Source organism: Heptranchias perlo, chromosome 11, assembly GCF_035084215.1.
Source record: "Heptranchias perlo isolate sHepPer1 chromosome 11, sHepPer1.hap1, whole genome shotgun sequence".
Taxonomy (NCBI): Eukaryota; Metazoa; Chordata; class Chondrichthyes; order Hexanchiformes; family Hexanchidae; genus Heptranchias; species Heptranchias perlo.
This window is the reverse complement of record NC_090335.1, coordinates 7,100,028-7,172,116: the sequence shown is the minus strand read 5'-3', so window position 1 is coordinate 7,172,116 and position 72,089 is coordinate 7,100,028. Positions and strand designations below refer to the sequence as shown.

Here is a 72,089-nt window from a genome sequence, read left to right as displayed (position 1 = left end):
CTGTGACACTGCAGGGGTGTCCTGCCATTTAGAGATGTCCCATTCACTGCCAGTGCCGCTTCATTCCAAACAGCTCCTGCAGCACAGATTTCAGGCGTTGTGCCTCTAACCTCCGAGATCTCTGCGCTCCTCCAATTCTGGCCTCTTGTGCATCCCCAATTTGCAGCACTCCCACCATTGGCGGCCGGGCCTTCAGCTGCCTAGGCCCTAAGTTCTGGAATTCTTTCCCTAAACCTTTCCGCCTCTCTACCTCTCTCCTCCTTTAAGGCACTCGTTAAAACCTACCTCTTTGACCAAGCTTTTGGTCCTAATCTGTCCTGATATCTCCTTATGTGGCTCGGTGTCAAATTTTGTCTGATTACGCTCCTGTGAAGTGCCTTGGAACATTTTACTACATTAAAGGCGCTATATAAATGCAAACTGTTGTAACCCCAAAAGTGCATCCCTCCTCTGCCTTATCTTGCTAAGAGATACTGTAACTCATTCTCACTAAAATTGGCTGTTCTTCCTTTCCTCCTGCTCATTGCTGCCATCTCCACTTCCTTTAAGTGTGTCATCATTTAAAGGCAGGCTGCCTTACGCTGGCCTGACATGATTAACCATATAAAGGTACTGAACGGTAGGAACTCTACCTAGTCCTGTATAGGGCTAGAGTGAGCCGTCCCAAGGATACAGCTTACGAACCCTGATGAGTTCTCTGTTCATGAGTATTATTGGTACCGATCTCATGAGCACTGGGTTGTATTAGTGTGATTATCAATAAAGAATATTAATCAGATGTCTCTATCTCGAGTCCACATGCCTGTATCATAAGGGAAGGATAGTGAGTACCCTAAACTCAACATCATGTTCTTCTTCAAAAAGTGCAATGGGATCTTTAACATCCACCTAAGGGCAGACTGGGCCTCTGTTTAACATCTCATCTGAAAGACAGCACCTCCAACAGTATAGCGCTGCCTGAGTACTGTCGAGGGTAATCAAGTCTCTGGAGTTCAGGAGTGTTTCACCTATTAATGCTGAGTTAAGGTGTGTTTCAGATGATACCAAAATAATACTCTACCAAATAATGGTAGAGTTAATCCTTTAGAAGACCAAAGGGAGTTGCTAAGGGATATTGATGAAATGTGGGAATGGGCTAAAAAAGTGTCAAATGGAATTCAATATCAGTAAGTGTGAGGTGATGCATTTTGGTAAAAAAATAACAGCAGTAATGATAGTTGGAATGGAAGTCGGCTCAGTGCAGTGGAAGAGCAGAGGGATTTGGGAGAACAGGTTCATAGGACATTGAGCATAGTACTTCAGGATGATAATGTCATAAAAAGCCAATGGAATTCTAGATTTTATCTCAAGAGATATAGAACATAAAAGTGTAGCATGTTTGGGAGGAACAGGTGACTTAGGACCTGTTGTTCCCAAAACTCTCCACCACTGGGATTTTCCTCATCTCATGTCTGGGTCTGTTGTAGACTGATTGATAGACATTGATTGCTATGATTAGTCAACAACTCCATTATCGTTGGATCATGCGATTACCAGGATGGTCAAAGGAGAAGTAGATGGACCTTGGTCTTATTTAATTTGGTAATTCCTATGTTCCTATAAGGCAAAAGATAATGAGGCTATACAAAACCCTAATGACCTCAGTTACAGTACCGTGTGCAGTATTGGGCTCCACACTATAGGAACAACAATGGGGCTTTAGAGAGGGCACAACTCAGATTCACTGGGGTGCTGCCTGATATGAGGAAATACAAATAAAAGAAAGACAAAAAAATGTGGGTCTTTCTACAATAGAACATCCCAGATTATGGGATTGTTAGGGAATGGATGTTCTTACTTATAAGTTTACAAGTTATTCCTCAAGATAATAGGGTTTAAAAGAATTTATTGACTTTCATAGGAAATAAGTATACAATGATAACAGTGACAACATGGGCACGAAATTGGCTAAGTAACAGGAAACAGAGAGTAGTGGTGAACGGTTGTTTTTCGGACTGGAGGAAGGTGTACAGTGGTGTTCCCCAGGGGTCGGTGCTGGGATCATTGCTTTTCTTGATATATATTAATGACTTGGACTTGGGTGTACAGGGCACAATTTCAAAATTTGCAGATGACACTAAACTTGGAAGTGTAGTGAACAGTGAGGAGGATAGTGATAGACTTCAAGAGGACAGAGACAGGCTGGTGGAATGGACGGACTCATGACAGATTAAATTTAATGCTGAGAAGTGTGAGGTGATACATTTTGGTAGGAAGAACGAGGAGAGGCAATATAAACTAAAGGGTACAAATCTAGAGGGGGTGCAGGAACAGAGAGGCCTGGGGGTATATGTAGACAGGTCGTTGAAGGTGGCAGAACAGGTTGAGAAAGTGGTTAAGAAAGTATACGGGGTCCTGGGCTTTATAAATAGAGGCATAGAGTACAAAAGCAAGAAAGTTATGATGAACCTTTATAAAACACTGGTTTGGCCACAATTGGAGTATTGTGTCCAATTCTGGGCACCGCACTTTAGGGAGGATGTGAAGACCTTAGAGAGGGTGCAGAAAATATTTACTAGAATGGTTCCAGGGATGAAGGACCTCAGTTACTGGAAGAAGCTGGGATTGTTCTCCTTAGAGCAGAGAAGGTTAAGAGGAGATTTGATAGAGGTGTTCAAAATGATGACCCAAGTAAATAAAGAGAAACTGTTCCCAATGGTGGAAGGGTCGTGAACCAGAGGACACAGGTTCAAGGTGATTGGCAAAAGAACCAAAGGCGACATAAGGAAAAACTTTTTAATGCAGTGAGTGGTTAGGATCTGGAATGCACTGCCTGAAAGGGTGGTAGAAGCATGGTCAATTGTGGCTTTCAAACAGGAATTAGATAGGTACCTGAAGGAGAAAAATTTGCAGGGCTACGGGGAAAGAGCGGGGGAGTGGGACTAGCTGGATTGCTCTTGTAGAGAGCTGGCGCAGGAGCGATGGGCCAAATGGCCTTCTTCTGTCCCGTAACCATTCTATGATTCTATGATTACTAATAATGACACATATACTTAAGGTCACACTCACAATAATATTTACTAGAAAAATTAAAATCAGCTGCATGTGAAAGGTGTTAACTTTGCTGTGAAAAGGTTGCGGACTCAGTCAGCATCAGCCTGTGTCAGGCAGCTTCCAATTAAATTTAAAGAAACTTTGCTGAATGAAAATGAACTAAATGCCATTTTACTTTTTTCCCCCAAAGACTTTATGCCTTTAACAATGATCCTGTGGATTTATTAAACTTGCTGCCATCAATTTTATTTAAAATAAAACTTGCACAAAGATCCTATTACAATTAAATTCTGGCAAATAAATTTCAGCTCCTCATGGACTTCCAATTTTCCAAACCTGAGCTGTAAAGGCACAAAAAAAAGTATCAATTTTTTTTTGCATCCTTCGGAATTGAAAATCTGTTAAAACAAGTAGAAATCATTAGTAACATCACTATTAACTTTAAACACATTCCTGTCAGGGAAGACAGCTTTTTAGTTTTCTCATCTCACTTTAAAAAGAATAGGTTTTTCCTGGCCTTGTGACTACTGATGTTTTCGATTAAACCCCAATTTTTGCTAAATCATTTATTCCCGTTTTGTGGTTGAGAGGTGTTCGATACCCCTTACATTATTAACTCTTAGGTAGTTAGTACAGTCCAACCATAAAGTGTCTCCAGATTGTTGCCATGGAGATCTCTTATGGTCTCTCTTATGGAGATGGCGGGAGATCCTCGGACCATTTTTTTTTACTCCGGTCATTTTTTTTCTGACCAGAGTCAATTGCAAGATCAAAGTGTGCTGTCAGTTTGCTAATGGCTATCACATTCCAGTGACAACCAAGATGCCTTGTACTGAATTAATTTTCTTAGATCACATTCTTCAAACATAACAACTCCAGATACCTCACTTACATTCAACAATCAATTTTCTTCATGTTACACTCTCATGTCCAGAACTAGAGACCATTCACATAATTTACAATAACCAGAATTTTACTGTGGCCACAAGAACAGTTTGTTTTTCACAATTTAATAGGTTAGTTAACCTCAATAACTCTAATTTAATTCAGACCCATATCTTAAAGTAATGCAATACAGAACAGCAAATACCCAGTAAATTACCTCAGCTTTCTTCTTGTTCTTTTTTCAGGCACCTTTCCAAATGAATGTAAAAAGTGCTGAATATAACTGAAGGAAAAGTTAGCTTTTATAGTTAAACAAAATAGTGGCATTGGGGCACTAGGTGACAGTCCCAGATTACTGCATCTGTCACTGCTGGTTCCAACCCGAAAACCATCCTGCATTCCAAAATCTGTCCACGCCTCTCTGAATTTATTACACAGTGTTGAATACTGTATCAAGACTTAACAGGTTATAAATATCCCACAGATCATTAGGCCCTGCTTTGTCTTAGACACCTTATCAAAGGGGGTTCTAGCCACTTAAATGCATCTTTGTGTCCAACTGTTACCAACACAAATTGTGATCCTTGAAGATCAAGGATAAGTTTCTCCAAACTCTCATCTAGTTTAGTGTTTGATAATAGCATGGCAGAATTATTTATTGTAGTGTTAAAAATCGGCAGTAGGCTCAGGGCACTTCTCCACCTTCAGTGAAATACAGGTTGCGATCCTAAAATCCCTTCCAATGAAATATGCCAACACTTTTGTCCCCTTCATCTGAGGTGCCAACTGTTAGGAAATGAATGTTCTTATTTACAAGTTTATAAGTTATTCAACAAGATAACAGGGTTCAAAGGCATTTATTGGCTTTCATAGGACATAAGTTTACAATGATAACCATTATTAACAATAATTGCACACATACAATGATAACATTTACTATTAATAATTGCACACATACAATGATAACCATTATTAACAATAATTGCACACATACAATGATAACCATTATTAATAATAATTGCACACATACAATGATAACCATTATTAACAATAATTGCACACATACAATGATAACCATTATTAATAATAATTGCACACATACAATGATAACCATTATTAATAATAATTGCACACATACAATGATAACCATTATTAACAATAATTGCACACATACAATGATAACCATTATTAACAATAATTGCACACATACAATGATAACCATTATTAATAATAATTGCACACATACAATGATAACCATTATTAACAATAATTGCACACATACAATGATAACCATTATTAATAATAATTGCACACATACAATGATAACCATTATTAACAATAATTGCACACATACAATGATAACCATTATTAACAATAATTGCACACATACAATGATAACCATTATTAATAATAATTGCACACATACAATGATAACCATTATTAACAATAATTGCACACATACAATGATAACCATTATTAATAATAATTGCACACATACAATGATAACCATTATTAACAATAATTGCACACATACAATGATAACCATTATTAACAATAATTGCACACATACAATGATAACCATTATTAATAATAATTGCACACATACAATGATAACCATTATTAATAATAATTGCACACATACAATGATAACCATTATTAACAATAATTACACATGTACTTAAGTTCACACTTATGATAAAACGAATTACCGGAGAATTCACACGTTAGAGTTCCTGAGCTCAAAGAGATGGGCTGGCCAGGCCTTGTCCAATTCTGAAGTAACTATTCTATCACCCCTCTTTTTATACCTTTTTATACCTTTCTTTCACTCTGGCTAAGTGAGAATCCACATGTTTCAAAGTATTACCTCATCCAATTAGCTGGACTTCAGTTTTAACAAGAATAACCTCCCCAAGCCTTCATCTTGGCTGAGCTGTCAATCAAGTCATGGAACCATAGAATCATAGAATGGTTACAGCACAGACCATTCAGCCCATCGAGCCCGTACTGGCTCTATGTAAGAGCAATCCAGTTAGTCCTATTCCCCGGCTCTTTTCCTGTAGCCCTGCAAAATTTTTTCCCTTCAAGTATTTATCCAATTCCTTTTTAAAAGCCACAATTGAATCTGCTTCTACCACCCTTTCAGGCAGCGCATTCCAGATCATAACTACTCGCTGCGTAAAAAAGTTTTCCCTCATGTCGCCTTTGGTTCTTTTGCCAATCACCTTAAATCTGTGTCCTCTGGTTCTTGACCCTTCCACCAATGGGAACAGTTTCTCTTTATTTACTTTATCTAAATCCGTCATGATTTTGAACACTTCATTTAACTGGAGACAGTTATTGGAGCTCAGGACTCTCTTACAGGCGAGTTATCACTTGCCTTATGCAGATGTGTCCTTCGAGGAGTTAATCCCTATGAGGACAGCTGAGATATTTAGGGGCTCGGACAGAGAAAGCTTGTAGCTGAATGCTTATCAGCTAAAGTTTCTGTCTGGTAACATGATTTCACTGCCATTTCCAGCCATCTAACAGGAACTCACTTAAAAGCTAAAGTTAATACAATTAACCGTTTCCTTAAAGGGTGAAATGAGAGCAGTGTTTAAAATTATGAAGGGATGGGATATGGTAGATAGAAGCAGATTGTTTTTAGTAGTTGAGAGGTCAAGAACAAGGATGCCATAAATAAATGTAAAAGATTTAGAACATAGAGCAAGAGAAACTTCTTTTCACAGAGAGTTGTGAGGCTGTGGGAATTCATTTCCAGGGTTAGTGGTTCAGGTAGCAACTATGTCAACATTCAAGACTAGATTGGACAGGTGGTTGAAGGAAAAGGGATTGAACGGATAGCAGAACAGGTTGGATAAATGTGATTAGAACTATTTGCTCACATGGAGGGTAAATTCCGACATGGACTGGTTGAACCGGATGGCCTGATTCTATGTTGTAACTTTGATGTATTTCTATATATTTAACTGTTAATGTTGAGTTACGGTGAGTTAATTCTATTGCCCATATCCCACTCGGCACCAAGTCCCACTAACCTGCTTCCCCTGTTCTTGCTGACCTACATTGGCTCCCGATCTCCCAACACCTCACATTTTTAATTTTCATCCCTGTATTTAAATCCTTTAATGGCCTTGCCTCTCCCTATCTCTGTAACCTCCCGTAACGGAAGGAAAGGATAAGCATGATTATTGACATAAATCATTTCGCTCGAAAGAATTCCAAAAATAATAAGATGTAGAAATGAGTTCAATTCAGAATGAAAAGGAAAGCATTAACCCCCTGAAATAAATCACTCAGCTTGAATTAATGAAAAAATAATAACAAGTAGAACTGAATATAATGAAAGAAATAAAATGACTGGAAAGAAGGAAGAGCATTATCTCATTGACATTAGGGTTATTAAATCCAAAAATGATAAGCAGTAGACTTGAATACAATGAAAGAAAGGCAATGACTGAATGCGGTAGAAATGAACACAGTTGAAGAATTAACATCAGTGAATGAAAGAAATAGCATTAACTCACTGAAATAAATCGTTTTACTTGGGCTGAAATCGAAAAACAGTTGCATAAGAGAAAGAGCCATGAGGTAGTAGTGTTGGAGGCCATTCAGAAGGTGAATGGAAGGAGTGGGTCAGATGGTACGTGGGACTGTCGGTGTGCTGGGGGGAAGGGTTGGCTTAAGAGAATTTTTCCTCAGTGATTTGTTGCCTTACTGCTCTAGCAGCACTGCATGGTCTTGGGCTTCTTCATCATCCTCTTCTTCTTCATCCACTTCTTCACCTTCCTCCTGAGGGATTGCAAGGCTTCGTCCCTCTCAGGCTGAACCAGTTTGTTCGCAACCTCGGCATCCTATTTGACCCTGAGCTGAACTCCGACCCCACAATCCTCTCCATTACCAAGGCCGCCTACTTTCACCTCCGTGAAATCGTCCGTCTCCACCCCTGCCTCAGTCCATCTGCTGCTGAAACCCTCATCCATGCCTTTGTTACCTCTAGACTGGACTATTCCAATGCTTTCCTGGCCGGCCTCCCATCTTCCACCCTCCATAAACTTGAGCTCATCCAAAACTCTGCTGCCCGTACCCAAACTCGCACCAAGTCTCGTTCACCCATCACTTCTGTCCTTGTTGACCTACATTGGCTCTTAGTCCCACACGTCTCAAATTTAAAACTCTCATCCTTGTGTTTGAATCTTTTCATGGCCTCACTCCTCCCTATCTCTGTAACTTCCTCCAACCCTGCAACCACACCCCCCACCCAAACCCCCGGAACTCTCTGTTCCTCTGACTCTGGCCACTTGTGTATCCCTCTTCTCTTCATGCCACTATTGGCGAGCGTGCCTTCAGCCATCTAGGTTCCAAACTCTGGAACCCCCTCCTCAAACTCCTCGGCCCCTCCACTCCTCCTGCTCCTGTCAGACCCACCTTAACACTCACTTCTGACCAAGCTTTTGGTCACCCCTCTTACTATCTCTTCCTTTGGCTCGCTGTCCATTTAAAAAAAAATTATGCCTCTGCGAATCACCTTGGAACGTTTTTCATGTTCAAGGCACTTGAAAAGTGAAAGTTGCTGTGTACAGCACACATAGAATGGCTGAGAGTGAGGTACACACAAGTTATACAGTACCAGGCAGACGTGAATTATTCAACAAAGACTTGCGTTTATACAGTGCCTTTAATGTATTAAAAACATCCCAAGGCGCTTCACAGGAGCGTTATCAAACAAAATTTAACACTGAGCCACATATGGAGTTATTAGAACAGGTGACCAAAAGTTTAGTTAAAGAGGTAGGTTTTAAGGAGTGTCTTAAAGGAGAAGAGAGAGGTAGAAAGGTTTAGAGAGGGAATTCCAGAGTTTCGGGCCTAGACAGCTGAAGGCACGGCCGCCAATGGAGGGGCGAAGGAAATAGGGGAAGGACAAGAGGCCAGAATTGGAGGAGTGCTGAGATCTGGGAGAGTTGTAGGGCTGGAGGAGGTTACGGAGATAGAGAGGAGTTTACTGAGATAGGGAGGGGGCGAGGCCATGGAGGAATTTGTACACTAGGATGAGAATTTTAAAATTGAGGCGTTGCTGGATCGGGAGCCTGCGCGTATTGTATGTGTACTGGGGTTGACAATGAGGCAGGCCAGTCGAACAATACTGGGCGGGAGTGACTGGTCCCACATGTCTCAAATTTGGTTGGTTCAGTACATGTATAGGAGTTGACATGGAGATACTGAAGAATGGGAGGGTGGGCAAAGATGACTTTGTAGGGGAAAAGCCTGCACATCCTTTGAAACAAGAGCTAATTTTGTGTGGAAGACAAGAACTTTTCAAGACGGGCCCCTAATTGGGCAGCCAACAGGATCTCTATTCCCCAGTGATAAAAAGGCTATAGTGCGACAAGGAGAGCAGAGACCCGGACTGAAATTTTACCCCAGAAAAGCTGCTGAAGGATGACATTTATAAATTGAAGTAAATGTCCCAACTTAATAACACTGAAGTGTCCAGATTCACACATCCTTGCACGTTGACACGGATGTGGGACCCTATGAGCCACCTGACAAGCTGGCCACAATCACACTCTGGATCCACGCAAGGCAGAAGGGTTTTGCCCCATAGTACGCTGGAATACCTTTCAGACAGCGTGGGATGTTTAAATCCTATGCTGACAAGCGGACAGGAGGGTCAAAGCTCTGCCCCAGTTGGCATGGTTGCGTATGACGTACTCACTAGACTGACCACTTCTTTCTAGTTTGGGTTAAATCCCATATTTAAATGAGGTTGGAAGGTGAGATCAGAAGACTTGGTACCAAGTTTGGTGTTTTTCTTCCTTCTCACAGCCAATCATTGGGCGAATGTCTCACAGAGATTTCCATGCCCATCAAACTGAAACGCAGCAAACTTCTGCTTTTGCACCGAGCTCGAGTATTAATCCAATGTCACATTCTATCTGGGGTGACAGTAACTGGTGGAGTGGGTGATGGTCTATTCATAAATAGGGATGGGAGGACTTGGACATGGACATGGTGTTGGTTTCTTCCTTTCTGTCACAGTGCATTTAGGGTTAATAAAAAATACAAGCACAGAGGGATCGTGATGGAATGAGGTAACATCATCTGAGTCAAGTAATAGACAGAAATTTTCAGACATTGAAGAGACCAAGAGGTGTGTAAATAGCCAAGGAATTGGGAGGCCTGGGGAAATGGGAGAGATGGAAAACTTGGATAAGATATGGAATTAAAACAAGTTTAAAAATGAGGATATAGCTGAAGTCTGAAGTCAGTGTTCAGTCCTAGGAGAAAGATGAGATATTGTTCTTGGAGCTTGCATTGAGCTTCGCGAGAACAGTGTACGTGGCAAAAGACAGAGGTCAGAGTGGGAATGGGAGGGGGAATTAATGTGATGAGCAACAAGGAGCCCAGGTTCGCAGTTATGGACAGAGTGAAAGTGTTCGGCACAGCAGTCCCCTTCCTTGGCTATTTACATACTCTCCAATCCACTCCCTCCCATCCAGTCCCATCTATCTACCTCCATCCACACTCCTCTCCCAACCATCCATCGACCTCCACCCATCCATTCCTCTCCCATCCACTCCCACCCAGTGGAAACAATTGCCCATGGGCAAATATTAAGTGTGTAGATTTGGCATTTCATTCAAGTGAGATTGCTAAACACGAGTCTGTATCCCACACTTCACCTGCAAGTGATTACAACATAGAAACTGAATATAAAGCTTCGGAGAATGATATATAAATGCAAGTTTATTCTAGCACCTTTCACAATGCTTCGCAGCCATTGAAGTACTTTTCAATTTTAATCACTGTTGTAATGTAGGACACACAGTAACAAGGTTCCACAAACAGCAATGAGATAAATGACCAGGTAATCTGCTTTAGTGATGAGGGGCTCTGGAGTTAACCTTTTCACTGGTAGGCGAGTGTGTCAGCGCTAAGACGAAGCTGGGGGGATTTCCAGGAACGTAAAGCTCGTTAAAACCATCAGCTGAGCCCAAAGGCAACTGTTACCTTGAAATTACTCACCAATATTTCCCCCTCCTCCTCCGGGATGTGACCCTCCAGGCCCTCATTATTCATGAGTCAACCTATATAATGAACGACTGCACTTCAAAAGTACCTTTGTTTGTGAAGCACTTTGGATTTCCGAAGGTGCTAATAAACCCAAGCCCTTTACTTAGATAAGAAAGGCCTTTTCTTATTTAATAAAGGATTTCAAATAAACATGAACACAGCAGTTGAGCAGAGTAATTGTGACCTACATCAACTCCTGCTGTCCCAAATTTAAGATTCAAATCCCTTCGTGGCCTTGCCTCTCCCTACCTCTGTAACCTCCTTCAGCCCTATTACCAACCCCTCCCACCCCAACTCTTCTGACTTTGGCCTCTTGTGCATACTGCCCTCCTTTAACCTCAATATTAGTGGCCATGCCCCACTCTCTAGGAATTCCCTGCCCAACTGTCTGTGCCTCCACCGCCCTCCCCTCCTTAAAGCCCGCCTCTCTGCCCAACATTTTGGTCACCCCTCAATCTCTCTTTGACTTGGAGTTTGTTTCTCACCATGCCTCCTTAAGACATTTTTCTAGGTTAAAGACACTATATAAATGCAAGTTGCTGTTGAATGTGAAATGTTTTGCACATGACAGGAACATGTTTGACATGCACTCACAACCTGCATTCAGATCACAGAAGCTGGCATTCTAATGACCTTTACCTTGGTGAGCCACATCAAAAATTTGGCTTAGGTAACTTTTCATCTTCACTGCATGGGCGGTAATCTAGTGGAGATTGCCAGCCTGTTATTGGACCCATCTGATTTTTACTCCACTGAAACCAAAATCAGAGTGGTTCTATAACAAGTGGGCCATCTGCTCTGCCATGAAGACACAAGTTTATCCCATGGTTTCTGACCACTATCTTTCTCAATAAGCTGGAAGAGGTCCAGATGGGTCAACAAAGCAAAAAGCAAAAGCATATTGTTGGCCTGTGCCGATGGGAGGAGCATCTTTATACTGCAATCGGGGCAACATTGCTGCTGGAGGCACCTTTATGTGATGCTTGCTCTCCTTCAGATGCAGCAGTAATTCATCACAGTACAGCCAATCCTAGGGCCACCATCAGCGTCACTCCTGTGAGGTACATACAGCACAGGAAAAAATCTACACCCCCTTCCCAGTTTCTTGCAGCAATGTTAAGTGTTTCCCTGCTACCTTCAGGTATAAACAGGCTACAACTGGGGAATTAGACTTTAAAGCTCAACACTAACATAATTCTGATACCTTTGTTACCTCTAGATTCGACTATTCCAATGCTCTCCTGGCCGGCCTCCCACCTTACATCCTCCGTAAACTTGAGCTCATCCAATGCTCTGCTGCCCATATCCTAACTCGCACCAAGTCCCATTCACCCATCACCCCTGTGCTCACTGACCTACCCGGTCCGGGAACACCTCATTTTAAAATTCTCATCCGTGTTTTCAAATCCCTCCATGGCCCCCTCCCCATCTCCAACCTCCTCCGGCCCTACAACCCTCCGAGATCTCGGCGCTCCTCCAATTCTGGCCTCTTGCGCATCCCCGATTTTCATCGCTCCACCATTGACAGCTGTGCCTTCAGTGCCCCAGGCCCTACGCTCTGGAATTCCCTCCCTAAATCTCTCCGCCTCTCTCTCCTCCTTTACGACGCTCCTTAAAACCTACCTCTTTGACCAAGCTTTTTGTCACCTGTCCTAATATCTTATGTGGCTTGGTGTCAATTTTGTTTGATAACACTCCTGTGAAGTGCCTTGGGACGTTTCACTATGTTAAAGGCACTATATAAATGCAAGTGGTCGTTGCTCACTCCCCATATCCAAATCTGTTAACATTCCCACCCAAAGCTGTTCTCCTTCAGTTAAACAAACAGCAGTGTAGGCTGCACAGCTGCAATCAACAATATGCCTCTGGCTGGCAGGAAGTGCCCAAAACTGCTAGGCAGCAAAGCCTTTTCCCCTGTTTTCAGTGCAACATTCTAACATTTAAACCAATGCTGCAACAAAGCAGAATTGAAGGATCTGCTAGCAGTCCAACATATCAGCACTGAATAAAATCTCAATCGTCAGTGGGCATTTCAAAATTTTATTTTTGACAGATGTATCTTTACATACACAAATTATTGAGCAAAAATATCTTAAACAGCTTTCTGTAAAGACTTTATGCAAAGATGTGATTATGTTTAAAGAATCATTAAATCCACAACACACACTACAGAGCTCCATTTAACACACAAACAATTACAGGCTGTCATGGCATACATTATTTCCTTTTATATTTAGTACATCAAAAAAAACTTAATGTTTTAACAAAAGAATTCAAGACAGATGCAGTGAACGCTGCTGTCAAACTAATCACAAACCTAAATGAATCTAATAAAAGGACCACAGTGACACTATGCTTTGCAGGTTTATGCACTCTTATTCAAACTTACAAGTTTAGTTAATTCAAAACAATACTGCTGTTTTAAAAAGATACATTTTATTTTTAAAAATAATGCAGTATTTTACACCAAACAAGCCCAACTAATTTCCATTAGTTGAAAATCTAGACAGATTGCCTTTACTACAGCAATCAAGACCAGATAATATTTAACATTTTTTAATTGCATTTTGCTGAAATTCAGTTATCGTTCCCTTTCTGCCGCAGGTTTCTGGATTTGCCATTTTCAACTTTTCTTTTTTTAAACACTGTCTCTCCTCCTGCGTCCGCCCCCAGGGAGGTTATTTCCTTTTGTTTAAATTTGACTTTGGGCTCATGTTTTGCATCGATCACTGGTGCTGCTGAGTAACCATATTCCACTGTAGGTAGCTGCAAGTCTATCTGCTCACTAAAAAAAGTGAGAAATGTGTAAGTAAACAGATCAATATACAATTAACATTTATACTGCAGACACGGCAGTAAGAAGTAAATAAAACTTCTGACCAATCGAAGCAATTTAAATTTATATAGCCCCTTTCACTTGGGATGTTCCAAAGCACTTCACAGCCAGTGAAGTATGTTTCAAGTGTAGTCACTGTTGTCGGAAAACACAGCAGCCAATTTGCACACAGCAAGCTCCCACAAAGAGTAATGAGGTAATGACAAATAATCTGTTTATGTGGTGCATGTCGAGGGTTAAATATTGGCCGGGACACCGGGGAGAACTCCCCTGCTCTTCATATAGTGCAGTGGGATCTTTTGCGTCCACCCGAGGGGGCAGACAGGGCCTCAATTTAACATATCAAAAAGACGGCACCTCTAACAGTGCAGCACTCCCTCATTGCTGCATTGGAGTGTCAGCCTGGATTACGTGTCCAAGTCTCTGGAGTGGGATTTAAACCCGCAACTGTCTGAATCAGAGGGGAGAGTGCTATCACTGAGCCAAGGCTGATACTACTCAAAGTTACTGTAACTACTCCAAGGACCAGACTTTCCCTGTATTCCACAATTTTATCCCTGTAATTTCCTTCTCCTGGTTTTCCTGTACATATGACCCAAACGATAACCATCTTCCAGCTATGGTGGATTCATTCTTGTATCCTCAGGAACTAAATCCTGCTGCAATGTTACTTTCGGATCACTTTTTGGTTTGCTTTTTCCAATACCGCCCCTCCTCCTCCTTTCCCCGTCACCCACATTATGGGGCCCTTTACATCCACAAAGTTCTTTAGGAGCGTGGCAAGTGCCTGGGAAGGAAGTGACTGGCAGCTGGGGTGCTCCACGGTGATGTCTGGCCAGATTAGGTCACATCCCTATAGCCTGCAGGTTTACTTGACATTGACATTTAAAGTCAAGAATATGGAGCCCTTTTGACCTCAGTAAGGGTGACCGGCTTCAGGAGATGGCAATTCCTTGGGACCACAGCTGCTGTGCCAAGAAAGGTCCCTTTAACAGACAACGCAGGGAAGCAAAGGTACATTAGTAGTGTCCTCCTATACATTGTAAATCTCTGAAAGGGGTGCCCATCCATTGTTCTCCCAGATGGGAGGGTCAATATGAACAAGTCATGTGACATTAGTGAGGTTACCATTTTTAACAAGAAAATCAGATAAGGTCCCCTTAAAACACTCACACGGTCAAATTCACTGGTGGGTGAAGGAAAACGGAGTTAAACAGAGTATACATTCTGTGGCCTTAGAATTCATTAAGAATTTGGTGATTAACAGGTTAATAAATACCAGTGGAAATTTCAATTTCTTTCAACAGAGAGTGAACAGAAAGATTAGTGAAATTAGTGATTAGCTACTCACCCCTCCTCCTCTTTTATAGTTTCCCATTCTCCATATGGGTTTGCTATATTTTTCTTGAAGTCTTTCTTTGCTTCTTGTTGGGACTCATCTTGGGGCAAATTGCTTTCCACTTCTGTGTCGTGCATCTCTTCAGGAGACTTTACATCACTGCCACCTCCTGCAGTATTTTTCTGCTGCAACACATCAGATATTTAACTTCAATCTTTGCACACACACACATGCATTTTATGGAACCAACGCTGGGCACTTCAGCAGTTAAAGATTATTCAGGCAACCTTGAATTACAATTAAACATTTAAAAATGGCACTGCAACAAATGATAATTAATAAAAACAAATTAAATTGCCTGTTCAGCAATGCACACAGCATCCAAAACAAAATGGGGGAACTGGAGGCAATAATTGTAGAGAGAAATCAGATGTAGTAGGGATTTAAAAAGCATTTGGACAGTTACATGGGTAAGATGGGTATAGAGGGATATGGGCCAAGTGCAGGCAATTGGGACTAGCTTAGTGGTATAAACTGGGCGACATGGACATGTTGGGCCGAAGGGCCTGTTTCCGTGTTGTAACTTCTATGATTCTATGATTCTATGATAACAAACATGGCTGCATAAAGAACAGGATTGGCACTTAAATACTGCAGGATATTACATATTTAGAAAGGATAGGGAAGGAAGGGGGGGTGGGGTAGCTGTACTAATTAAAGACAACATAATGGCAGTAGAAAAATGGATATAACTAACATTAAGATAGAAACAGAATCCACATGGATTGAGGTAAAGGATAAGAAGGGATCGATCACGCTAATAGGGATATTCTACTGACCACCTAATAGTGGAAGGGAAGTGGAGGGAGAAATATGCAGGCAAATCTATGAAATGAGTAAAAGATACATAATAATAATGATGGGAGATTTCAACATCCCCCAAATGAACTAGCAAGCAGAGGTAGTGAAAGAGAAAAAGGGAATGGAGTTTTTACAGTATGTACAAGGTTCTTTTTTACCCAATATGTAAGAAACCCAAGAGAGGAATCATTACTGGATCTAGTAATGGGAAATGAACCAGAATAGATAAGAGACGTAAGTGTAGGGGAGCATCTAGGCAAAAGCGATCTCAACATAATAAAGTTTAAGATAATGGTTCAGCGAGACACAAGTAAGTCAAAGACCAAAGTAATAGGTTGGAAAAAAGCTAATTTTGAGGGGATGAGAATGGAACTAGGAAAGGTAAACTGGGAAAAAATATTGACAAAGATAAAACAGTAGTGGGAAATATTTAAAATAGTGATCAGTCGAGTTCAGGAGAAATATATTCCTCCAAAAAAACAAGAACAAACTAGCCTATAATGACACAATGGATGAAGAAAGAGAGAAGGGTAAAGTTGAATCTAAAGAAAAAGGCATATGTTAAGTACAAAGATAACAAAAGTGAGGATTACGAAAGGGAATATGAAGAGGTTAGGAAAGAAGTCAAAAAAAGAATTCGGAAGGCAAAGAGGAACTATGAAATTAAATTATCAAAGAAATAGTAAAGTATTCTACAGACTCATAAATAACAAAAGAAAAATTAAGATAGGGGCTATTAAGGGATGCACAAGATAAACTCTCAGATAATGACAGTGAACTGGCAGAAATATTGAATAGTTACTTTGCCTCCGTATTTACCAGGGAGATGACATTAGAAGAGATCAAAAAGGATATCAAGACATTTTAGATAGGAGGGAAATAATTGATAAACTAGACAACTTAAAGAGGATAAAACCACTGGTCCGGATGGTTTGCATCCACGCATACTCAAAGAATCTAAGGAAGAGATAGCAGAGGCACCTAGTACCAAAATAGTGGGAATAGTGCCAGAGGACTGGTGGATGGCTAATGTTATTCCTATATTCAAATCCTAGGAACTACAGACCAGTTGGCTTAACATCGGTGACAGGAAAGACAATGGAATCTTTAATCAAAGTTGTAATTGAAAAACATCTAGAAACCGAAAATATAATAAATAGTCAGCATGGGTTTTAAAAGGGAAGGTCATGCTTGACCAACCTTATTGAATTCTCTGAATAGAAAGAGTAGACAGGGGTAATACTGTGGATGTAATGTACATGGACTTTCAAAAGGCCTTCGATAAGGTAGACTCATGGCTAAGGTCAGAGCGTGTGGAGTCATGGGACGAGTAGCTGAATGGATAGCAAACTGGCTACGAAACAGAAAACAGAGTGCGGATTAAGGGTAGTTACTCAGACTGGCAGATGGCGGGAAGAGGTGTTCCACAAGGATCGGTGCTGGGACCACTGTTGTTTACCATTTACAAAACTAATTTGGACTCAGGAATCGGAAGTACAATTTCAAAATTTGTGGATGACACCAAATTGGGGGCATAGTTAATACTGAGGAGGACTGCGACAAAATTCAGGAAGACGTTAACAAACTTGTAGAATGGGCGCATAAATGGCAAATTAATTTCAATATAGATAAGTGTACGGTGGTGCATTTTGATAGAAGGCCATCTACTCCTTGGAAAATAAGAGTCTAAATGGGGTAGAGAGGCAAAGGGATCTAGGGGTACAGATTCACAAATCATTAAACGTAGCAATAAAGGTTAACAAAGCTAAAAAAAAAAGTGCAAAGTACTGGGGTTCATTTCTAGAGGAACAGAATTCAAAAGCAGAGAATTTGTTAAACTTGTATAGGACCATGGTTGGACCACACTTGGAGTACTGAGCACAGTTCTGATCGCCAGATGACAAAAAGGATATGGAAGCACTGGAGAAAGTGCAAACATTTTTTGAAAGGATGACACAGAACAGAGAGGGTACAACTATCAGGAACGACTGAACTGGTTGGGACTCGTTTCTGTAGGAAAAAGACCAATAGGTCTCTAAAATTACGAAGGGGTTCGTTGGATAGACGTAGAGAAGATGTTTCCACTTGTGGAGAGTCCAAAACTAGGAGTTATAAATATAACAGTCACTAATAAATCCAATAAGGAATTCAGGAAAAACTTCTTTACTCAGAGTGGTGAGAATGTGGAACTCACTTCATGTGGAGTGGTTGAGGTGAATAGCATAGATACATTTAAGGAGAAGATAGATAAGCACATGAGGGAGCAAGGAATAGAAGGATATGTTGATAGGGTGAGATGAAGTAAGGTGGAAGGAGGCTCATGTGGAGCACGAACACCTGCATAGACCAGTTGGGCCGAATGGCCCGTTCCTGTGCTGTAAATTCTAGGTATGTAACAAAGGATGTGTCAACAAATTTCACAATACAATACTCTGATTTTTGAACATAGAAGCTGATTATTCAGAGATAGTACTCGTACAATAAACAAGTTACTTAACAGCTTGGAAGCAGTACACATGAGTTATGAATTATTTACATTTTTAAAAAAAATCAAAAGCAGATGAGCCAATTTCTCAGTTATTAAAAAATAAAAAACAAATTCTTGGTATTCTCAGAATACTTTCAACAGGAAAATTTGAATTGGCCATTCCAAGCATGCCCCAGTACTAAAACTCCAGATAATTATGGGCCAGTTATACTCTGCTTTTCTATTGATGTAAAGTTTTGGGTGTATGTGGATGTAAACCCAGTTCTGTAGGAGATGGTTGATATCACTTGACTGTCACACTGACGTACGGTGTAGTCACCTGGGAACGTTTTCAATTTAACTAACTATTCAGCGACGGCTACCAGCAATCATGGAGGAGTCCTGGACTTGGTAACACAAACTTTGAGGACTCACACGGGCAGTGATGGAGGGGTCCTACAGTTTAGTAACAAACTACTAATGGATCATCAAGGAAAGCCAGCACAGATATGTTAAAGGCAAATTATGTTTAACTAACCTGATTGAGTTTTTTGATAAGGTAACAGAGAGAGTCGATGAGGGCAATGCAGTTGATGTTGTGTATATGGACTTTCAAAAGGCGTTTGATAAAGTGCCACATAATAGACTTGTCAGCAAAGTTGAAGCCCATGGAATAAAAGGGGCAGTGGCAGCATGGATATGAAATTGGCTCAGCGACAGGAAAGAAACAGAGAGTAGCGGTGAACAGTTGATTTTCGGTCTGGAGGGAGGTATCCAGTGGTGTTCCCCAGGGATCGGTGCTGGGACCACTGCTTTACTTGATATATATTATTAGTGACATGGACTTGGGTGCACAGGGCACAATTTCAAAATTTGCAGATGACACAAAACTTGGAAGTGTAATGAAAAGTGAGGAGGATAGTAACAGACTTCAAGAGGGCATAGACAGGCTGGTGGAATGGGCAGACACATGGCAGATGAAATTTAATGCACAGAAGTGCAAAGTGATACATTTTGGTAGGAAGAATGAGGAGAGGCAATATAAACTGAAGGGTACAATTCTAACAAGGGTGCAGGAACAGAGACCTGGGGGCATATGTGCATAGGTCATTGAACGTGGCAGGGCAGATTGAGAATGCGATTAAAAAAGCAGAAGGGATCCTGGGCTTTATAAACAGAGGCATAGAGTACAAAAGCAAGGAAGTTATGATGAACCTTTATAAAACACTGGTTCGACCACAACTGGAGTATTGTGTCCAATTCTGGGCATCGCACTTTGGGAAAAATGTGAAGGCCTTAGAGAGGGTGCAGAAAAGATTTACTAGAATGGTTCCAGAGATGAGGGACTTCAGTTACGTGGATAGACTGGAGAAGCTGGGGTTGTTCTCTTAGAGCAGAGAAGGTTACGAGGAGATTTGATAGAAGTGTTCAAAATCACGAAGGGTCTAGACAGAGTAGATAGAGAGAAACTGTTTCCATTGGCGGAAAGGTCGAGAACCAGAGGGGACAGATTTAAGGTGATTGGCAAAAGAACCAAAGGCAACATGAGGAAAAACTTTTTTATGCAGCAAGTAGTTATGATCTGGAATGCACTGCCTGAAAGGACGGTGGAGGCAGAGTGAATCGTGGCTGTCAAAGGGGAATTGGATAAGTACTTGAAAGAAAAACATTTGCAGGGCTACAGGGAAAGGGTGGGGGAGTGGGACTAGCTGGATTGCTCTTGCAGAGAGCCAGCACAGACCAGATGGGCCAAATGGCCTCCTTCCGTGCTGTAACCATTCTATGATTCACAGGCAGTGATGCTGCGGTCCTACAGTTTAGTAACACAAACCACTAGTGGACTAACTTGCAGCGATGGAGGGGTTTGGTGTAATAACACCAACCTTTAGGAGACTCAGACATACAGCAATGGAGTAGTCTGGAGTTTACGAACAAATCTTTAGGGGACTCTCACAGGCAGTGATAGAGGGTCTGGAGTTTAGTAACACAAACCCACTAGGAGACTACTTCTAGTAATTTTAATTTACGAACAATAACTTCAGACAATACTCTCCTGACTAGCATACCCCATGCTGTTTGAATTATTTGGAGAGATAAATATATAATTGATCTTTTAGAAACATAGAAAATAGGAGCAGGAGTAGGCCATTCGGCCCTTCGAGCCTGCTCCGCCATTCAATATGATCATGGCTGATCCTCTATCTCAATACCATATTCCCGCTCTCTCCCCATTCCCCTTGATGCTTTTTGTGTCCAGAAATCTATCTAGCTCCTTCTTAAATATATTCAATGACTTGGCCTCCACAGCCTTCTGTGGTAGAGAATTCCACAGGTTCACCACCCTCTGAAGAAATTTCTCCTCATCTCAGTCCTAAATGTCCTACCCTGTATCCTGAGACTGTGACCCCTCCTCTGGACCCGCCAGCTAGGGGAAACATCCTCCCTGCATCATAGGCTGAGTCGACCCAATCTCTCCTCATACGACAGTCCTGCCATCCCAGGATTCAGTCTGGTGAACCTTCGCTGCACTCCCTCTATGGCAAGTATATCCTTTCTTAGGTAAGGAGACCAAAACTGCACACAATACTCCAGGTGTGGTCTCACCAAGGCCCTGTATAACTGCAGTAAGACATCCTTGCTCCTGTATTCAAATCCTCTTGCAATGAAAGCCAACATACCATTTGCCTTCCTAACTGCTTGCTGCACCTGCATGTTTGCTTTCAGTAGCTGGTGTACAAGGACACCCAGGTCCCTTTGTAAAGTTTTAGTTCTTTGAGACTTTGGACACAAAAAATTCAGCAAATTTTGAATGTGAGAAGTATCAACAAAGATCCTTTAAAACCAAAAATGCTGAAATAGGTGGGAGCCCAAAGATGCCAATCAGTAGATTAAGGTTAATAGGAGTTGAAACTGATCATGTTTAAGATAAATTGTGATTAAGATAATAGTTGCAATTTTCAGAACCCAGTGTCAGCATCAAGCAATTCCTAATTAGGTACACAATAAAGCTCTTTATTCTCTTCCACCCTCTACTGGGCCAGTCTACGTTTTCCCCTTTCCCACATCAGCTGTCCTCATGACCTCAGCAAAATTGTCAATTCAACAGCAAACAATTCACTTTCATGTGGTACTCTTACATCCTTAATAGAGAGTGCTTTCATCCCATCAGTTTAGGCTCAAAGCTAGAGACCACAGTTCACAATAGCATCCTGGCCCACTTAATTGCTCCATCTCCTTAACTCTACTTTACAAATCCTGTAAGGAGTAAGAAAACAAAAGAACAAAGCCATTTCATGAAGGTTGATATGGTTTGTGACAGTCAATCTGTGTCTTTACCACACACTAGCAGATAACCCTCTGAGTCACAGGATTTGCAGTTTTATAACACATGGGATATTTATGCTATGTAGGGGTAACATCAGGGCCACGGATTTACAGTGACTGAATAATTCCACTAAACGGTATTCCAGAATTCTTCTGGGTGTTTTGGGAATTGAATTTCACAACTGTCTTTATATTATGTATACATATCTCCCTTAACCTATGTATTTAATTCTTATCCCCTACCATTCTAAAACTGAGAATACATAGCGAGGTGGAATGGAAGATGCACCAATTAGAGAAAGATATCTGGTATTTAGCAGTACTGGAGAAGAGGATAATGGGGTTTAGCTGCACTGGGGGCAATCTGGCACTTTGGTAGCCCTGGTAGTTCTACGGTTTGGTGGAACTCGAGTGGGAGTCCTGGAGTTTGACACTACTGGAACAGGCTGGAGTTTTGAAGCATGGGAGAAAGGGACTTTACTCCAGCATCACTACGGAGGGGGACCTGAGGTTTAGCGCAACTTGGGTGGGGGGGTTGAATGTAAGGCTTGGGTCACTAATTGGTTGCGACTTTCAAAGGATTCAATTCGGAGAAGTGCGAGGTAATTCATTTGGGGAGAACAAACAAAGCAAGGGAGTACACAATAAATGGGAGGATACTGAGAGGTGTAGAGGAAGTGAGGGAACTGGGAGTGCATGTCCACAGATCCCTGAAGATAGCAGGACACGTAGATAAGGTGGTTAAGAAGGCATATGGAATGCTTTCCTTTATTAGCCGAGGCATAGAATATAAAAGCAGGGATGTTATGCTGGAACTGTATAAAACACTAGTTAGGCCACAGCTTGAGTACTGTGTACAGTTCTGGTCACCACATTACAGGAAGGATGTAATTGCACTGGAGAGGGTGCAGAGGAGATTTACGAGGATGTTGCCAGGACTGGAGAATTTTAGCTATGATGACAGATTGGATAGGCTGGGGTTGTTTTCCTTGGAACAGAGGAGGCTGTGGGGTGATTTAATTGAGGTGTATAAAATTATGAGGGGCCTAGATAGAGTGGATAGGAAGGACCTATTTCCCTTAGTGGAGGGGTCAATAACCAGGGGCATAGATTTAAAGTGATTGGTAGACGGATTAGAGCGGAAATGAGGACAAATCTTTTCACCCAGAGGATGGTGGGGGTCTGGAACTCACTGCCTGAGAGGGTGGCAGAGGGAGAAACCCTCAACTCATTTAAAAAATACCTGGATGTGCACCTGAACAGCCGTGACCTGCAGAACTACGGACCAAATGCGGGAAAGTGGGATTAGGCTGGGTGGCTCATTTCTCAGCCGGCGCGGACATAATGGGCCGAATGGCCTCCTTCTGTGCCGTAAATTTTCTATGGTTCTATTCTAAACTAAATTTGGTGCTTCATGACTGGTTCCTGGACATGTATCTCTGTGTCCCTCTTTCTCAGGTTTTCTTACAGCTGTAAAAAAATGTAAACGGTCTAATTACTAATTGACAAAAGACAAGTGGAGCCCAAATAAATTGAACGGAAAAGTTTCCTGTTCTTGTTGCCTTGTATTACAATCCATGCACACCCAATTACAGTTTTCACATTGCACCATATGCTTATTTTTAATACCAGTGAGTTTAGGGTGGAGAAGTTGATTGGTGCATGACCAGCCCAAAGTTATTAAAGCTGAGTGACTGGGCTGAGTATGTGTGTACACAGTAGTTGCCCCGAGGACTCAGTCGGTCTACTTCTTCCCTACAGGGCTGACCCTATCTTGAGGTTCTATCAGGGTTGAGGTAGTTTCATATTAAAAGCACCAACTTACTTGGAGAGGGACGTTTGTTTCCTGGTGTGGTTCGGTAGCCTCCGTGTCTGTGGACTGCTGTTCCTCCTTTGCTGCATGGTGACCTTCAGGGCTTTTTTCAGCTGTTTCTGCAGCTGTGGGTCCTTTGGACTCTGAGGCTGGGGAGGATCCCGTGGGCTCAGGCTCATTCTTACCAGCCTTATCTGAGCATTCACTGGCAGAGGTGAAGTCATCTGGCTTTTCCCATCGCGATTCTGAGGAATACCATAAAATGAAACTTTTATTGCAGAGTATAAAGAGTAAATGCCAGGTAAGAAGGGTCTGCTTGGAGACAAAGCAGCCTGATGACCGAGGTCTGGAACCAAGTCAACCATCTGTGGCAGACCTTTCACTCAGCTAACTGAAGCAAGCAGGTCTGCTGTATCCCAGGGCACTGGACTCTGGCTCACTAATGGAACCTTCAGGGTTAGACCTGTTACCAGGACCTAGGCTTCCTCCCACTCGGCTCCAGATAAGCCATTGCCCCAACAGCTCGATTGGTCTCAGCTGTACAAGCAGTAGGAAATTTACTATTAAGGCATGCAGTTCTAGCTGGTTAAACTCCAGCAGTATCAGGGCGTCCTTGATTCTTTGCTTTGCCAACCTACACCGACGCTCTGTGCACTTGGGTCAGTGTCTCTCTGTGGGGGGACAATGTGCATCAGGCAAACAGAAACCACCGGTGCAGATTGCTCAGTAGTTTGGTTCGGAGACTCAAACACTGGGATGGCTTTCTATGCCTGTCAGAAGCCTGGCTTACTAAACAAAAAACAAGCAGCTATCATAGTAAATGTCAAACTGAAATCAAAAGTCATATACTGTAATCTAGAAATTCAGTCAGCAAAATTGAATCTGGAACACCACCAATTTCCAAACACTGAAACATAAACAGCTCATGAACAGTATACGCACCTCTTGTTATGACATTGTAATAGTAGGTGCAGCCCTCTGGAGTAAGTCCTTGTACCCATGAAGAGGCTGAAAGGTCCTGATAAGAATGCAATTATGCAAACAGTGAGGCAAGGTACATTATTAGAACTGCACAGATAGAGGTGTTGAATATTTAGTTTTACTGTGATGGAAACTATCAACAGTTGATCTGGGGATTGTTTTAATTCATTCATTTTTAACTCCTGATTAGTACATTCTATGGCCGGATGGATCTTTGAAAGTTAGTCTGCTATCGAGTTAACCAACGGTTACAAAGTGTAACCAGCTCCAATTACATTCAGTTTGCTTTTGTCCCGATTGCTTTCGCAGACACTAGCAAGTAGAGCGTGTCAGGAAATCTCACACTCTTCGTGTTGTTTGACTGTGGCTGCTGTATAAGACCACGACAACCACGTGTTCAAACCAGCACAACTCCGCCATCAGTGCTGTGGTAAATTAGACTGGACAAGATGACTAGGTTTGTTCTTCAGCATAGCAGTCAATAAAGTGAAACATAGCACCCAGTGCAACATAAGGACATGCTTATTTTCAAGTTACTGGAAGGTTAACCTTCAGTTCTGAAATTTTAATAACCTTGAGATCGCTAATGTTGAGTGCATGGTGTTCTTGTTTATGAACCAGTGCACGGGCTAATCTGAGAGAACAGAACAACTAGCGCAGATCTGGATTAGAACGAGATAAAAAGATGCATTTATTGAGCGCCTTTCACATCCTTGATGTCCCAAAGCACGTCGCAGCCAATGAACTGCTTTTGAAGCGTTGTCATTATTGTAATATAGAGAAACGTGACAGCCAATCTGCGCACAGCAAAATCCCACAAACAGCAATGAGGTACATGGCCATTTTGGTGGTGTCGGTTGACGGGTAAATATTGGCCAAGGCACCGGGAGAATCCCCCTGCTCTTCTTTAAATAGTGCCACGGAATCTGTTATGTCCACCTGAACAGGTTAAACTTAGTTTAATATCTCATCTGAAAAGATGATTGCACAAGTTATTGATCCATATCAGATTAATCCCTGCCTTATTTTAGAAACAAGAACACCATGCACTTTAACATTATGGATCTCAAGGCTATTAGAATTTCATAGCTGCTTAACCTTTTAGCAACTAAATAAATGTGTCCTCCTTATGCTGCTCTGGGCGTTGTGTTTACTCTATGACAGGCAAAGAAATTGGAATACAAATAGCTCGACTTCATGAGAACCCAGCTCCAATAAGTTCAAAAATTTCTGTTCAACCTTCTTTCTTTCAACTTTGGCAAAGGAGATCACAACATACAACTTCCCACCCGAAGCGGAGTGAGTGGCAAGTCAGGTGATCTCACCGAGGCGAGGCAGATACCTGGCACTTGTTCACATGCTGGTAGGGAAGTGGAAGGGCCTTCTGTTCCTCCCTCCCAGGCTGTGAGATTAGATGGGCTATGATCCTTTAAAACCAATGAGAATTCTCACCTGGAAACTCCACATGCACTGGGTTCTCAACAAGCATCAAAGCACAACACACCACCACGTCAGAGGTGAAGTACCAGCTTCATTTTCGAAGTACAGAGAAACGATATCCAAAAGCACAAAATTATCTCAGAAGACACTTAAATAAACAAGATTACAGAAGTAACATTTTTTGCAGTTTTGTCAGAATACTGCCAGCTCAAACCTTATAAATGTGAAAACAGCCCAAGGCTCCAGCTTTATTTGTATGATCAGGCTGGACTATTAAATAGACCAGTGTTATAGTTTTATAGAAGTGCACTTACTTCAAACTAATTGCCCCTCCCGGCAAGCACAGGACAGTGTCTGCTAGAGGGGACATTCACTTAAAGTAATGGTTAATGTAGAGCACTAAGAGTCCACAGATACAAAAACCCTCAATGATGTGGTAGGCAAATGCAAACCAACAATGTACCTGTTGTGCAACTTCACTCTGCACAAAGTTTGAGCTCCCTTGGAACCCTTCAGGCTTTTCCCATTGTGATTCTGTACAATGAAGAAATAATTGCCTGTGAGTCTCTCACTGGTACTTGGCCTGAACACAATCTGTATATTACAAGTTCCCATTTCCATACAGAATACAACGATCTAGCAGTGCCGTTGAAATATATACACACACACAAACCACTTCATGAAAGCATATGCTAACAATTTGATTTAATCATTTTGAGCGGTTCCAACACATCTTTATAATCTATAATCTATGCAGCACAAATTTTAGCACTTGCGATTAACTGAGCACGAACAGTTCCACAGCTTTAATTACTTTGCAAATTTATTTTGCTTCATTAATACTAAAAGAGTCACCTAAGGCAAATCAAACTTTAAGCTTGAGAACATCTAAAGGAGATTAAAGATTCTCCCACAGAAGTTTGCATGACAGATTAAACCCACTCAGAGAAAACGTACAGTGAGTCTTGCTTGTATCATTCCGTTTTTATTTGTACACATTTAAAAAGCTATTGCTCTGATCCTAGATATACAGTGGGTACAATGGCAGGATGGGCTGCACTGTCAATATTACGAGAACACATTTAAAAAGACAAAACTGTGCAATTATTGTACCACCTATTTATTTCAGGGCAATACAGTAATTGATATTTACCTCAAGTATTGTAGTACGCTATTTAAATACATACTGCATAGATTACAATTACGCACATCGATGGAAAGCTATGTAGCAGCAATGCACAGCATTTGACGCGCACCATATATAAACATGCAAATTTTGCGAGGTCCGCAGAGATGTTAAAGACAAGCTAGTAACGGACCTACTCTTCTGTCAGTTTTTAAAAAAAACATTTGATGAGAACAATACATTGATGAAGTTTAGTGTTAATAGACCAAAACCTCAGTAAATGGAGGAATGTCTCGCTGCAAATCCACATCCTACCATTCCACAGAACAAGACTTTATTTTTAAATAGAACTAATTCCTGTAGTTGGAACAGGCCATTCTGTACTCAACTTGGCGTGTTTTATTGGGAGTTAAACCTTCCCTTCAGTGGTAGTGACATGAGATTTGTTGATCCCAAATCAAGACCTTACATATTTTGGAAAAGTTTTTCCTACATTTCTTTTTAAGTTCCTCACCATTCCTATTTCAGAGAGAGGGTGAATGGCAGTGCACTTGGTGAATGGCCAACTGGAAGATGCACAAGAATGGTTCAAGCTGATGTGTCCTTTAACTCTTCCCTGCCTCCAAGGAAAACACTTGCCCATCCACTGACGATTCCTTATGTCTGAGGTCAACATTTCCCCTTTCATTGACTCCTCTTCCATTGACTACTCTATGATGTGTCGGGGAAGCACATCAACCTCCATATAGGGATCAGGAACTCATTGAGTTACAGCAGTAGGCATTCTGTGGCACAATATGTTACACTAGCAGCAGTACTGCTACAATTTTTTCCCATTTAAATCTGCATACTTCCGAATAGTCATAATTCAACTTTATACAATTATGGGCACCTCCAGTTGACAGTCGAGTGTACAACACATAGAATCTACAGCACAGAAACAGGCCATTCGGCCCTACTGGTCTATGCCTCCGTTTATGCTCCACATGAGCCTCGTCCCACTCCTCTTCATCTAACCCTATCAGTATATTCATTTATTCCTTTCTCCCTCACGTGCATATCTAGTTTCCCTTAAAGGTATTTATGCTATTTGCCTCAACTACTCCTTGGGGTAGGGAGTTCTGCATTCTTACCACTCTTTGGGTAAAGAAATTTCTCCTGAATTCACTGGTGAGTATCTTAAATTTATGCTAGTATTGGTCTCCCCAACAAGTGGAAACATTTTCTCTACATCTACCTATCAAACCCCTTCATAATTTTAAAGACTTCTATTAGGCCACCCCTCAGCTTTCTCTTTTCTTGAAAAACGAGCTCCAGTCTGTTCAGCCTTTCCTGTTAAGTATATCCTCTCAGCTTAGCCCTGAACTAGGAACTAAATTCCTCAAGGTCCCAGTCCATAACATTTTAGCAAGATTTACTTCAAACCAAATGGCTTTTACTCACTCTGGCTTTAAAAAGAGCCAATTTTTTTGGCAGGATGCAAGGAATTCACTAAGGCTCTTCTAGCTAATATTACACAAGGTTCATGTGATCAGTAATTCTAGTGCAACTGTTCCTCCAGAAGGACCATGAACACTGTACTCAGTATTTTTTAAATTCTCATTTTTATTTCCCATGGGTCGATATGTTCAGCCTGGGTATTTATTTCCCATGGGTCGATATGTTCAGCCTGGGTATTTATTTCACATGGGTCGATATGTTCAGCCTGGGTATTTATTTCCCATGGGTCGATATGTTCAGCCTGGGTATTTATTTCCCATGGGTCGATATGTTCAGCCTGGGTATTTATTTCCCATGGGTCGATATGTTCAGCCTGGGTATTTATTTCCCATGGGTCGATATGTTCAGCCTGGGTATTTATTTCCCATGGGTCGATATGTTCAGCCTGGGTATTTATTTCACATGGGTCGATATGTTCAGCCTGGGTATTTATTTCCCATGGGTCGATATGTTCAGCCTGGGTATTTATTTCCCATGGGTCGATATGTTCAGCCTGGGTATTTATTTCCCATGGGTCGATATGTTCAGCCTGGGTATTTATTTCACATGGGTCGATATGTTCAGCCTGGGTATTTATTTCCCTTGCACAAGAGTGACTCAAAACTTTTATACAATGTTTTTTTTTTCACCCTGATTGTCATCTCCACTTCACCATTATAGAAAAAAGATCTGAAGCACAAAAAGAAATTATGCATGTCCCAAGCTGCACAGACATCCAATTTGGCATTAGAAGTTGGGTGCAATAGTACAAGACTTAAGAAATAAAGGAAGCTGTGCATGACTAAATACTTATGCAGACTGGACTTTGCCTGTTACAGAGCTCACATTGGAGAGACATCTGAAAATAGGGGCTAAAAATAAAAACACAGGGTAAATTGGGCATCATCTGCCATCATAAATATGGCAAATACTGGCAAAAACAGGTTTCCTTCATGCCAAATTTACTGGACTCAATACCTGTTGCCACAAACCTGGCCATGTTTCACAGGCAAATTAATGTCACAATTAAAATGGCTGCTGCAGCCCACTTATCTCCCACCTTATCCTTCTCTATTCACTGCTTTTTAAGCAACAAGCAGATTCCTCATGGCATTGCTTACTGGTAGTTTCAGATCTAAAGCACGGTTGTGGTGGCTCAATCTGTTCCTCTAAAGGCCACTGCTCTAAATAGACTAATCCAGGGAACTGTAGCTATTTATAAAATGATGAGGTTAGAGGGCGGATGGAACCAATTGTAAATTTCGGGCTCCAGGTCAATCATTCCCTTTCTCTTTTTCAAAATAAGATTGGTTGGTATCTGTAATAAATGTGACATCTGGATTGTGACAAATGCAAGGCATTTTTGTGGGACTTATCTGGGGTTTAAGACCCTCCTTAAAACCCAACTCTTTGCCCAAAGCTTTTGGTCACCCCTCCTAATAGCTCCTCCTTTGGCTTGTCATCCATTGTGAAAGGCCTCGAGACATTTTTGCTACTGGCGCTATATAAATGAAAGTTGTTTTTTTGGCTCTTCTGGCCGTCGATTTAAACAGGAGTGAAGAAACAGTGCATATACTATAAGTTACAGTACACTACGTGCACACACATTTTGGAACTTGCAGTTTCTAAACATTTGTTTTCCTTACCTTACTTGAACCCACAGCAAGAAAAGCCATTTCCTCAAAATAGAGGACAATTAAACATAGGAACAGGGGTAGACCATTCAAACCCTCAAGCCTGTTTTGCCATTCAATGAGATCATGGTTGATCTGTATCTTAACTCCATCTACCCGCCTTGATTCTGTAACCCTTAATACCATGGCCTAACAAAAATCTATCAACCTCAGTTTTGAAATTTTCAATTGACCCCCAGCCTCAACAGCTTTTTGGGGGAGGGAGTTCCAGATTTCCACTACCCTTTGGGTGAAGAAGTGCTTTCTGACATCACCCTGAATGGCCTAGCTCTAATTTTAAGATTATGCCCCTTTGTTCTGGACTCTCCAACGATAGGGTAGATAGAGAGAAACTATTACCTATCAAATCCTTAAATCAAATACCTCAATTAGATCACCCCTTTTATACTCGAGGGAATACAAGCCTAGTCTACACAACCTGTCCTCACAATTTAACCCTCTAGCCCCAGAATCATTTTGGTGAATCTGTGCTGCACCCCCTCCAAGGCCAATATATCCTTCCTGAGGTGCGGTGCCCAGAACTGAACACAGTACTCCAGATGGGGTCTAACCAGTACTCTGTACAGCTGTAACATCACTCCCACCCCTTTGTAATCCAGCCACCTTGAGATAAAGGCCAACATTCCATTAGCCTTTTAAATATTTTTTTTCCTGTGCACTAGCTTTTAGTGATTTCTGTACTTAGACCCCTAAATCTCTCTGCTCATCCACAGTTCCTGGCTTCTCACCATTTAGAAAATACTCTGATCTCTCTTTCTTAGATCCAAAGTGGATGACCTCACACTTTCCCACACTGATCTCCATCTGCCACAGCTTTGCCCACTCACTTAATCTACCAATGTCCATTTGCAATTTTCTACTCCCATCTGCACGATTTATTGTGCCACCTAGCTTAGTGTCGCCAGCAAACTTGGATCTACAGCTCTCTATTTATAAATAACTTAGATGAAGGAATATAGTGAAAAGCTGTGGCCCCAGTGCAGCTTGAAAGATAACAGGTAGGTTGCAAACATAATTTTTTTCTCTCATGTTGGTGAAACTGTTTCCCAGCATGTTCAGGGTAGTTTCCCCAAATGCCAGGAGAAACTCAGTGCACATGGTCATCCCTATTACCTGTCCCAGATTATCTTGGGGGGAGCCAATTTTAAAAGCAGTGAGCCCACTTGCCCGATCACCTCTTCAGTCTATACATTTCTGACAGAATAAGCATGTATCTGGCTGGCTGTGTCGTCAACAAGCACAAACACATACCATTTACACATGCACATTCAACACTTATAGACAGAGCACAAACACTGAAGTAGCACAAGGACAGCTCTCCCTTGCTTTACTGGTTATACAGAGGAGCTTAGCAACCCTCCTCCAATAGTACCATCCTCTACTCTGGCTCTCCTGTAATGCTGCACCTGCTGAGTCAGAGGAAGCTCTGTACAACACAGACCCACGTACACCATGAGGCCACAATGCATAGCAGCACAGTTGTGACATGTAACAAAATTCTGACGGCCCAAAAGCAAACTAATGTTTTCCCCTGGAGGTAGGGTGTGGCGGGCAGGGGAGGTTTCCAAATATAAAAGAATAAAATATTACATTACTGCATTCCCCACTCTGTTCCCCTCACCCCCTGCCTCACATCATTGAGAAACCTCTTGAAGTCTCAAGAGAAGAAACTGTCCTGAACCACAATGGCATTGAAGGGACAGCTCCTGATTTAAAAGTAGCTGATCCTCATTGTCAAGGGATAAATATTCAATTGTAAACAATTTTACAACACCAAGTTATAGTCCAGCAATTTTATTTTAACTTCACAAGCTTTCGGAGGCTTCCTCCTTCCTCAGGTAAATGTTCAGGAGCTCCTCGAAGCCTACGCATTTATACATATAGAACAATACATGGTGTTTACAGAATGTCCCTGCAACTGCCCGTTGCCAAGGCAATCACCGTGTTCAGACAGAGAGGTGTCACCTGCAGAACCCCCGAATACACATTCAACAAAAAAACAAACAGGAAAAAAAACAGAGAGAGGCAGAAACATCCGGAAGGTCCATGACTGCTGAAGTGTTCCCCGACTGGGAGGGAACACTTCAGCAGTCATGGACATTCATCCACCGACCTTCGGGTAAGCGTACTCCAAGGCGGCCTTCGAGACACACGACAACGCAAAATCGTCGAGCAGAAATTGATAGCCAAGTTCCGCACCCATGAGGACGGCCTCAACCGGGATCTTGGGTTCATGTCACGCTACACGTTACCCCACCAGCGAACAAATGTTATCTGTTTTTAATATAATGGGTCATTTGCTGGCTTTCTCTGCCTTCCGGATGTTTCTGCCTCTCTCTGTTTTTTTTCCTGTTTGTTTTTTTGTTGAATGTGTATTCGGGGGTTCTGCAGGTGACACCTCTCTGTCTGAACACGGTGATTGCCTTGGCAACGGGCAGTTGCAGGGACATTCTGTAAACACCATGTATTGTTCTATATGTATAAATGCGTAGGCTTCGAGGAGCTCCTGAACATTTACCTGAGGAAGGAGGAAGCCTCCGAAAGCTTGTGAAGTTAAAATAAAATTGCTGGACTATAACTTGGTGTTGTAAAATTGTTTACAATTGTCAACCCCAGTCCATCACCGGCATCTCCACATCATAAATATTCAAAGCAGAGGAGGATACAGGGCTATGGGGAGAGAGCGGAGTACTGGGATTAGTTTTGGATTACTCTATCAATGACCTGGCATGATGGGCCAAATGGCCTCCTTATGTAATGCGAGCCTCTATGATTGTCTTTAGTTTATTCGGTAGTTAGTGATTAATTGGCTTGTGTCTTACACCCACCCCCATCCCCACCTCCCCCAATTGCTTTATCACTTCAGCTGAAGGCGCAGTGCTGGAGTACTGTTCTGCCACACTCTGCTTGGCTCAGTTGTATGTGTTTGAGCAACTCTAAACCAGTCCTAGAGGGTGTGACTAAAGACCAGCTGCCGTAGAATCATACGGCACAGGAGGCCATTCAGCCCATTGTGCCTGTGCTGGCTTTCTGAAAGAGCTACTAATTAGTCCCACTCCCCTGTTCTTTCCCCCAGCCCTGCAAATTTTTCCCCTTCAAGTATTTATCCAATTGCCTTTTGAAAGTTACTATTGAAATCTCATCTCCCCCTGGCTTTTTTTTGCCAATTGTCTTAAATCTGTCCCCTCTGGTTACCGACCCTCCTGCCAGTGGAAACAGTTTCGCCCTATTTACCCTATCAAAACCCTTCATAATTTTGAGCACCTCTATTATCTTAACTTTCTTTGCTCTAAGGAGAACAATCTCATCTTCTCTAGTCTCTCTACCTAACTGACTTCCCTCATCCCTGGTATCATCCTGGTAAATCTCCACTGTACCCTCTCCAAAGCCCTGATGAACATTTATTTATATTTGTAGCACTCTTCATTAGGAACCAAATCAGTGTCATTGGAATTTCAGCCTGTTGCTGTGGAACGGGAAGAAGTTGGGAAAGTTATTTCTAAAAAATATTATACAAGATGGAGCTCTCCCCAAAGCAGAGGGGGAAGGGCTGAAAAACATGTACTTATAATATAAAACCAACACTGAACCTCAGAGTTAGCCTGAGAAATGGCCAAGAAAAATAAATGGAGCAGAAAGGATGCCTGTGAAGCAAAAAGTTGGTGAAAGCACAGTAATGTGCAATGGGTGGGTTTATTGGTATGTTTTGTGAATCGCTCTCAAAACTGTTCAAGCTTGTGTCAGTATTTATTAGGTTATAAATTTTAGTTGCACCAGTGTATAGTGGGGTGCCGAGGAACCAATATGGCCACAAGAAGTTTGGTAAACATTTTCACAGATGTGCCCAGATATAGCGAAGCAAATGTTTAGCTTCTTACTGGCAGCTTCAGAAACAGAAGCAGGAATTCCATTTGAGGTCAGAAGAAATAATGAGGCCAAGAAAATCAATAGATAAAAGCAGAGCAAAAGTGCGACCAAAGGTCAGAGGTGATAGCCGACGGTTGGACTCAGGAGACAATATATTATATCGATCCTCGTTCTTCAAATGACATGCCTCTACCACACAACATAGGCTAGTTTGTTACGGTCTGGGGAAGCCACGTGCTGAGCACACAAGAGAACGACATTGTACATAGGTGGTGCGACACAGGGCCCCTACTCTGGGTCACATAAACCTTCAGAACCTGCCACATTCAGCCTGCTCGTTCTGACCCGAGCTAAACTGAAAGCAACTCACCGTTGAACGCTAATCTCACTCGAAAACTGCAAGAATGGATGGATGAGATTGTGATGTGTGCAGAATGTGTCTCATTCAAAGAACGATGGCTCTACCAGCTACGGCATCTTCATTTTGCATCCTCCACACATTATAGGAACATAACTAATAAATACCAGCTGTTAGACCCAATCTTCCGACGGCATGATTGAGTTGCAGTTAAATCTAGACAATAACGTTTTGTAAACGTGTGAGCATCTGTTATCAACTGGAACCTGAGTGAGTTCACCAGGAAACATTGTGAACAGAATGATCTTTAACCTGTCCTTTAGGCTTCTTCCCTGAAAAATGGTAAGAGTGTGGGATACATGAGCCATTCTTTTGGCGTTGCCACCGATTGGCCTTGGATTCTTGCAGCATAGGAAATAAATAGCTCTTCAGACTGCTTAAATGGCAGTGTGTGAGAGAGAAGAAAGGACTCTGCAAGTCTCCATGTAATGGAAAATGACAGTCCAGTTTTGTGGAGGCAGATAAAATGACAACAGCTTCTTCAACCAAATGGAAATGGGAAGTGATATTAAGAACGAACTCTGGTTGAATCCTAAGAAACCCCCCCCACCTCCCCCCATCAGAATGCCAAATCAAATGCAGCCAATCTACCAGAAGGATTTACAGTTCTATAAGTGCAAGAGCTAAGACCCTCACTAATAACTGTACAGTTTTCTACATAAAGAACAGTTCAAAGAGTGAGCACATTAGCTTGTGTTGAACTGCGAGCGAACGGGGCCCTATCTCTGTACAATTTCCAAACAGCTTGCATAAGACAGGATACCAACAGGTACTTTTCCTAACAATCCAAACAGAAATAGGTCATGCAAGACTGAACGATCTAATATGAACCTGATTAGAACCAATGCCGACGGCAAAGATGCTCCAGAACATGAAGGACATAATATCAGCTGGGTCTAAATGGCTTAGAAGACGACCAGTATATCAACTGTTTAAATGATGTGTTACAAGCTTGTATAAGCAGACACCCAAGGACAACTACCATCAGAGGTCCTGATCTCAGTCATTATTTTTCAATAACTAGTCAACCAGAATGTCTCCAAAGTAAATGACCACTAACTGTATACATATAATGGTACATTTCAGTTTGTAAGGGGCCCAGGCCTACTTAAAGAGGTAGGTCTGGGCCTCTTGTAAAGAGGTTCTCTTCCCTGTGCTTGCTGACCTACATTGGCTCCCAGTCCAACAACGCCTCAATTTTAAAATTCTCATCCTTCAAATCCCTCCCTGGCCTCACCCCTCCTTATCTCTGTAACCTCCTCCAGCTCTACAACCCTCCAAGATCTCTGCGCTCCTCCAATTCTGGCCTCGTGCCTGATTTTTAATCGCTCCACCATTCAGTTGCCTAGGCCCTAAGCTCTGAAATTCCATCTCTAAACCTCTCTCTCCTCCTCCTCCTCCTCCTCTAACAAGCTCCTTAAAACCTACCTCTGACCAAGCTTTTGGTCACCTGCCCTAATATCTCCATATATGGCTCAATGTAAAATTTTGTTTGAATATGCTCCTGTGAAGCGCCTTGGAACGTTTTACTACATTAAAAGGCACTGTATAAATATAACAATGTTCTTGTCGTGAGGAGAAATCACTTCTGAAGTGGGACTCTGCTTCTATTCACAGCCATGATGTTTGAGGAGTGTGGTTAGCAAGGCCAATGTAACATTCACTCTGACTGTTTTGAACTACCCATGGATTATGGGAAAATGAAAGAAATGCATATCTGCTAACCTGATGCAGTCAGTGGTACATTTGTTAACCGAGAGGATCCATCCACTTGGACTCGGTTAAAAGACAAGTGACTTGTCTCCTTCCTGGGTGATTTCCCGGACCTAAAGTACTATCATTAAGACTGCAACTGGTGTATTTTACAGGACCACGTTCACTTGGTCTATTAAAGGATTTCATGTTTTGTATGCCTAGCCAGACCTCTCGATCATAGGGATCGAGCCATGAAAACCCCTGTAGCCAGGGTTACAATCTGATCCATCTCCCAACACTCAAGGTCACTCCAAAAGGCTCCTCCTTAAATAGGTCTGGGCCACTTATAAACTAAAATGTACCCGTTTACATATAGTGAATAGGATGTAACATGCCTCAAGGCTAACAATCTACCCTTTCACCAATGGGTTATACCAGAGTAGCACAGGATACTCACTGTATACTCCTGAGCTCTCTAATAGGCAGAAAAAACACGACAGTGTCAGGCTATTTCAGGCTAAACTACAAATTAATTGTAAAAAATGTACACAGAAGCAAGTTGAAAACAAGATAAAACAGCAATACAGTCCCTAACTCTTGAAAATTGTCAATTGTTTTCAGAGACCAAAATAAAAGCGCTTCAAGACTTTTAGTCCTCTACATGAGATTTATAATCTAAGTGGAGCCTCGGCACTTACAAAATTCTACTAGTCTCCGAGTCAGAAGTCCCACTCCATGACTTGAGCACACAATCTAGGCTGACACTCCTGTGCAGTGCTGAGTACTGTTTAGTACTCAGGATATTAGTTACACTTCATTTTGACAATCCTGAGGGAGTATAGTCTGAAGGTTACCCAGTGCTAACTGGTACTCGGGTTGTTTCAGCAGTACTGACCTGAGTGGTGCCAGAATCTCTGAGTTGATGGATCCCTGAGGGGGGGTTCCATGTTAGCAATCCATGTGCTACCTTGTTGGTGGGTTCAGATGTAATCTACCCGTGTTTTGTACAGAATTTGGCTCTGGTTGGTGCCAATTATGTCTCAGTGCCAATCAGCTCCAGTGGTGAAGACGGGTTCCCGACACCAGGAAATACTTAAGGATCCTTGGTTCCAGTCCTATGTCAACAGGTCCTATGCCAGTGCTTAACTGCAAGTGGCTGGATTTCTTAGGCTCAGCCTATATCATTCTTTAGATAATCTGGAAAGCACAGTGTAACGATCGGAAATGGACTATTATATTTTGCACGTATTTAAAGCCTTTAGCAGAGGTTGATGCAGGCATCTTAATCCAACTATGGAAGCATTTTGTTTGTTTCCAATGCAGATAAGGCACAATCACAGCCTAGCCAGCTCGCATTCCCTTCACTAGATGGCCAATTTGAGTCTCAGTCCTATGTATGCTTGTTTGTTTTTGCCTAATTTATTTGTTCTCTATATGGCTGTCTATAAAAACAGGATTGGCTGCTGGTGTTACCATATGGTCTAAAGATCACAGCTTTTCTTTCTTTTGTGCGCTTGTCCTGGAAAGGCCAGTCTAGCGTGATATTTTCTGCCAAACACCAGAGAAACCAGAAAAGAACAAAACCTCCACAGATTGGATTAATTAACACAATGTTTGATATTCTGTCTGGCTACTCTAACTTGTTCCCAAAGAGAGGCTGGTGACTGTCCCAAACTTTTGCCCAAGTACAAAGAGCCTTTAGTTGAAGAGAAACAAACTGGTGTTATAATAGAGCCTAGTAGTTTATACGGCGTGTGAATAGGAGACCGCGGGGCAGCACTGCCCATATGCAAGGTCTTGACAACATTTTCACATTTGCTCAGTACATGGTTTCCTCAAACTATCAAGGGAGCTTATAGTCCTACTTTGCAAGGAAAATGCAGGATAAAGGACGAGTTTTATTGCCTAATGAAGGGCTTGGAGTTGATCAAGATTCAGTGATGCAAATAATGTACTGCAATGCAAATTATTACCAGGGGTATGCAAGTTTATTTATACTGTGAACCAAACTGGTTCTATATTACATCCAGTAGGCTCAAATAGGTAGAAATGATAAGAGTGCTGCCAGTGACCAGGAAAGGAAAAGATTTTTATTTAAAAACCTTCCACTGATCCATTTTATTTGGAACAAGTGCAAAATTCATACAGACTTTAAACTTATGAATCAAGCCTTTAGTGCATTGAGTTTTAAGCTCTACTAAGTAGAACTAGTAACAAGAATTAAATTATAAGTGGCCCTGCTTAGAATGAATTCCTATCTTATTAAACACACACAGTACGTGAATGTCCTGCTTTGAGTGAATGTAACTATGTAAATACCGCATGCACATAACGAATGAATTATTCATTTATAACCAGCAGTCTCACTGGGACACAGCAGATGGGCTGAGGCAGGGGCAGAGACGCGCGATATTACGGAGGTAGAAGGAGGCGTTTTTTTTGATGGAGAGGATATGGGGTCGGAAGCTCAGCTCAGGGTCAAATAGGACACCAAGGTTGCGAACAGTCTGGTTCAGCCTGAGACAATGGACAGGGAAAGGGAATGGAGTCGGTGGCGAGGGAACGGAATTTGTGGCTGTGGTCAAAGACAACGGCTTCGGTCTTCCCAATGTTTAATTGGAGGAAATTTTGGCTCATCCAGGACTGGATGTCGGACAAGCAGTGTGACAAAACAGAGGCAGCAGAGGGGTCGAGAGAGATGGTGGCGAGGTAGAGCTGGGTATCGCCTGCAAACACGTGGAACCTGACATCGTGTCTTCAAATGATGTCGCTGAAGGTCAGCATGTAGATGAGAAATAGGAGGGGGCCAAGGATAGGTTCACGGGGGACTCCAGAGGTAACGGAGTAGGAGCAGGAAGAGAAGCCATTGCAGGAGATTCTCTGGCCACGACTCGATAGGTAAGAATGGAACCAGGCGAGGGCAGTCCCACCCAGCTGGGCAACAGAGGAGATGTTGGAGGAGGATGGCGTGGTCAACCGTGTGAAAGGCAGCAGACAGGTCGAGAATGATGAGGAGGGATAGTTTACCATGGTAGAGTCAGAGGATGTCATTTATAACTTTGATTGGGGCCGTTTCAGTACTGTGGCAGGGGTGGAAACCTGATTGGAGATGTTGAAACATGGAGTTGCAGGAAAGACGAGCATGGATTTGGGAGGCGACAACACATTCAAAGGCTTCAGAGGAAAGGGAGGTTGGAGATGGGGTGGTAGTTTGCAAGGACAGAGGGGTCAAGGGTGTTTTTTTTTCTGAGGAGTGGGGTGATGATGACAGCAGATTGAAAGGCAGCCAGACAGTACCTGAGAAGAGGGAACCATTTACAAGATCAGTTAGCAAGGGGGCCGAGGGAAGTTCAGTGGTCAGCAGTTTAGTGAGAATAGGGTCGAGAGAGCAAGAGATAAGGCTCATGGACAAGATCATAGGAGAGGGAATGAGGGGAGATAGGAGAGAAACTAGGGAAAGATGCGAGTTCAGGGCTAGGGCAGGGGGAAGTTTGGCTTGATGGACCAGGGGAAGGGAGGGAAGGAACAGAGGCAGGTGGACGGATGGCCTCAATCTTAGTGGCAAAGAGGTCCATGAGCGCCTTGCACTTATTGGAGGTAAGGGTGGAGGGGCAGGGGAGAGGGGTTTAAAGAGATGGTTGGTAGTGGAGAAGAGAAGCCGGGGTTATCTTCACATTCCAGGATGATCCTAGAATAGTGAGCAGTTTTGGCAGAGGACAGCAGGACCAGGTAGTGCTTGATATGGTCCAGCCAGATCTGGCGGTGAATGGCTAAACCGATTGTGAGCCATAAACGTTCAAATCTACGTCCCGTGGACTCAAAGGAGTGAAAATGGGGGCCGTACCAAGGGGAACGACAAGGGTGGGAGAGTAAGGGTTTTACTGGGGATAAGGGCAAAGGTGGAGGTGAGGGTGTGATTGAGCAGATTGCTGCAGAAGTATTGTGGTGAATGGAGGGCCAAAGGCTCGACAAATGGGAGTTTGAAAATGCCGTTGTAAGTGACTTGGGGGAAGATTTTATTTTCAGGTTCAGATGCAAAAGGAAGTGGAGTTGGGAGGGGAAGAGGGATGTGTATGATGAGATCTGGATCAAAGGGGAGAATTGGGTATTTAACAAGGAAAAAGAGGGGTGGGGGGGGGGGTGGTGGTGGCAGTATTAAACTAATAAAGCACTGGAAAGGGATGATGTAGTTGATGCGTCAAAGACAGAATCTATTTGGTTAGAATTAAGGAACAACAGAGGAGCTACTATACTACTGGGTATATAGCATAGGCCATCAAATAATAGGACATAGAGGAGCAAATTTGCAGGCATATTACAGAAAGATGCAAGAACTATAGAGTAGTGATAATGGGGGAATCAATTATCCCAATATAGACTGGGAAAGTAACAATGTAAAGGGCAAAGGGGAGGAATTCCTGAAATGCATTCAAGAGAACTTTCTGGAACAGTGTGTTTCCATCCCAACGAGGAAGGAAGCAGTGCTGGATCTAGTTCTGGGGAACGAAGTGGGGCAAGTGGAGCATGTTTCAGTTGGAGAGTATTTGGGGAACAGTGATCATAATATCATTAGGTTTTAGAGTAGTTATGGAAAACGGCAAGGGACAATCAAATGTGAAACTACTTAACTGGAGGAGGGCAAATTTCAGTGAGTTAAAAAGGGATCTTACCCAGGTGGATTGGAATCAAAAATTGGTAGGCAAAACAGTAATTGAACAAATGGGAGGCCTTCAAGGAGAAGATGGTTCAGGTACAGAGTAGACACATTCCTACGAAGGGGAAAGGAAGGGCATCCAAAGCTAGAGCTCCCTGGATAATTAAAGATGTAGAGATTAAAATGAAAAAAAAAAGGAGGCTTATGACAAATGTATGGTTCATAATTCAGAAGAGAACCAAGTCGAATACAGAAAGTACAGAGGAGATCTAAAAAAAGAAGAGGGGCAAAGAGAGAGTATGAGAATAGACTAGTGGCTAACATAAAAGGGAACCCAAAAGTCTTTTACAAACATATAAGTAGTCAAAAGGAAGGGTGGGACCGATTAGGGACAGACTAGGAGATCTTCTTGTGGAGGCAGAGGGCTGCCTGAGGTACTAAATGAAAACTTCCCATCCATCTTCACTAGAGAAGAGGATGCTGCCAAAGCAGCAGTAAAGGAGGAGGTAGTAGTGATATTGAATAGGATAAAAATAGATAAAGAGGAGATACTTAAAAGATTGGCAGTCCTCAAAGTAGAAAACTCACCCGGTCCAGATGGGATACATCCTAGGTTACTGAGGGAAGTAAGGGTGGAGATAGCGGAGGCTCTGGCCACAATCTTCCAATCCTCCTTCGATATAGGGATAGTGCCAGAGGACTGGAGGATTACAAATGTTACACCCTTGTTCAAAAAAGGGGAGAGAGATAAACCCAGCAATTACAGGCCAGTCAGCCTAACGTCGCTGGTGGGGAAACTTTGAGACAATAATCCGGGACAAAATTACTTGACACTTGGAAAGTCAGCACGGATTTGTTAAAGGAAAATCGCGTTTGACTAACTTGATTGAGTTCTTTGAGGAAGTAACGGAGAGGGTCGATAAGGGTAGTGCGCTTGATGTTGTGTATATGGACTTTCAAAAGGCATTTGTACCACATAATAGACTTGTTAGCCCATGGGTTTAAAAGGACAGTGGCAGCATTGATACAAAATTGTCTAAGGGGCTACCATCGACACCACAAACTGCCGGCTCACAGTGGAAAGGATATCCAAGAAGATCGCGCATTTAGACACAGACATCAAGTCACTGATTGCCTTGGCAACGGGCAGTTGAAAAAACTGTCTGTAATCACCAAGCATTGTTCTGTGAATTATAAATGCGATTTCATTTCGAGGATTTCATTTCGTTCACCTGAGGAAGGAGGAAGCCTCCGAAAGCTTGTGAATTTCAAATAAAATTACTGGACTATAACTTGGTGTTGTAAAATTGTTTACAATTGTCAACCCCAGTCCATCACCGGCATCTCCACATCAAGGGGCAGAAAGCAGAGAGTAATGGTGAATGGTTATTTTTCAGACTATGTTCCCGAGGGGTTGACATTAGGACCACTGCTCTTTTGATATATATTAATGACCTAGACTTGGGGATAGAGGGTATAATTTCAAAGTTTGCAGACGACACGAAACTCAAATGTAGGAAACAAGGTGGAGGATAGTAACAGACTTCAGGAGGACATAGATAGTCTGGTGAAATGGGCAGACGCATAGCAAATGAAATTTAATGCAGAGATGTATGGGGAAAGAGCTGGGGAGTGAGATTAATTGGATAGTGTTTTCAGAAAGCCAAATGGCCTCCTTCTGTGCTGTTTGATTCTATGATGATCCCCAGCCCAGCAACACAGGAAGCATCATGTCCATGGAGCATTTCATCTGGTAGGAAGAATGAAGAGAGGTAATATAAACTAATGGCATAATTTTAAAGGGGGTGCAGGAACAGAGAGACTTGGAGGCTCACACACACACAAATATTTGAAGGTAGCAGGACAAGTTGAGAAGGCTGTTAAAAAGTCATATGGAATCCTGGGCTTTATTACTGGAGGCATAGAGTACAAAAGTGAGGAAGTTATGCTAAACCTTTATAAAAAAACTGGTTAGGCTGCAGCTGGAGTAATGTGTTCAATTCTGGGCACCACACTTTAGGAAGGATGTCAAGGCCTCAGAGAGGGTGCAGAAGAGATTTATTAGAATGGTGCCAGGGATGAGGGACTTCAGTTATGGGAGAGAATGGAGAAGCTGGAATTGTTCTCCTTAGAACAGACAGAGAAGGTTAAGGGGGAGATTTGATAGGAGTGTTCAAAATCATGAAAGGTTTTGATAAGAGTGAATAAAGAGAAACTGTTTCTAGTGGCAGAAGGCTCAGTAGGCAGAGGACACAATTTAAGGTGATTGGCAAAAGAACCAGAGGCGACATGAGGAAACAATTTTTTTTTTAAAGCAGTGAGTTGTTCTGATCTGGAATGCGCTGCCTGAAAGGGTGGTGGAAGCAGATTCAATAGTAACTTTCAAAACAGAATTAGATAAATACTTGAAGGAAAAAAAATTACAGGTCTATGGGGAAAGTGCAGGGGAATGGAACTAATTGGATAGCTCTTTCAAAGAGCCAGCACAGGCACGATGGGCCAAATGGCCACCTCCTGTGCTGCACCTACTACGATACAAGGAAGTGATCAGAGATGGCCTTATTTGTGATTCAGTTGATGGGAATGGAGGCACCACATGAGATGGCACGCTCAAAGGGGGTGGCCGTGAACATGGGTAGGAGATTATATGGAGGGAGAGGTTAAGGGAGGACAGCGAACCAAGAGGAGAGAGAGGGCAAAGCGAGAGGAGTGATGGAGGTTGATATCGCCGAGGATGAGACGTTGCTCGGTGCAGCATTTAGGGACTGGTTCAAGAGAGGTAATGCTGTCACGGGGAGGGTGGAGTACACTTTATCACACTGTTGCAGACACGGACTATATCAAAAATTTAAATTACCATAGCAACAGAGTCCAAGAAGCATACTTAAGTGCTTGTTTGCAGTCACTTAATTATAACTGTAACTGATACAGCCAAATCCACCCAGAACAAAAATTTAGCACAGCAATTTGGTGTTCATTTTAAACGGGCTTGACTTTACTATTAGTTGCCAATGAAAGAATACTCAAGTCAAGGAAATACATCATGGATATGGCTAGCAGTTAAATAACTGCACAGAAATCTTACTCAAAACATATCAGAGAAACTAGTCCACCAAGCTTGGGAGTAATGAGGGAAAAACAAAATGAAAACGGCCCAGTCGCTAATTTTTAAACAGTAAAAATATACAGATTAACAAAAAAAAATGGGAGAGAGGAAACCAGGTACATCATAATTATTTTCCTGTTCCCAAACCAAGAATGAGAGACAAGCGCATGACTTAAAAACGGAAAGATATTAAATATCTGAGCTAGTTATCTTCTAGAAGTACACGCCCTGGGCCTAAACAGCAATTTGAGAATTCCTCCTCAAAAACACAGGGAACCCTCCCCACCACCCCTGCCTTCCTTCATTCATGCTTGGAATATTGCTAAGATATCTGTAATGCGGGAGCCACTCAACTGGTTTTCATTCGCAAAAGGACTGAAGAGGAACATGATCCAGGTCTCTCAATTCTGTGAGGCAGCCATGGAGATACAAGCAGACTTAAGAGTACGAGCAGAGTAACTAAAGGACACTGGTTTACAATGATCAAGCTTCAAGGATGACTCGCAAGTAGAATTCATCCCATCCCACCTCAAGTGATGGATATGTGGATGGCAGTTACTGTGTCAACCCATTTAAGAAAGGAGGCTATAGGTACTGGCTTAGGTTAGAATGATGAAATGCTCCATGGACATGATGCTTCCTGTGCTGCTGGGCTGGGGACCATCATAGAATCAAACAGCACAGAAGGAGGCCATTTGGCCCATCGTGCTGGCTTTCTGAAAGAGCTATCCAATTAGTCTCACTCCCCAGCTCTTTCCCCATTGCCCTGCAAAGTTTTCCTTTTTAAGTATTTATCCAATTCCCTTTTCAAAGTTACTACTGAATCTGCTTCCACCATCTTTTCATCACGAGGATGTCTCGTCTTTGGAGGGCAGCGGACTAGACATTTTTGCTCAATTACCTTGGGGATTGTAGTATTTATGCAGAACTTCCGTTTGGAAAATTAGATAGATCAGGTAGAGTGCACAATTGGGTAGATTATACAGCGTCTGTAGAAAGAGTTAGTATCATAGTAGATACAGCACAGGAGGTGGCCATTCGGCCCATTCAGCCTGTGGCAGCTTTTTAAAAGAGCTAGCCAATTGGTCCCATTCCCCTGCCAACCTTTTAAGTACTTCATCTTTATCTATTTTTATCCTATCCAATGTCGCTACTACCTCCTCCTTTACTGCTACAATGGCAGCATCCTCTTCTCCAGTGAAGACTGATGCGAAGTATCCATTTAGCACCTCAGCCATACCCTCAGCCTCCAGAAGATCTTTTTTGTCCCTAAATCAGTCCCACCTTTCCTTTGACAACCCTTTATTTGTATGTCTATAAAAGACTTTTGAGTTCCCTTTTATGTTAGCCACTAATCTATTCTCACACTCTCTCTTTGTCCCTCTTATTCCCTTTTTTAGATCTCCTCTGTACTTTCTGTATTCAGCCTGGTTCTCTACTGTATTATGAACCTTACATTCGTCATAAGCCTCCGTTTTCTGTTTCATTTAATCTCTATATCTTTAGTCATCCAGGGAGCTGACCCCAGAAATGTATTTAACTGTCTCCTGACCCCATTTATACTGTTTGCTTCAACTTGTGCCACAACTCAATTGCCCTTTGGGTGAACAAAGACCACCCTGACTTCCCCTCTTAGTCCAAGCTTCCTAATTTCTAAACATGTGTTCACTGGGAATTGAACCCTTCACCAGAAGGAACAATTTCCTCCCTTTAGTTTTGTTAATTTCCCTCAATCTTGAAAAATTCAACTAGTTCACCTCAAAGTCATCTCCTTTTCAAATACCTTCAGGGCGAAGGAAGGTGCAGAAGTAAATGCTACTTTAGAAACACCAAATTTAGCACTAACTGGAGACGAATGAGCAGTGATATTTTCCCTGCTGTGCCACGTTAATGCCCTGGGTGTCCCCATTGCAAAAAAGCAGGAGCTGTGAGTTCAGACCAGCCTGGGAGCCACTCGAGACATTTCAGTCCAAGAAACCCTGCTACAAGCTGAGAAATGCTTCCCCCGCACCCTTGAAGGGTTCCCAAAATTCCCACATTTTTCATATCATCAACGAGGATATGACTTTTGGACTTTTATGGCAGAGGACCCAACTGCTGGGTTAAATGTAGAACCCTGCAGGCAGGAGGTTAGGCCCATGCAGGCCTGGGACTTGACATGCCCGGGCTTGTTGGGTGCAGTGTGGATTGTTGCCTGAAACCAGACAACGAGAGGAGACAGAATACGCATTCTTCCCTTTAAAACAATCAACCCAGAGAAAGACTTCATCTTACACGAAACTAAAGCCCATCAAAACCTTGCATAAATAATCACTACTAGGAAGGCAACAATGGAGCAATTATGCAAGCCCGTCAAGACTTCACATATACAATGGCTTTCAGTTCAAGACTAGTTAAGGGGGCAGGAAGGCAACGATAAACATTATGCAAGCCCATTAAAAACAACGAGACAACTGCCCCAAAATCAGTTAAGGCGAAAACCTATAATCACCTGAAGAAGCCCACCAAAATCAGACAAAGAACTAACCTTGATTTGGCGCTCAGATAAGAAATTCGAAAAACAGTATAACTGGGCCACCAGTTACGAAGGGGGAGGGTTTTAAGCAGTCTAAGCAGAGTTTAAGCAGGGAGAGGTAGCTGAGCTAAGCGGAGGAAGGAGATCCGGAGGTTCGCAGGCAACATCACGGCGAGGGGCACGGCGTGGTAGGCTCAACCGAAGACAGGGCCGCAACCGCAGCCCTCCACGAAGATCGACCACCCACAACCGTGCCATACCGCATCAGCGGACTCCACCCAACTGAAGAACCATCGCAGATTCCACAGACCAGGACCACGTGGGGACGACAGGCCCCAAAGGACACAAAGAGCGTACCCCAAAACTGCAACCGGATTACCTGGCTGGATTTCGAACCGTCAAGGAACCCTGGTTGGTGAGCATGATCCCTGACCTCTTAGTTCAATTTAGTTAGGTTTTGGGGGTGGGACAAGGGTAAGGGGATTAGTAGCATGATTTTCCCTCGTTATGCCGTGTGTTCCCCATTCTTAACTAAGTGTACTTTGTAGGTCTGTATAATCTCAGTGTAATCCTAATGTTACAAGTTCATTTGTGACTTCAATAAACCCAGTTTTTCTTGCACCAAAACCAGTTGTCTGCTGCACTTTGTCACAACCCCCAAATAAGTCCAAGGTCTAGAACCAAGGGAGTGGGAGCGATTCGGACCGCTCAGAAGTTAGAGGTGAAGCTGACACACACCACCACCCCCTACACCCTGCTGGGGTGCTGGGGAAGCATTCCTCCAGTGTTCCCGCTCATGATCTCTGTCCAGTATGCGTGCGGTGCAACAAGATTTGGCTCAGTCGTGAGCCAGGGTAAAAGAGCCAGCCAACACTTGCTATCTAGACTTGCTTATTGGATGAGGTACTAGAGAGCTGCCCTGGGAACTCCAGCAGGAGTCAGCACCTTGAGAAGGGAAGGGTAGAAAATTACTCTGAGATAAAGAGAGTTCTTGCAGCTTCAGGGTTGGCAAATCAGTGGGAACGGTCCCAGATTTGTCAAGAATCGATGGCACACAGTGGATTAATGTGAACAAGTCATGAGGTTTTCATTGCTAGAGTAATGTATAGAACACCCCAGTCATGCATCACTAACCAAACACATTAAGTTTCTCAATTATATATGAGAATTTAATCCAACAACCATTGCCACCAGGGGCAACTTGAACAATCTTTCATTTAGGACATCCATAAATTAGAGTCTGCCTTTCCAACAATGCTCTGCATCCGTCCAGACACCAGGTGACCCTCTCCCCTCTGGTAACTCCACCAACGACCCAGTGAAGAATGCGGAAACAAACCCAATAGCGAGTCAGTCAATCCTATGCACAAGCCCTCAAAATGCCTGCGATGCTCCAGGTGATGATTTTGAGATTCCCAGCCGAGAACAAGATCATTTGACCCACTTGTGTCTGTCCTCATGCTTTACTACAGCAATCCAAAAACTGATTCCACTACCTTGCACTCTCCTCAAAGCCCTGTATCTGCCTCTACTTCATCTAGTTTTCCCTTAAAGATCTCCACTTCAACCATTACCTGTGGCAAAGCATTCATGGCTCCAACCCTCTCCTCACTCTCAGTGACAATTTTAAATAAGTGACCCTGTAGTCTGAAATATTATGGAGTTAAGCGACGTTACATTTTCACTAATGTTACAGTCTTTTTGCCCTCACTTTTGTTAGACCAAATGGACCACTCTCATTCCATGCTTCTAAGATCCTAATACAATAGCTCCTCACCTTCATCTGCCTTCTCCCATCAGAAGATTGGGAGTGTGAATGGCAAAATGATCTTTATATTTATTTACTCAACACATTTACACTACTAGTGACTGTTGAAAATGATAAACCTGCATTAATAGGCTGAATAAACCATATGAAAATTGGGAAGAACAAGATGAGAGTCCACTGAGCTAGAAGGTTCGTTGTAAATGGTCTGAAGAACAGTCTGGCATCTGAAGGCACAAGCTGTCCCAGGAGCCACAGAATAGGATATTGCTGAAATCCGGCTGGATGGAAAATTTGAGCTAGTTGCCCTGAAACAAAGAGTCTTGCTCTGTACCTGCAGTACATACACAGTGTGGGCAACAGAACGGCCAGGCGTGTCTTGCAACAATATAAAGTTCTTAAACAGGACAGTGTCTCAGTGATATCCCGCCTCATGGGCCTATTCTGAAATTGTCACTCTGATAGATTAGAAGACTATTGCGGCGGACATTAAAACAAGCCTATAGGAACTACACACTCTCTTAATTTGCACATTACATATTTATTATAGTTCTGTCTGTTGCATTCTCTGGGCACATACTCCAAGTAAATGTTCTTTCTGTGGATAGACTGGGGTTGTTCTCCTTAGAGCAGAGAAGGTTGAGAGGAGATTTGAAAGAAGAGTTCAAAATCATTAAGGGTTTAGATAAAGTAAATAAAAAGAGAAACTGTTCCCATTGGCGGAAGGGTCGAGAACCAGAGGACACAGATTTAAGGTGATGAGCAAAAGAACTAAAAGCGCCATGAGGAAAAACTTTTTTTTTTAGGCAGCAAGTAGTAATGATCTGGAATGCACTGCCCGAAAGGGTGGTGGAAGCAGATTCAATCGTGGCTTTCAAAAAGGAATCGGATAAATGCTTGAAGAGGAAAAAAAATTGCAGAGCTACAGGGAAAGGGCGGGGGAGTGGGACTAATTGGATTGCTCTTACAAAGAGCCGGCACAGGCTCGATGGGCCGAATATGCTCCTCAGTGCTGTAACCATTCTATGATTCTATAAAATTCTTTGCTGTACATCAGGTATACATGTACTTTGGATAATTTTACTCCAAAGATACTTGCTTGAAAGCAACAGGTGATCACATCAGTTTAGATATGTAACAGTCCAAAGAAACCACACTTGTTCTCTCAAACCACGTTACCTTAGATAACAAAAAAGCCCCACACAACATTTTCACTGCAACATACAGTTTTGCTAATTAATGTATAACAGTACACTACTTAAATAAGAGCAACTTTGTGCATGTATGAATTTTTACACAATTAATCCAGCAGGACTACCTTCGAAGAAAACAACCTTTTTTTTTCTAAATTGAAAAGACAAGATCATGGTTGAAAAGTGGAGAAGAGGAGATGAGACAATACAGATGTAGTGTTTAGGTTGCACCAATCTTGGGTTTTCAAAGTTTGTAGAGTGTAGGAGGAAAGGAAGACTGAGAAGTAAGGAGCAGCATAGTGAGTATCAGGGAAAGAATAGGTTAGAATCAAGTCCCAATTACAACACAAGCAGGATGAAGAGACCATATAGGTCATATTTGCAGTTTAGAAGAGACAGAACGGAGTAAAGCAAAGCAATGATCACAGCAAGAAATGTTGCAAGAGATAGGTTGTCGGGTAATTAAAAGGAGGATCAACTATCATATGACCAGCTTTTTGTGAATCCGGTTTAGGGATACAGGAAGAGTCTCTCCTATACAGGAGTATTAAGTACTCGATGGACTAGGCTTTAAAGTAAGTTAAGAGTTGTTGGGGAAGGGGAGAAATGTTGGTATTGGAAAGGACACTAAGCTTCATGAAGGCTAATTTAGGATCTGAGATGGGTGAGCTATATTTTGAGATATTGAGACTAAGAATGAAAATGGATGAAAAAGGTCTATAATGGAAACCATGAACAATACAAGGTGCTGGCTGCTGTTAGTCCTTGTGAGTGATACAAAGAAAATATATTAATTTTCAAAAAAGCACAAGATATTATGATTCTGCAAGGGTAAATGTATTGAGCAAAGAGAGAGAGCAAGAGAGGAAAAGAGAGAATGAGAGTAAAACAACTGGAGACGAGAGGAAAACGGACAGTCACTTCTACTTGGATGAAGAGGTGTACGGTGAGGGTCCTCGCCATGCCTTGGAGATGTATAAGATGATGGTAAATGTATCACCAAAACATTTCAGAGCAGAATTCCAGAGGTGTAGAACATATCTAGGATCACTGCCAGTGAAATCACAGTTTCAAAATTCTGGTCTTTTGCTAACAGCTGGACTCCGAGTAGAAAAGACTGAAAAGACAGCAGTAGGTGTAAAAGTGGAGGTTCAATGGGTATGGTGGGGACAAAACAATAGCAATGGAGGCAGGTACTTGCCAAGGTCATCTAGATTAGAGCGAGAGGACAACAGCAAGCCAAAAAGGTCAGCTTTCTCCAGTAAAAAAAAAGGCATTCCCAACACAGAACAGTAGGAGGTGGATTTATGTTTTCAGTCATGCTGCCAAGGGGAGGTATTGAGTCGAGGCCAACCACTGCCAAGCAACGGGTGTTCTGGGGAGAAGGATGATGCACAGTACAGGGAGACAAAGAGAGAAAGGGAGAATTAATTGCATTTTCTAAAATGATGAGTTTTAAGGTAGACTTGATGACAGCAAAAGAGGACCAGTCGGCATAGCTTTTAGAAAGTTGCAGTGCCACTCTTCAAAAGATTTCTCAATTTAAAAGCTTGTGCTTCAGAAGCAAATTAACCATTTGCCATAGCTTGGGGGATAAATCATTAGTGATGGGCAGGTAAATTCCTGATTCAGGCACCTTTTTCTACAAGTATACTAAGCTGACTTTTAATAGAAGTTGAGTCCAAGTCTTACCTCCTGTTCCAATGTTGTAGTAATACGTATACCCTTCAGGTGAGACCCCTTCCACCCAGACATTTGCTTTCTTCTGCTTTGTACCACGTTGTGTATCAGTGGTCTTTACTGATATTTTTTTTCCAGTTGTACTAGACGATGAAGAAGCTAAGAAAAAAAATGCATTTGTTACTCGGTTACAGAATTTAAACATTCCTCTTTTTGAACACTCACCAAAAGGGTTTTGAACACTAATTGTAATTCAGCTTTGTTATTATTTAAACCCTGCACTCCAGTTTTTAAAAAATTCTCAGGACAAAAGTTACTTTCACAAAAAGCGTTTTGAAGCCAATATACAATTCTTTCCTAAATGTTGCTGGTGTTTCTCAGTTTTTCCTTTGGATGTTTTCCACGCATTAGCAGCATTGATACTTGCAATTTTTGGATTAAGATTTCAGGTCACCATTTGCTTTTAATTGCTTGGTGTATGAATGAATTCCACATTCATCTCTCTGTAAAGCTCTGCAGGGTCACAGACATTTTCTGGCTGTATTTTTTTTGAATGAGGAGAAAGAAGACAAATGAGCACTAATGAAAAGGAATCTTGTGTCCCAATGTTAATTACCTAGCATTGGTGCGAAGCGATTTCAACTTTGCACCAACGCTAAACCCAGTAGAGTAAATCTGGAGCCAGGATCCGAGCAGATTCCAGAGCGAAGCGGAGTGAAATGTAGTGGAGATGGTAGTCTCATACCACTTCAGGATACATCCAGTGCAGTGTCAAACCCGGTTGGCAAAGTGCTTGGGAGCCCATTGGGCAGCTCAAACCCACCTAACCTCAATTTAAATGTTTAGAGGGTGGAGATTCTCCCTTTCTCCTTTCAAACCATTTAAGTTTTAAATTGTTGAGGGAGAACAGTGCCCACACTGTATCAAGGCATGGGCACAGCTCACTCCTGCAGGACCAGGTCAGAACCCGAGCTACAGCGTACATGTCCCTAAGATAGCTACCTACATTCTATTACTAATGTCCTGTAAGGTTGCACAAATCCAAACTGGATACCCAGTTAATCACTTACTGGAACACGTCCCACTTTGTATCCAGATTGTACACTCAATTGAGATAGATTGTTATGTGTGCCACTTCTCAATTCTGGCCACCCAATCTTGGTATCCCACCTCAGACAGTCGATCGTGCAGCTAAGCTGGCCCAGCTTCAGCTCACTCAGTTTAAGGCTAACAGCTTGCTTTATTCTCCAAGAAAAATGAGCGTCAGGGATAAGATTATGCTGAAGGTGTAAAGAGAAGTTGGACACACTGCTGCACATGTTTTCAGGCAATTCTGAAATTGTGGAGGAGGGTCTTTCACTCCTCACCTTTTCCCCTACCTCAGAATTCTGGATGATTCAGGCTTTATAGCAGAACCTAGGAGTCATGCTGCAATGGAGCCTCCTAATCTTCAGGAGGCCCATTTTGTTTAACTGGAAGTCCAACTCTGGATGTAAAGCTGGAGCAATTACAGGAGTAGCAACCCCATAGAGAGGGCAGTCATTTTGGTCAAGAGTAAGTATCTAATATGTGATTGGATAGTGTTCCTCAACCCTTGCCCTGCTCTAGGCCTACACAGGGAAGCAACCCTATCGCTAGGGGAACTGACAGGGTAGATAGAGAGAAACTATTTCCGCTGGTTGGGGAGTCTAGGACTAGGGGACATAGCCTAAAAATTAGAGCCAGGGCTTTCAGGACTGACGTTAGGAAACACTTCTACACACAATGGGTGGTAGAAGTTGGAAAACTCTTCTGCAAATAGCAGAAGCTCGCTCAATTGTTAATTTTAAATCTGAGATTGATATATTTTTATAAACACATTAAGGGATATGGGGCTAAGGTGGGTACATGGAGTTAAGTCACAGATCAGTCATGAACTCATTGAATGGCGGAATAGGCTCGAGGGTCTAAATGGTCTACTCCTGTTCCTATGAAGGATCATTAAAGGCTTCCTCTTATATTCTTCCCAGCTCTGTGGGTCTTCTTTAGGTCCATGCACCCCTCCCATCCCAATCCATAAAGGCCTGGAGTTGGAAGCATCTCCAATGACTATCGCCTCCACTCAAATGTTTATTAAACAACAGGGAGATACATTTATTAATGATGCTTCTAGTCTATGCATCAATCTTACGATGATTTAACTGTTAGACTCTGTCTCTGGTAAAATTCTTTACCATTCTCTTTGCTGAATGCTGTATACAAACTTTCAATAGATGCCTAAATAAAAAGAAAACAAAATGGTGAAGGCTGGAAATCTGGAATAAAGACAGAAACTGCACGAAATACCCAGCAGCTTCAATCGGCACCTGTAAAGAATAACGACAGCTCAATGTTTTGGATGTAAGGCCCTTTGTTAGAACTGGAAACAGTGAGTGAGTTGAAGCCTTGCAATTTGAGGAGAATTTCCTCCATCAGAGAAAGCAAACCCTGTTTGGCCAGGTTAGCTTTTTGCACCAACCAAAATCATTGTGGGTTCTGCATTACACCTGGGTCAGCAAATACCATGAGTGAAGGTTCCAGGAGAACCAGCCAACGCTCAGAATTGAAATGCCCAAGAACCAAGTTACTTTGGCTGTTGAGCAGTCATTAAAATTATTCTGGTTAAGGGGAAGCCAGATATGTACATGAATGAGAAAGGAATAGAAGGATATGGTGATAGGGTGAGATGAAATAAGGAGGGAGGAGGTTCATGTGGAGCATAAACACCGGCATGGACCTGTTGGGCCGAATTAGTCTGTTTCTGTGCTGTGAATTCGATGTAATTCAATGGACTCCTTTATCTGGATCTTATGAATTACCTTGGGAAGCCCTCTGTTGCAGCTGGATCATATTCTTGTTGAGGACATCCAAAGTACACTTCCCATGACTAGATCCTTGAGCATATGTTCAGTCCCCACTTTTCCCAGACAGTCGCCTATATCGGGTAAATGATGCTGACTATTTGCCATTGCCTTGGGGGCCATATTAAGCATCCCAGCTATTTCGGGCAGTTAAGCAGCTATTCGCACCTTGTCATTAAGTCCCAACGGCCCCCTCGCGGCTTCTAGAAATCCTGCCACTATTTTGAGCCCTTCTTGCAGGTTTGCTGAGCTGGATACCTTCCAGCTCCATTTTAAACTTAACATGCCAGTCTGGCCGCCTCTTAAACAGATCCAGGTCTTTAATCCATGATAATTTCCATGGCAATCAGAGTTTAGTTTTTGCATAAACCAGTTAAACTGTAATTGATGTTTTAATTGATTTCTCAGGAGCCGGGTTCTGATCCAGAAGGGTAAGTACAGAAACCTAGAAACAACTGAATCTACATACAGCAAATTAAATTATACTCCTGCTGTATACTTTTCAACAAATTCAACATTGGGCATTTAGGTGTTTTTGTGCTAGCTTTCATTTCTAAGGCGCCCATGAAATCAGACTGAGACTCAAAACTGAATGGGTAGTCACCTGATCTCCATGCCCCAGACTTCACATTTAGAATTCCATCTGGTTCCTTTCTTACTTCTTCGCAGGGAAATTATCTCGCTCTTAGGGGGTGAGTTGGGGAGAGAAAAGGGAAAAACATTGGGTATACCATTAAAAATACCTCTCAAGTTACTGGCCATCGCGTAAAGTGGGCAAATCTCGTTCTGACGAACGTGCCTGCTATATGCGGTGGGGGCTGTATTCATCTGTCTCCATTATGTTTGTTGTAGAGGCGGGGGCCAAAATATCTTTTTATTCATAATCCTGTACTACCTCCATATGCCCTTCCTCAGTGAAGAATTCCAATGATTCAGGTTTCAGACTGATGAACATTAAGCTGGGGCTAAAAGGCACCAACGATTCAAACTTTTAGAGCACTTCTGAAAATACAAGTAGTATTGAACTCTACTAATAGTGTGGAAGGCACCGTTTACTGAAAGGCAAGTCATGTGCGAAAGAGTAGCTCACAACTGCCATCATTGAAAGAAGAAAAAGATCAGAAAATGCAGCTCGTGGCTCTATACATACTGCAATGAGGAACAGCACCCAATGTAAACATGACACACGCCCATTCATCAAACAGCTACTCACGGAGAGAGACACAATGCAGTTTGCAAAACTACAATTCCAAAACACAAAACTAGAGACAGTTGTAAAGAAACTACCTTAAGGAAAGGTGTCTCTGCTAAATTGAGCTTTGTAAACAATTTTACAACACCAAGTTATAGTCCAGCAATTTTATTTTAAATTCACAAGCTTTCGGAGGCTACCTCCTTCCTCAGGTGAACGATTTGGAAATCGTTTCCAAATCGTTCACCTGAGGAAGGAGGTAGCCTCCGAAAGCTTGTGAATTTAAAATAAAATTGCTGGACTATAACTTGGTGTTGTAAAATTGTTTACAATTGTCAACCCCAGTCCATCACCGGCATCTCCACATCTAAATTGAGCTGTTTAAGGTGAACTGTCCTTTTAAGGGCCATTCAGTCTAACTGCATCAGAGCCCAAATCTGATCTCCATGCTCAATTAATCTCTATGAAGTACATTAAATAGGCACTTCTTGAGGTTAATTGCTGTTTGGGGTAACTGTAGCTGTTATTTTTTTAAAAACTGAAGCAGCAATCCTGCCCCTCCTCACAAGCCGAGGTGAATGAAATGCCAAACATTCCCTAAAATGGAAGCAGGAGGGGAAAAAAAGGAAATGAGAAGGAAATTAAAAGTTTTCACTGCATCAACATTAAAGGAAGCAATTCTTTTTTGTGAATAGGAATTTTCTGAGAGATAGTTAAAACACTCAAATTAACAGTGTATTTAAGTATTTTTTGATTGGTTCTTTTATCATGACGTGAAATTTGACCTCTAAACAAATCACAGTAAAATTCTCAGGTAATCCTTGTAACATTTAAAAATGGTCAAAATGGCACCACAGATTTGTGCATGTAAATATTTTAGATTAAGAAAATCATGTCAACATTTTGCCGACAGTTTGATGAATCAAATTATGCAAAATTCTTCTTGAAAAAAAATCTACAATTTTTTCCTCAGTAATTGAAATTTCTAAAAAATTAAAAATTACATATTTCACAATAAAATGATTAAATTTATCCAACTGCCTTATTGTCATCTTTGCAATATTGATGTCTGAGAATAAGTCGCAATTTCTGTCAGTAGTAAAATGGTGGCTGTACTATAGAGCATGATGCGTTCCAAGTGTGATTACTAGGACCCCTATAACACTGGCCATTTTTCCATTACTTGCTTAGCAATTCAAAATTACCACACATCACCATTTATAATTCTAACAGTTCTCAAAGAAGCCCTGACATTTATAACTAAGGTTTAATGCTACCTGAAACATTTTCTCCAAGTCGCTTCAGATCTTCTTGATAAGCTTTCATAGCTGCGTCCTCCATCTCAGCAAATTCCTTTGCTACCCTCTCCTCCTCTTTTGCTTTTTCCAAACTTTTCTTTTTAATCTGGAAGCACAGGCGAACAAGCTGTTCAGAACCGTCCTGGAAGGGGAAGTGCATGTACGACAGATAGAGAAAGGAAAATACAGATTCAGGGAAACAAAGGAGAGATACCTCACTGATTTTCCTGGCCACATTTTCTTGATGGTTCTTTCCTCTCTCATGAAACTCAACACTCTGTAGGAAACATTTATAAGAAAAACAATGATAATCCAGTTGTTAAAAGGGTAAGCAAGAGCTTCTGTGTTTAAACACAGGTCTAAAACATATCAACCAATTCTGATTTACTTTTATTCACAACTTAGAAACAGGGGTACTTTTTCCATATCGATCCCCATGTTAAAATTCTTGTGTACAACATGTATTACCTTACTCCATTTATATGTCAACATTACTATGAAAATTGGCTACGTAAACAATAATAGAATTCTGTAGGCAAGTATTTTTATAATGGGGAAAATCATGTCAACATTTCACCAACAGTTTGCTGATGAACCAAAACACTCAAAATGCTTCTTGAAACAATTTTCATCCTCAATTTTCTCTTAGTAATTGAAATTTCTAGAGTCCAAAATAAGGCTTTAAAGAAAACGGAAAATTCAAAAATTACATATTTCACAATAAATTATTAAAATTATCCACTGAATTGTCTTTTATATCCTTTGATGCCTTCATTAAAAAAAATTATTTCAAGGCATCAGCCTGTCCAAAAAGTCTGGGCTTTGACTGGATACATAGAAGTTGGAGAGCTTTTGATCACGGCTGTGTATTCTGAGCAGATGCATATTGCAGAATTTTCCAGCGTGCCACTACTGCATTCTAAACATGCAATCTGTACATCAACAGTGTAGAAGGGTGTGTCGCCTGATCCTGCGAGGAGTTGAGAATTTCTTTGCTTTTTATAAAAGACTTTGAAGGAAGCTGTAGTTTGAAATCTCAAAGCTTTATTTCAAGAAAGTGATATTTATTAAGAAATGTGCTTTTCCATTATAAACTGATCAGTGGCATCCCCTTTCCTCCCTTCACAGGTAAACAGCTTCTTGTTAATAGCACAATTCTAGATATGTACCATGAAATTGCAACCTCCTTCCTTCTAAAAATTGATATTTATTGTTCCTGAGTAAAATTAGGGAACAAAAGAAAGGAGGAGGGGGTTGGCAGTATTGATTAAGGAGAATATTGCAGTGCTGGAGAGAGAGGATGTCCTGGAAGGGTCAAGGTTAGAGTTGAGAAACAATAGAGGCGCCATTACACTACTGGGTGTATTCTATAGGCCACCAACTAGTGGGAAGGATATAGAGGAACAAATTTGAAGGGAAATTACAGAGGGGTACAAGAACTATAGAGTAGTGATAATGGGGGACTTCAAACTATCCTGATACAGACTGGGATAGTAATAGTGTAACATAGGAACAGCAGGAGGCCAGTCAGCCCCTCGTGCCTGCTCCGCCATTTGATAAGATCATGGCTGATCTGTGATCTAACTCCATATACCTGCCTTTGGCCCATATCCCTTAATACCTTTGGTTGCCAAAAAGCTATCTATCTCAGATTTAAATTTAGCAATTGAGCTAGTATCAATTGCCGTTTGCGGAAGAGAGTTCCAAACTTCTACCACCCTTTGTGTGTAGAAATGTTTTCTAATCTCACTCCTGAAAGGTCTGGCTCTAATTTTTAGACTGTGCCCCCCACTCCTAGAATCCCCAACCAGCGGAAATAGTTTCTCTCTATCCACCCTATCTGTTCCCCTTAATATCTTATAAACTTCGATCAGATCACTCCTTAACCTTCTAAACTCTAGAGAATACAACTCCAATTTGTGTAATCTCTCCTTGTAAATTAACCCTTGAAGTCCGGGTATCATTCTAGTAAACCTACGCTGCACTCCCTCCAAGGCCAATATGTCCTTCCGAAGGTGCGGTGCCCAGAACTGCTCACAGTACTCCAGGTGCGGTCTGACCAGGGTTTTGTATAGCTGCAGCATAACTTCTGCCCCCTTGTTCTCCAGTCCTCTAGATATAAAGGCCAGCATTCCATTAGCCTTATTGATTATTTTCTGCACCTGTTCATGACACTTCAATGATCTCTGTACCTGAACCCCTAGGTCCCTTTGGACATCCACTGTTTTTAACTTTTTACCATTTAGAAAGTACCCTGTTCTATTCTTTTTTGGTCCAAAGTGGATGACCTCACATTTGCCTACAGTGAATTCCATTTGCCACATTTTTGCCCATTCACCTAATCTATCAATATCGCTTTGTAATTTTATGTTTTCATCTACACTGCTTACAATGCCACCAATCTTTGTGTCATCGGCAAACTTAGATATGACACTTAGATAAGGGCAAAGAGGGGGAGGAATTTCTGAAGTGTGTTCAGGAATACTTTTGTGATCAGTATGTTTCCAGCCCAACAAGGAAGGAGGCATTGCTGGATCTGGTTCTGGGGAATGAGGTGGGTCAAGTGGAGCAAGTGTGAGTGGGAGAACATTTATGGAACAACGATCATAGTATCATAAGGTTTAGATTAGCTATGGAAAAGGACAAGACGCAATCTAAAGTAAAAATACTTAATTGGAGGAGGGCCAATTTCAGTGGGTTGAGAACGGATCTGGTCCAGGTAAATTAGAATCAAAGATTAGCAGGCAAAACTGCAATCGAACAATGGGAGGCCTTTAAAGAGGAAATGGTCCAGGTAGAGTCGAGGTACATTCTAACAGGGAAAGGTGGGCAACCAAAGCCAGAGCTTCCTGGATGACGAAAAATTAAGATGAAGCAGAAAAAGGGGGCGTATAATAGATGTCAGGTTGATAATACAAGTGAGAACAAGGCTGAATATAGAAAGAACAGAGAAGAAGTGAAAAATGAAATAAGAGGGGCAGAGAGAGAGTATGAGAATAGACTGGCAGCTAACATAAAAGGGGATCCAAAAGTCTTCCATAGGCATATAAACAGTAAACGGGTAGTAAGAGGAGGGGTGGGGCCGATTAGGAGCCAAAAAGATCTATCCATGGAGGCAGAGGGCATGGCTGAGGTACTAAATGGGTACTTTGCACCTGTCTTTACCAAGGAAGAAGATGCTGCCAAAGTCACAGTAAAAGAAGAGATCGTTGTGATACTGGATGGGATAAAAATTGATAGAGGTACTAGGCTGGCTGTACTTAAAGTAGATAAGTCACCCAGTCTGGATGGGATGCATCTTAGGTTCCCTAGGAGGGAAGGAAGGGTAGAAATTACATAGGTACTGGCCATAATCTTCCAATCCTCCTTAGACATGGGGGTGGTACCAGAGGACTGGAGAATTGCAAATGTTACACCTTTGTTCAAAAAAGGGTGTAAGGATAAACCCAGCAACTACAGGCCAGTCAGTGGTGGAGAAGCTTTTAGAAACGATAATCCAGGACAAAATTAATAGTCACTTGGATAAGTGTGGATTAATAAAGGAGAGCCAGCATGGATTTGTTAAAGGCAAATCTTGTTTAACTAACTTGATTGAGTTTTATGATGAGGTAACAGAGAGGGTTGATTCGGGCAATGCGGTTGATGTGTATATGGACTTCCAAAAGGTGTTTGATAAAGTGCCACATAATAGGCTTGTCGGCAAAATCGAAGTCTGTGGAATAAAAGGGCAGTGGCAGCATGGATACAAAATTGGCTAAGTGACAGGAAAAAGAGAGTAGTGGTGAACGATTGTTTTTCGGACTGGAGGAAGGTATACAGTGGTGTTCCCCAGGGGTCGGTACTAGGACCACTGCTCTTCTTGACACATATTATTGACTTGGACTTGGGTGTACAGGGCACAATTTCAAAATTTGTAGATGACAAAATTTGGAAGTGTAGTAAACAGTGAGTAGGAATAGACTTCAAAAGGACAGAGACAGACTGATGGAATGGGTGGACACATGGCAGATGAAATTTAACGCAGAGAAATGTGAAGTGATACATTTTGGCAGGAAGAATGAGGAGAGGCAATATAAGCTAAAGGGTACGATTCTAAAGGGGGTGCAGGAACAGAGAGACCTGGGGGTATGTGTGCACAAATCTTTGAAGGGGACAGAACATGTTGAGAAAATGGTTAAAAAAGTATACAGAACCCTGGGCTTTATAAATAGAGGCATAGGGTACAAAAGCAAGGAAGTTATGATGAACCTTTATTAAACACTGGTTCGACCACAACTGGAGTATTGTGTCCAGTTCTGGGTACCGCACTTTAGGAAGGATGCGAAGGCCTTAGAGAGGGTGCAGAAAAGATTGACTAGAAGGTTCCAGGATTGAGGGACTTCAGTTACGTGGATAGATTGGAGAAGCTGGGATTGTTCTCCTTAGAACAGAGATGATTAAGGGGAGATTTAACAGAGGTGTTCAAAGTCAAACGGTTTTGATAGAATAAATCAGGAGAAAGTGTTTCCAGAACAGAGAAGTTTAAGAGGAGATTTGATAGAAGTGTTCAAAATCATGAAGTGTTTAGGTAAAGTAAGTAAGGAGAAACCCCTCCCATTGGCAGAAGGGTCGAGAACCAGAGGACACAGATTTAAGGTGATTGGCAAACGCAACGAGTTATGATCTGGAATGTTCTGCCTGAAAGGGTGGTGGAAGCAGATTCAATCGTGGCTTTCCAAAAGGAATTGGATAAATACCTGAAGGGAAAAAATTTGCAGGGGTGTAGGACTAACTGGATTGCTCTCACAAAGAGCCAGCATGGGCTTGATGGGCCAAATGGCCTCCTTCTGTGCTGTAACCATTCTATGATTCTTAATCAAGCCAAGTCTACTTCCATGTAATTTTATTATGAGGTGAGACCTGGAACTATTTACACTGGAGCAGAGAAGGCTAAGAGGAGATTTAACCAAGGTCTTTCCCTATTCACCCTATTTGGAGATTCAGTGATGAGGGGCCATCAATTTAGACGGATCACTAAGAGAGTGAGGAGAGAGATTAAAAGAAATTCATTTATACAGAAGGCTGTTGGAGCATGGAATGTCACAGGAAGTCTGGTTGAAAATTTTTATTTGAAGCAGAGACCATTGTATCTATTAAGAAGGAAAACAAAATGATAAATATTTGAAGCAAGGGAAGATACAGGGCTGTGGAGAGACAGCAAGACAATGGGACTAGTTTTGGATTTCTTTAGCAAAGAGCCGACACAGATAAATGTTGACCGGCCTCCTTCTGTGCTGCAAGCTTCTATGGTTGGATGGCAGCAAAATTAAATGAAATGCTATAATTGAGGCAAATTGATGCTTTCAAATTTGGTTACGTTTTTATCCTGCCGTTCTGAATAGGATTCAAAATCAGGCTTATAGGTGAATGTGCACATTTTCTTTTTTTTAAAAAAAAAGTTCATGCAGGGACCAGGCATTAAACCGTTAAAACTTTAGTGATTTTCATCTGACGTGAGCAGTCAACAACCACTCCCAGCCCCTTAAAGGTCCATTCCCTGCTTAAAGCCAGTTTGCAGCATAGTCACAATCAGCAAACACAGTATAAGTACACTTAGCATTGACAACTGGCTTTAAGCCATCAACGGCCTTGAGGGCTTAAAAACAGGTGGAACATAACAAACACAGTGACTGATTTACAGTTTTCATGGAAAAAGAGAGAGAACTCAATTCAAGTGTCCAAAATTACAAGAGGTTGTGAGGAGGTAAATAGGGGGAAAAACTTTTTCTGCTGGTTGGTGAGTCAGTGAGGGCGTAAACTTAATATCACCAAAAGAATGAAGTAGGTCAGGAGGCTTTTATTTTTATTCATTTATTTTACAGAGGGTTGTTAGGACATGGAATGACCTACCAAAAACAATGGTAGAAACAGAATCCATAATAACTTATAAAAAGGAATGGGGATAAATGTTTTTAGTATGGGAACAGGACAAATGGATAGCTCTTTGAGAGAACACGCACAGGTGTGGTGGGTCAAGTGGCCTTCTCCTGTACTGGAAAATTCTTCATTCCATGTCAGAGATTGCAGCCAGAGTATCGCGGTCGGCCCACCATCAACAGCCCCCAGAATCTCATTATTACAGCGCTGCCACCATCACTGGGATTGGGCTGTGCAGTAGTGTAGGAAGCAGCATGGACGTGTCCGTTGCACTATATCCTCCAGCCCTAAAGGCTATCCCCTCTCATCCTTTGTCCCAGAATTGCTGGCACAGTCTTTAACCACCTCAGCCCTGTTCTCTGGAGCTCCCTCCCTCCCTCCCCAAATCTCTCCATCTTTAAGAACCTTCTCAAAACCCATATTTTCCACCAAGCTTTCAGTCACCTCTCCTAACTTGCTCTCGTCTACTCCTTTATTCCTTTTAGCTATCTTTTTTTCCCCTACCTCTATAAAGCACTGTGGAACATTTTCTACAGTAAATGTTATATAAATGCAAATTATTGTTCAGCTGCTGGTAACAGGTGTGACTAACCCAGGGTATTTCTGTCTTCTGTCATTTAAGGGGCACATATCAGTTGCCTGGCAGGTTCCTCCTCAGTTCCCAGACCAGCAAGTGTGTCCTCTCATGTTCCACCCTCTCCTCCTTATGTTAAGTTCCCTTAGCTTCTTCAAGGTTGTGCTATTCTCATTCCCACAGCAGTTGTGGTTACTTTTCTATGCTGATATAATGACATCTCTCTGTGCTTGTAGTAGTGAGGGGAAAGGGATTCTCCAGGCTCCAGCAATCCTTCCATACATTCCAGTGGGGCCTCGCCATCTATTCATTTTCCCTCTGCCTTATGCACGTTTGTGATTTTTCAGTTGATGCAGAGACAAATAATCCATCTCAACGCCACGGTGCATTTTATAGAATTCTGGTAACTTTTTTAAAAATAACTGAATAACAGTGTTTCAAACAAACCTGTCCAAGATGGCTTTCAATACACTACTTCCACATTTGAAGTGACATTGTACTCAGCTGTGTTGCCACGTTTAAGATATCTAAGTCGCGCTGATAGCAAGTAGGGTGCAAGAGGCTAGAACAATTTCTTTTGGTGGGGAAAGTTTGAGAACTACTGTTCTATTGCATTCTTTCCCAGGACTGTAAAAATATCAAACTACCTCCCTCACTTTTCCTTTCCTTTTACCATCTACAGGTTTTTAAAACCCAAGCTTGGTGTCACCTCATCCCTACTGCCCGATTTATCTCGCCTTCTCACCAACTCTCTTCAAACTTGGTGTCCTGCACTGGGACTCTTTGCCCTTCACCTACAGGAAAAAAAAAGTCTGACTTGATATTACAATATCGTTACCCCTTAGGAATGCATTATGATGAACAAAGATAGTTTGCGGCATAGAAAAATGATCTTAACAATTAATCTTAATTAATTGATCTGAAATAAGGTACCACTATCAAAATCCAATTCACCATTAACATGTTGGGAGTTACGCTGAGATTTATTTAAAAAACTTCTCTAATGAAATTCTCCATTGATCAAAAGGATTAACAGCGCAATTAATAAACAAAATGCAACGTACAGGTTTGTTGTCTGCGATCCAACATTTGCAGTACTCGCAGAACTTCTTTGGCTGAGACTTCCAGTAGTCAGCCCTACAGAATAGATTAAAAAAACAAATGTTCATACATGACTTCTAGATGTCCAAAGGAACAAGCGCATAATACTTTAATTGCATTACATGCACCACTTTCACATTGCATTACATACACCAATGATTAGACACTACTTTACTTGCATTATATACACTAATTGCATTATAAAAGTGTTAATTGTATTGCATACACTAATTGCATTATATACACTACTTTAATTGTATTCTATACAATACACAACATTTTATAGCTGATACAAAGCCTGTTCAAAAACAGATACAATAACCACTCTTCCTTCTATTGCTCATTATGAAGTAGGCAGATGATGCAACCTCAACCCTTCCCTACATCACAGAATGAAAACTTGCTGAGTGAGCTCCCATATGGCACAAACCAAAATCTCACCACATTTATGGTGATGGATGAGTGTGCAAATGTACATCTTAAAACAAAATACAGCAACAGGAACTAGTAAATAGCAAAACCAATGAATAGGTATGTAAATTTCATCTAATGCAGCTACTGTAGAATCATAGAAAGGTTACAGCACGGAAGGAGGCCATTCAGCCCATCAAATCCACGCCAGCTCTATGCAAGAGCAATCCAGCTAGTCCCATTTCCCCATCCTATCCCCGTAGCCCTGCAAATTTTTTCCCTTCAAGTACTTATCCAGTTCCCTTTTGAAGGCCATGATTTAATCTGCCTCCACCACCCCCTCAGGCAGTGCATTCCAGATCCTAGCCACTCGCTGTATAAAAGTTTTTTCTCATGTCACCTTTGGTTCTTTTGCCAATCACCTTAAATCTATGACCTCTGGTTCTTGACCCTTCCGCCAATGGGAACAGTTTCTCTCTATCTACTCTGTCTAGACCCCTCATGATCGTGAATACCTCTATCAAATCTCCTCTCAACTTTCTCTGCTCTGAGGAGAACAACCCCAGCTTCTCCAGTCTATCCACGTAACTGAAGTCCCTCATCCCTGGAGCATTTCTAAATCTCTTCTGCGCCTGTAGTAAATTGTAGTGCTGGTTTTTTTTAGTTGCAAAAGGCCATCATCCCTAAATGTAACAGTAGTTATCAAAAGACTTTTTTTCCTTAAAGCAGATGTTTCATGGTTGTGGAGTCTATTGTTGATTCACACTATATGCGATTAAAACCATTTAATCTGGTTTGTCAAAATGCAGCAGCTTAAATAAATTAGGACTGTGACTCAGAACTCTTCCCCTCCCATGCCAATGTTCCTCTCCTTTCCTACCCTCCTCTCTCTGTTCAACAAGCAATTTTTCTATAGTCTGAGCAGAGAGTACAAAAGCAATGAGGTAAGGCTAAACCAATACAAATCAGTGATTTGGTCAGTTAGAATAAAGGCCCAGAATTTGCTGCAGCAGGACAACGAACGGCTCCTGCCATTATTTAGACTCGCCCTGGACTGTTTAATCTCCCGGACAGTTTGTGCAGCAAGTTGCTGGAAGTGGGAGATGGAAAAGGCACGGCGCCCTCTACAGGGCATCTGGGATCTGTGTGAACAGGGCAAGTAACTGGGTATCTCCTTAACCAATCAGAATGAAGGATTGTGAAATGAACAGCGCAAGGTCTGAAAAAGGAAGTGTAAGTTAGAGTGGGTGAATTCAATGTCAAATCAGGTACAGAAAGAGAAATAGAGAGAGAGAAAGAAAGATTGGAAGAAGAAAGAAAAAAAGAAAAAGTTAAACTTTTTTAAAAATCTCCATCAATTAAAACCTGAAGGAATGAGACTCCACACTTGTAATAGTTAATTTTGAGTGCCAGAGTGTTTGACTGGCAGTAATTAACATTTATCACATTGTTAAGAGTACTTAGACTGGAACAAACAAACGCTAACTTTCTGTGGCGAGTTTAGTTTGTATCTACCGTGCAAAGAGAGCAATTTCACACCGTTCAAAGGTGAGTCAAACAACAACATTCCGTTACTGCAAAGCTAACGGCGGAGAGGCGGAACTCAGACAGCAACATTTGGATTTCTGCATTTAACCCGCATCTGCTTCTCGCCTGAAGTTGCTGTGCGATTTGCACATAAATAATATCGAGCGCCACTGGCTTCACCGTTATTTTGGCAGCAAATTCTGGGCCAGTGTGTCTAATTTTGGGTGCCTTACTTTAGGAAGGATGTCAAGGCCATGGGGAGTGTGCAGAAGAGATCAAATAAGATGACCCCAGGAATGAGAGGCTTTAGTTCTGAGGGCCAGAATAAATTGGAGCTCTTTTCATTAGAACCAAGAAGGTTAAGAGGAGGTCTGACAGAGGTGTTTAAAGTTATGAGGAATTTTGATCAGGCAAATTGAGAGAAACTATTCCTACTGGCAGATGAGTCGTTAACTAGACAGCAAACATTTAATAGCATTTAAAAAACAAAAGGAAGGCTGGGAGAAATTCCTTTTATGTAGAGGGTTGTTAGGGAAAACACACGATTGAGAAAAACGGTCTTTATTATGGTATTATGGCAGGGAAGGAGGCGACAAGGCAGAGATACTGAGACAGGAAGTTCCAACGCATGGAAGCATTGTGACTGAAGGAGCAGGCAACAATACTAATAAGGAAGAATCAGGTGTCAGAGGAGCAGAGGGGTGCAAGGGATTGTACAGCTGGAGGAGATCACTGGGATAGGGTGAGACAAGTCGTCAAGTTTGAGGATCTTAATCAATTCGCGGTGATAGAGAAAGCCAGTGGGCCTTCCGGGGTGGGGGGAAACATAGGCACTATTTTCGCTGGTACACTGTTGACAACATCTTATTACATCATCTTATAGGGGTATGAAGAGAGGCAAATTCCATGATCAAAAGCTACGGAATCCCTTTAAAAAGACCAGGTGATACCCTGGGTACTCCATTCCCCACTATTTAGATCCACCAAGTTCGACCCATGAGCAATGTCACAGGATAGTCAATAGTATCACAAAAATTAAATTCAGAAAAGCAGCAAAAACTTGTCCATTCCATTTTCTCAGTGCTCTAAAACTAACTTCCCATGCACAAACTAACACAGTTTGTTCAGGGTGAAACCTCCTCAACCTCAGCCACATACGGGTCCCTCTCTCCCATATAAAATATTCAAAGGGAGCCGGTCCCAGGCCCTGCGAATTGTGCCTAAGAACTGGATTACAATTCCCAGGTACCAAGAGACACCCCAAACTCCATAATGCACGTGCAGGTCTGGGTGCATACGATGGACTGAAGAGACTCTGAACCTAATAGGTGTTCAGGAGGGAGCAATTTCAGACAGTCAGCCAGAGACATGGAACTCACGGCATCACAATCAATCATACTCTGGGCATGGGCCTGGGCCTGGGCCTGGGCCTGGACCTGTCCCCCACAGGCCAATAAATATCCTGTCTTCAGCTGCCAGCTGATGGGCCCATCCTTTCCTGCTCTCCTAGGCCCAAGCTATTCCCTACCAGGTAAATTCTCAGGCCCAGATCCAAACTGTAACCTCCTCCAGCCCTACAACCCTCCGAGATCTCTGCGCTGCTCCACATCCCCAATTTTAATCGCTGCTCTTGCACATCCCCAATTTTAATCGCTGCTCCATTGGCGGCCGCACCTTCAGCTGCCTAGCCCTAGGCTTTGGAATTCCCTCCCTAAACCTCTCCGCCTCTCTCTCTCTTCCTTTAAGACGCTCCTTAAAACCTACCTCTTTGACCAAGCTTTTGGTCACCCGCCCCAATACCTTCTTATGCGGCTCGGTGTCAAATTTTGTTTGATAATACTCCTGTGAAGGGCTTTGGGACGTTGAAGGCGCTAAATAAATGCAAGTTGTTGTTTTGTGTCAGAACAAGCTCCCCTCACCCCCAGTGTTCCAGGCCTTTACCCTCGACCCTTCCAAGTCCCAAGCACCAACTTCAGTGCTCCAACCCTGGGTACTTCCAAAGAGTGAGGAAGCAGGGATCACTTAGAAAGAGAGATACACAAATTATTTTCCACCCCGTGCCCAATGCCACAGATCAACCAAAACATGTATAAAACTACACAAAATAACCAGTACACCGAATAAAGCCGTACAAACTGGCATTACAACTCCATAGCTGCTGAACAAAATTGATAGACACCACACCCATCCTCCATATCTCCAAATCCGTTGCCAAAACGCCCAAAAGAATGCCTGACAAGGCAGGCAAACCGCAACTACATACCATTAAATTGAAACAAGAGTAAACACACTGCCAGGGAGCAGGGTCAGCTAGTACAAGCTCTCCAGTCTGATCTCGGAACTACCAGATAGGAACGTAGTGAGCACTTCAAACAAAAACCCATAATGGCTCTGCAGGGTTTTGGAGAAATCACAATTCAGCCACTATTCCTCAGCACAAACACCTCTTAAGGACAATACGTGCTCAGCACTCATTGAGAGTCACGGCAATTAGCGAATTAACCCAAGATAAGCAGCCAACCTTTAATACGGTACATCAACATGTTGGCACTCTAAACTTATGGAGAAAATCCAACTTTTTTTTTAAAAAATGCAATTTCTGGGTTTTCTTCCAAATGTCCCACAGCAGCTGTTGCCTCATGAATATGCTTCACAATTGGGTATCTGAGAAAAACCAAGGGTAAGTGAAAATAGGCATTAAAAAGAAAAAGAGGCTATGCATTTCTCTCACGTCGTTCACTAATCAATACCAATAGCAGCTTGGCCCTCTGATCTTGAAGCAATGCAGCTCTATAATTAGCCCCTGACACTCAGCAATTGTTTATCTACATAGCAAAAGAGAGCCTGGGTTCTCCTAACCACTCAAAGCCTCACGGGCCATCTGCATGACTCATGTCTTGGATAGACTTAAAGTTAAGGATTGTATTAGATTAAAAGAGGCTTAGATTAAAAGTGGTTCAGAAGAGTAGTAAACCTAAGGATTGGGAGAGTTTTAGAAACCAGCAAAGGATGACCAAAAAATTGATTAAAAAGAAAATAGAATGAGGGTAAACTAACAAGAAATATAGTAACAGACTGTAAGAGGTCCTACAAGTATGTAAAAAGAGATTAGCGAAAGTAAACATGGGTCCCTTAGAGGCTGAGACAGGAGAAATTATAATAGGGAAAAAGGAAATGACAGACGTTAAACAAATATTTTGTATCTGTCTTCAAAGTAGAAGACACAAAAAACATAAGAGTGGGGAACCAAGGGGCTAATGAGAATGAGGAACTTAAAAGTGATTAATATTAATGAAGAAAAAATACTGGAGAAATTAATGGGACTAAAAGCCGACAAATCCCCTGGACCTGATGACCTACATCCTAGGGTTCTAAAAGAGGCGGCTCCAGAGATAGTGGATGCATTGGTTGTGATCTCCCAAAATTCCCTAGATTCTATAACGGTCTCAGTGGATTGGAAGGTAGCCAATGTAACCCGCTACTCAAGAAAGGAGGGTGAGAGAAAACAGGGAACTACAGGCCAGTTAGCCTGACATCAGTAGTCAGGACAATACTGGAATCCATTATTAAGGACATGGTAATGGGGCACTTAGAAAATCATAATATTAGGCAGAGTCAATATGGTTTTATGAAAGGGAAATCATGTTTGACAAATCTATTAAGTGTCTTTTAACTAGCAGGGTTTTTTGGATTTTCAAAAGGCATTCGATAAGGTGCCATACAAGATTAGGGCTCACGGAGTTGGAGGTAATATATTAGCATGGATAGAGGATTGATTAAAGGACAGAAGAAAAGAGTAGGAATAAACGGGTCATTTTCAGGTTGGCAGGCTGTAACTAGTGGGATGCCGCAAGGATCAGTGCTTGGGACTCAGCTATTTACAATCTATATTAATGAATTAGATGAAGGGACCGAGTGTAATGTATCCAAGTTTGCTGACGATACAAAGCTAGGTGGGAAAGTAAGCTGTGAGGAGGACACAAAGAGTCTGCAAAGGAATATAGACAGGTTAAGTGAGTGGGCAAAAAGAGGGCAGATGGAGTATAATGTGGGGAAATGTGAGGTTATTCACTTTGGTAGGAAGAATAGAAAAACAGAATATTTTTTAAATGGTGAGAAACTATTAAATGTTGGTGTTCAGGGAGGTCTGGACGTCCTCGTACAAGAAATACAGAAAGTTAGCATGCAGGTACAGCAAGCAATAAGGAAGGCAAATGTTATGTTGGCTTTTATTGCAAGGGGGTTGGAGTACAAGTGTAAGGAAGTCTTACTACAATTGTACAGGGCTTTAGTGAGACCACACCTGGGGTACTGCTTACAGTTTTGGTCTCCTTACCTAAGGAAGGATATACTTGCCTTAGAGGCAGTGCAACAAAGGCTCACTAGATTGATTCCTGGGATGAGAGGGTTGTCCTATGAGGAGAGATTGGGTAGAATGGGCCTATACTTTCTGGAGTTTAGAAGAATGGGAGGTGATCTCACTGAGGAGGCAGGGTAGATGCTGAGAGGTTGTTTCCCCTGGCTGGAGAGTCAAGAACTAGGGGGCATAGTCTCAGGATAAGGGATCGGCCATTTAGGACTGAGATGAGGGGACATTTCTTCACGCAGAGAGTTGTGAATCTTTGGAATTCTCTACCCCAGAGGGCTGTGGATGCTGAGTCGTTGAATATATTCAAGGCTGAGATAGATAGATTTTTGGACTCTTGGAGGGAAAGTGGAGTTGAGATAGAAGGTCAGCCATGATCTTATTGAATGGCGGAGCAGACTCGAGGTGCCGTATGGCCTACTCCTGCTCCTTCTTCTTATGTTGTGTCAGGATAGTGATGGAGTACTCACCTCGATGGGTGCAGCTGCTCAACATCAACCAGGGTACAATAGGCTGCTTTATCAGCACTCCTGCCACTGAACTCTATTTCCACCCTCTCCACATTTTGACTGCGGTATGTACTATTGACAGGACACCCTGCAGCATACTATGGCTGCAGTATGTACTATCGACAGGATGCCCTGCAGCAACTCACTAAGCTTACTTTGACAACACCTTCTGGCCCCATGACGTCTACCACCAAAGAAGACAAGAGCAGCAAGATGTGGAACAACCATCACTTCCAAGTTCCCCTCCAAGTTGTATTTCATCCTGCCGTCAATATATACCTCCATTCCTTCGTCACTTGGTCAAAACCCTGGAATTCCCCACCTACCACCATGGGAACACTATCACCAGAGCTGCAGCAGTTGAAGGCAGTGACTCACTGCCTTCTCAGAGCAACGAAGAATGGACAATAAATACTGCCTTAAGAAATAATGAAAAACGCAAGATAATCCCAAATCCCATATATATGTAAAACGCAATTTGACTTATTAAGTGGCCATAAACCAACCGGCCTAATGAGATTAAAAAATTGTTGAAGTTTGATTGCCAAAACAACAGTAAATCTCCTAGAAATCAGGTTAAAAACACAACTTGACTTATTCAGCCATTGTAGACCATGGACACAGGTTATCCAATTTTAAAAAGCCACACTATTTATTTCGTAAGCGGGCTTAAATTCATATAAAGTCAAACTTTAAAGTGGGGTGTTGTTTGGGAGGGGAGGGGAGGGGAGTGGTAGGAGAGAGGGGGATCCAAGACGTTAGTATTGCTTTTCAGTCAGCTGGGCATCTGACACATGCAGAGATCAATCATCAGGTTTCAGAGTCCCCAAATCAAGCTACTGAGGAATCCAGAGAGATTCCCAGAATGTTTGCCCCATATGGAGAGCACATACTTTTCTGCAGGAACATACCCAAATCCAGAGAGCCAAGTGCAGGTTTAGAGACCATCCCCATTACTGGTACTGCCCAGTTTAACCAAAGTAAACTGTGTAGCTCACAAGAAGAGCATTAATGAGCTTTGTACTGCTTCTTCAGCCAGGACCACCCTAACTGCTGCAGCACTGTGTG

General features: G+C 42.1%; 1 protein-coding gene across 1 annotated transcript; it reads right to left on the bottom strand.

The window, feature by feature from the left end:
• Positions 1–13,015: 13,015 nt before the first annotated feature.
• wbp4 (WW domain binding protein 4) lies at positions 13,016–71,200 on the bottom strand. The gene is made up of 11 exons (XM_067993434.1): positions 71,177–71,200; positions 69,223–69,233; positions 64,172–64,244; positions 56,832–56,894; positions 56,597–56,723; positions 51,261–51,407; positions 26,520–26,590; positions 24,578–24,653; positions 23,648–23,880; positions 15,183–15,355; positions 13,016–13,780 (listed from the first exon to the last, which is right to left on the bottom strand). Exons 1-11 carry the CDS (start codon positions 71,198–71,200, stop codon positions 13,573–13,575), a joined length of 1,206 nt encoding a protein of 401 aa, XP_067849535.1. The 3' UTR covers positions 13,016–13,572.
• Between the last annotated feature and the right edge of the window lie 889 nt (positions 71,201–72,089).

Bases quoted from the DNA above. Each gene is read 5' to 3' on its own strand.
- wbp4 (XM_067993434.1), bottom strand. From the start codon at position 71,200: ATGGGGCCAGAAGGTGTTGTCAAA. The intron at 56,895-64,171 runs GTACGTTGCATT...TGTTTCCTACAG, and splicing joins GGATCGCAGACAACAAACCT to AGTGTTGAGTTTCATGAGAG. The intron at 26,591-51,260 runs GTAAGACTTGGA...TTCATTGTACAG, and splicing joins CTACAACATTGGAACAGGAG to AATCACAATGGGAAAAGCCT.